Genomic DNA, 72,089 nt, shown 5'->3' with positions numbered 1-72,089 from the left:
CTTTTTCCGTTTTCTTCTGTCTTCTGCATCTTTGTCGGCATGAAGGGGAGGGGTAATTATTCTGCAATGATCTTAAGGCCATGATACACTATGAAATTTCCATGAAATCTGATTGTGTGCAATCACTCAATTTCATCGGGTCAAATCAGATGAAATCGCACGCTATATAAAGGGTGACAACTAGGGTTGCCAGCTGTTCAGTATTTTACCAGACTGTCCGGTATTTTTATGTATTGCCCTGTCCATTTGTTTGGAAGATGTCTGGTAATTTGAAGCATTCTACTTGATTGGATATGTTCTTAAAATGTGTTACAATAAACAATGTAATATTATATAACATGGTGTTCTTGTATGATTGAAATGTAAATGTACACCAGAAAGAATTGAAGTAACAACGTAAGCCTGTAAAGCCACCAAAAAACGGTGTACCATTATGTTGTCCTTGTGTGCTGACCGCTGTGTATTCTCTGGTATGAGTATGTGGGCTGCTGTTGTGTTTATTGTTGACCACAAAAAATTATCTTACATCTTGTACGTATAACACTTTGTATGTAATTGCTGGGGAAATATTTAAAATAAATACAGTAATATTAAAACACTAGAAGATCTGTGAACAAGAGCAACCCTGTGTATGTAAGAGCCACGACTATGATTTGAGGAAAAATAAATTGCAGATAAGAAATAACAGACTGAAAGGAAAATGTTTATTTAATATTTAAGGAATGGCTTTTGCCAATTTACCACAGTTTTGTTTGTACGAGACAGTAGCCGTAAGCAGCGGGAAAACTGGTGCTTCACTGGCTCTCCTCTCCTGTCCAGCTTCCTATCAAGGTTCAAGGTTCCTTGTGATGTAATAGATGTTATCCTGTGACTCCTTCTTGCTCTCTGAATGGATACTTGTCCAGGGCGATTTCATGCAATTTTATGAAAATAGAGCTTAGCTCTATTGCTTGAAATTGCATGAAATCTGATTTCGTTAAATTTCACGGTGACATTAAATTTTGTCGCAATAGTCGGTTGCATCCAGATAGCATGCAATTGGATTTCATGGAAATGTCATCGTGTATCACGGCCTTAATTCTCTATTACATGTCCTCGTCTCCCCCTGCCTGTCACACAGCCTCCACCTGCTCGCGCTCCTGACACAGTAACTGCCCCTGAAACCTCATCCCCCTCAAGCCCTGACACTTTTTGGGCACTGCTGCAATGGGGGGAGGTTCACACACAGATATTATAGATCACAGTCTGTGGAAGACCACCCTGCACCTGGGACCCCACACTGCAGTTCAAAAGGCCTGGTATTTGTGAAGCAGCAAGAACACACCCCAACTGACCTGGCAGCTGTAAGATCACTGTGCTCAGGAGAGTGGACTGTACACGTGGGCAACAGCCACCCATAAATCTCTGTGACAACGAGGGACTGTGCGAGACACAGGGCGCCACGTTCGCTGCCTCCCTGGATGTCCTGAACTGAAAGAGTTGAACAGGTTTGCATCTTCAGATGTCTGAGCCCTGATGAGATACAGGAAATTCAAATAACAGGAACGAAAGATGTCTGTACTGCCAGTGTGTCATGAATAGGAAATATAAGAATCAGTATAAACTTCACAAATGAAATGTACAGATTGCTGTTTATGCATAGGAACAGAACTTCTAAATACAATCTCTCTCTCTCTCTCTCTCTCTCTCTCTCTCTCTCTCTCTCTGTGTTAAATATTGTGTGCTGTGTTACAGAAATACAGAATGAGGCAGCGTTTCCTCCCATGTGTGGCCATAGCTGGGCTGTGAGGGGGTGTCTGGGAATGTGAAAACACAGACATACAGTAGTTCCTGTCCTGACATCGTTATTAAGAGACACTATCAAAATGAACTGCAGAATGTGCAGAAGAAGATCACGGGTAATAGAGAAAGTGGAAATTATTATTTTGCGTTGACAGGCAATTCTGAACAATTTCTGCAACATATGAAGAGTAAAAAGTTGTATTTATTTTCAAATATTAAATTATTTTATTGACATGAAGACATTTACATCTCACTGTACAGAACAAACAGTCGGGCTGCTACACAAAGAACAAATACAAACAACAACAAAAAAAATCGTAACAATTTACAAAATATGTAAAGATGTGCAGGTGTGTTGGAGAGGGGAAAGCAGGGCAGTCAGTACAGTTAAATAAACACCATCATCTTCAAAACAAGACGCACCGCACATGAACAAAGGGGATATTATACGGCAGACATTCTGGACAAAACGCTGTTAAAACACAGACCTTGTATCAAATGCATTGTGATTGCTTGAACGTTTTCATTTTGGTTGTCAGCGAAATAAAGGAGGACAGAAGGCGCTATAAAACCCGAAAGCATGCTTTCAAGACATGGCAGTATGCAAATATGGCCACAACAAAAAATACATTGAGAAAATATAAAGAAAATACCTTTTAAAATGCACGTATACATATGAAAATATATTTCAGCAAACACTGACCTATATCTATATAAATACGCCAACTGTACCTGAAAATTGTTTTAGGATATTACATATTTAAAAATCTATGTCTTTAAACATATTTATTTTCTAAATGTGTTTCTGGCCATTATTGCACATTGCTCTATATTTATAAAACAGACTTTCAGGATATGTTTCTATATATTTGTTTTCTGTGTGGCCTCCACCACACACACACGCGCGTGTGAAGTCAAACCAGTAGGACACATGGGGATAGATTCGAGAGGCCAGACTCGTGAAACTTTACAAATTTTCATAAGGTAAAAAACAAAACACCCCAAATAAACATATTTAAAACATAATCATTGAATTAGCTTTGTGAACTCTATTAACGTAGTGCAACGGAAAACACTCTGAATGTCACCCAGTGTGTCTTTTTTCCTGGAGGAAAACAGATTCTAAATAAGTAATGAAATCGGCATTTCGATGGCTGTAAAAATCACACAGCAAAACAATAAACCTTGAATTGTTCATTTACACAGATAAAACAGCAGGCAGAGGAATGCAATCTAAACCCAGATCGGAGGCATGATCACCGTGGCTCTAGCGTTGGCACAGGGAGCCCGGCTGGTTGGCTCCGTGTTAAATTGGATAGAAAATAGTTTGTTTATAACACACACAAACATATCTCCTTAAGACTGAGCATGAATTCAGACTTTGAAAGAAATAAAATATTCTGAGGATATTCAATCTGTGAAGAAAGACAGGAACACAGAGCCAGGCCTGACATGTGCAAGAGTCTGTGCAGTTCAGCTGTGCAGTCTATTGCTACTATAGTTCAAAGATTTAATTTTGTTTCCTAAAGGTGTCACACAATTGTATCTATCGGGATGAAGCTGCAGAAACAGGAACAACTCCATCAACTAAGGAATGTTTCTTTTTGTTAAATACACGCAGTTTAAAAGAAACACACTGAACGGATCTGATGTGTGTGAGCAGGCGGAGCTGAACAGGCGTGCGGTTTGCAGTGTGTCTGGGCTCTAGGGTTGGGGTCTGATACCACGGGAATGTGCAGGAATTCTGCCCCCACCTGACTGGAGATTTCACTGCCAGACCCTCCGCCTGGTGAGAGCTGCTCTGAGAGGGGGCTGCCATTTGCCTCCCAGTTCAGTAAAACTCTGCAGGCATGATTGTACAGCTGCCGCTTACAGAGAGAGAGAGAAGCAGTTTCTCTCGTGCAGGACATATTTAAAACTACATTTTTTCCAAAATAGTTTTGCACCAAAAACAAACATGCTCTGCTCACATAAAGTAGTTCTGGACGGGCATTATTTCAGTCATAATAATAATCATAATTCCCACACTCTGGGACTCTAACTGGTACATGTGGTGTCAGGAATCTGGATCTGGCTCACTGGTATGTGTTTACTGACCCTCCATAGCTCAGTTTCATGTTTAGTGGATCAAAAACGAATAATGCAATAAATATAATAGTTTCTTCAGCGGCATAGAGCGATGCACCGGCTGTTCACATCGGATTTAACAGCACAGAATAAAACACTTGGTAAGAATCATCAGTATTAAGGAAAATATTTTCTCAAAATAGAGAATTACTTCACTGGTATCTCTGACATTTATAAACACGTGGAATGCTTAGATTTTCCAAAGAGCAACAGATGTGTATTAACATTAAACATTTATACATTTAAAAGTGGATTTTGGTTGCGCTGTATTGGCCTGGCATGTGCCGGACCATTTCTCCTGGTCGAATGCTTCTTTGGGGACACTGTGAAATCAATGCGTTAAAATGTCTGTGCAGTGATTTCTGCTGAAGAATACAATTGGAATTAAAACCATACTGTGATAAATAAATGCACCATTTAAAAAATATGTATGTATGTATTTGGCTTTATTCCTAAATTGTACTGAAAGCTGCTCATTTTAAAACCATTTCTCCCTGCCTGTTTTTTGAGTCTGACAGATTAGATTAAAGTTGACATTTACAATACTGTTAAGATACTCCTTTTGGTAAACAATGATAAAAGCACTGATGCATACTGTACCACTCCATGCACTTAAACAGAAAAGTGTGCCAGTGTACCATCATGCTCCTGAAATCCTTAAAGGCAGCTTTACATGTCATACAAATATTTTTTAATACGGTAATAACAAAGGCACGGAAATGTGTTTAGTTCATATAGACATCCTGAAATTGTATACATCTGCAACTAAATGTAATAAAAATCACATGAAAAAAGAGAAAAGTCCAAAACACTTTCAGAAAAAAAGTCTGCCAATAGAACTTAGCAAACCACGTTGCATTGTTTTTCAAGAAGTCAATGCAAAATAATTATTTCACAAACCATATATAGTCATCTCTAAAGCCAACGTTTGCCTTGTAACCAAACCCCGAAAAACATATATAAGCCTTAAAAAATATCGCTTGAAAACATGGCACTGCACATTCAATAACAGTAAACGTGTATTTCTTCATGCACAATAAACCCCACGGAGACAAAGCTCTTTGAACAGAACTTGACACAATTAGAAACACAAATTCAAATTCCTACAGAACAAATAGACAACACACCAAACATCCCCCACAATTAGGAAACAAAACCTGTCTTTCCAACAGGGTTTTCAATTCTTTACAAAAATATATATATCAAAATATACCTCTTTCAATCTGGCAAGGGTAGGCTTCCCTCGGCACAGTGTCCAGTGAGAGAAGCTCTTTCCCAGCAGCTCAGACCCAAGTGATGGACCGCCAGAGACTTTAATCTCCCCAATTTCCAATGATGTAAAAAAAAAACATCTAAAGAAAATGACAAAAGCTGAAGTATGCAGATGGTAAAATTGATCTCAGGCAACCTTGTGAGCTTCCAAGCTCTCCAGATACATTCCTTCATTCGCCTCGAGAAAAGGAATGAATTCAGAGGAAATCCGCAGCTTTCTCCCTGCCTTCCGTGTGCAGGGCTGCCCGTGTCCTCAGTGCAGGGCAGGTTTCCACACGCGTGTGGGGCTGTGTGTTTCCAAGATACAGCTGGTGTTTTCTCTGCAGGCTGGGCTTTCTCTTCAGAACCAGACAGACGTCTTCGCTTTGTCCTGGTCCAGGGCTGAGAGATGAGCAGAAACAGCTTAGAGTCACACATGCCATAGATCACAATCAGTAAACTTGCATTAGTCTATGGCCAGAAAATGGATATGTATGTTTATGTATATATATATTTATTGTCGGCTATATATATATATATATATTAGATAGATAGATATAGTTATTTTGCTCATGATTGAATTTAATTAAAGTTATACTTTTTGCTGATATGCAGTAGAGGATAGGTGATTCCAGATTGTTTTAATAATATCATTTTTAACATAGAGGCGGGCAGGAGATTTTTTTATTTTTCCATCTCCAGAGCCAGCTAACTTTCCCGACATTTCCTACGAAGTGGCAGATCTAGCCAGAGATAACAACGTGGATAATGTGCCTTTTATATGCTCAAAGTGACCAGACATTCCTCTGATCTGCTAGAGGCCACATTCTTTGGAGTCCAACGTTACAGCTGAACACTTGGGACTGAAGTTTTCAGATGTTCATCGGGAAACAATCCTTAAAAAAAAGTATATGTCGTGCACTGAAGAATTGCCATGCGTGTTTTGGCATTCATTAATATAACTGCTGTTGTTGTTGTTGTTCAGGGATGAATGCTGTGTGTGTCAGTGTGTGTCAGTGCCAGACAGACGCTGGTGGCAGACAGGGAGAGTCTCGCTCACCGTTGTCGTATGCGATGTCCACTGCGCCGTGGAAGGCCGCGGTCCAGGGCTGCCCGTGGCCGGGGGCCAAGTCGGGCTCGGCTTTTGTGACATCACAGTGGGGGCCGGGGGCGCAAGAGGGACGCACGCTGGGCAGCAGCAGGGGGCTGTAGCGGGGGTCCAGGGCCGAGCCGTGGGCGTGAGGGTGCAGCATGGGGTGCGGGTGGGCGTGTGGGTGCCGGGGGTGGATGTGGGAGTAGACCTCGTGGACGTGGGGGTAGGAGGGGCTGGTGGACGCCCCCAGGGAGTAGTGCCAGGAGTCCGACATGGTGGGGGGAGGGGCCAGGCCGGACTGGTGCAGACCATGCCCGCCCCAGGCGCCGGCGTCAGGGGGGTGAAACGCGGCGTTGGCGGGGAACTCTGGGTGCACGGCTGGGAGGCAGGCGCCGCTCTGGGACGGGTAGGCGCTGCTCCAGAACGACGCAGGGAAAGCGCACTGCCCGCCATCAGGCACGGACTCTGTAACACAGGACGGCACACAGTGAGACACGGGCAGAGACAGCGGCACACAGGATCACACAGAGGCAGCACACTAGGAGTATCCTGTGAGTAAGAAACCACAGGAGGAATGACAACAGGACAGCGTTTGTTTTGAATCTATTGTTTCACAGATCAGGATGAAAAGAAGCAAATCCAGCTTCACGCCCCACAAATGTGTTCTGTGACTCTCCTCTGAAACTGCTACTGTTCTTCACTGCTGACAGTTTTAAGGTTGTAGGTTTTTTACTGTAATAGTATTCACATATATACATTCATATATATATATATATATATATATATATATATATATATATATATATATATATATATATACAGTACAAATCAATACAAACTACAGAGATTCATATTTAGTTAAGACATTTTCCCATATTACTTAAAATACAGGATTGTGTGGAAATTGTAACTATGCTGTTAAGAGTGGTTTCCATTAAAGCAGTAAGTGCTGTTTTATCTACCATTACTGTCTTCATGAAAACATAATCAAACTTTTTTTTTTTTTTAATTCTCTAGCATTAAGTGAGACCAGATCGTGGCTGATTAGACCGTCACACAGCTGTTCATCATCAGAGGAACAGGACGAGGAACACGATGGTCTCGGCCATTTCTGTGGACTTTTTCTTTATGCAGCAGATAAGTACTTTTTATTGTCGGCTCTCAACTTTCTAATATAAAAGTCAAAAAAGGATATTGGAAACAACTGTATATATATGTGTGTGTCTGTGTGTGTTCAGTGCCTACAGTTCACATCATTTATAAAAACCTAATTATTTTATTTATATTCTTTCGAATTATAGTCAAGATTATTTTAAGAAATCCCCAAATGCAGTGTGATTTATATTCCACTGGAGTTATTTTCATTATTTTCCCTAAATAGCAGCAAATACGCTCCATTCACTCTAAGTTGACATGCGGTTTCCAGTAAAGGTTGAATGGTATTTATCTGTGTTGATATTTTATTTCTTAAAACCTGAGATCATCTCTCCAGAACCATAATGATGTTATTTTCACCAGGTTAATTTAATCCAGTAAACACATCAATCCTAACCTTAGAATTTAGATCTTTACCTTACCTTATCCCACCCAGATAAATCAGTCCTAATAAATATCCTTTGATTGATTCATTTTAATTTTTAAACACTTCTGCACACCCCAGGCACTGATGAAACCTGAGACACCCAGTCGACTACAACTGTGTGCAAACTGTGTTCACACAGGCAGTTTTTAGGAACTAGATTAAAAAATAAATCCAATGCTTGAGACAGGGATTCCCAGAGTCTCTTATTCCTGGGAGTCCCGGTCCCAAACCCCTGAAGCCGGCGGAGCTCACCTTTCCAGAGCGCGCTGCCCACGGGGCGGGGAGTCTTGGCCGGGGAGGCGCTGAAGCCACTGGGCTGGCTGAGAGCGCGGGAGAAGTGCTCGTCCACCACATCCCCGATGTCCCCCTGGAAATAGGTGAAGAGGACGCATCTGGAGCTGAGGTACTCCGTCTCGGCGGGCTGGGGCTCTTTCACCAGCCCCCCCGCCCTGCCTCCCTCTTCCTCCGCCTCCGCCTCCTGCTGCTGCTGCTGCTGCGCTGTCTCCTGCTGCTGCGCCTGCTTCCCCACTGCGTCCAGGGAGTCCTGCATCTTACTGTACACACAGAGCTTCTTCTGCAAGAGAGAGAGGGCTGTCAGGAGAGGAGTGCACCGCTGACACGTGGACGCCCACGTCGCCGAGTGAGTGGCTGTCTGTAAGGCAGACCTCCGTGCTGACTGCGACCACGGGGAGCTCCTCGACTCCACTGGGGGGGGTTTCAGTAACTTATTGTTGGAGCCGCCATGCTGTACGGATCTCCTCTCACCCAGACACACTTCACCGCCAGTCTCCCCAATCGGGCACGGCTAATGGGATAAAAGAGCCCAGAAGCAGTCAGGGTGTACTGGTGGCAGCACTTAAAAGCAGGTTGAGCAAGACTGGTGAGCTGCTCTCTCTTGCAGGGGCGAGGAAGTCCAGCAAGGAGTACTAAGTAACTATCCAGCTCTGCCTTTGAGGAAATGCACTAAGGTTGACCAAAATATATAAAGTGTTATCGATAGGTTTCTCCATCTTCAATATCTCTATGCAGAACATATTGCACCGGGCAATCCACACCATGGTCTGTATTCTCTCTCTCACACACACACACACACACATACATATAAAGACTGCAAGTGATAGGGGAAGTGACCCAATTAAGCCCACCAAACGTTTTACATGTTTTCTTTTAAATATGTCAATATCTTCCCAATAAAGTTGGTATTAAATCAAAGATTAATCTCTCATCTAAACACTTGGTAGATTTTGACATAAATTTACTAAATTAAATTAACTTATTTAATTGCAAAAGTGAAAAGTCTGGTGTGGGCTTTTAAGGTACATATGTACCCTTTAAGCCCACATGTGTCCCAAATAAGCCCACTAGCATTTAAACAGTAAATACTTCAAATTGTATTGATTAAGCACTTAATATTTAATAGATTATTGAATTCAGACCTGAAATAACCAACTTAACCAATTAAAATTGTATTTTTATATTATCTGAGACTAATTTCCATCACATGGACTTATTGCACTTGTAGAGGCAGTTTGCTCTGCTGGTTGGTGGGGTTGGGGCCGGGGCTGTTGGGGCTGTGGAAGTCTGCACAGGTGCTTCAGAAAAAAGAGCAAGATTCGTGGACACTTGTCTGTCCACCCGGCTCTGGCTCACAGGGAATATTCCAGTGCTCTCAAAGCCACGATGATGTTCTCTGGCTTGATAGCAGTAGAAAGCACATCTAGTTTTTCAGAGAAGTCCTACTTTCAAATGTTGTCCCTGCTAACACGGGAATGGCAGCACAGTTCTTTCCTCCATTACCCTTTGACCCAAGGATGCACTGATCGATTGGCCACTGATTGGTATCGGGACGTTATGGCAAAACATTATTATATTTGATTTAAAATGGCAGATATTTTTGACCGATATTTCTGTCTGATGGTGCGGCTTTTATTGCGTCTAACTAAGCATCCGATTTGTTAAACTCTTGTACCTTTAACAAAATATGAATGACGCACATGATCTGCAATGCAGTTCCCCCCCGACCTGCTCTCGTTCTATAGGTCAGTAAATAATAAGAAAATATCTGATATCGGTATTGGCCCAGAATTTTCATATCGGTGCATCCTTTTGACTTCACCAAACACTGTCTTGTCCAGTGGCTGGAGGATGTGGGTGAGATGAGATGGGAGCCAGAGATGCACAAGCCCATTTTCTCTGGCCTTGGTCACAAGTGCCAGGGAAATATCTGAGACATGTCTGTCAAAAACTGAAACTCTTGGCAGTCCCATGTCAGAGATCTTTGGCAAAAACAGCCTCTCAAAATACTCTTGAAAATGATTAGTCTCTGTCCTTCTGTGATCCCTATAATTTTCTCTGCCTTCCCATTTTGTCCCCATGATGAAAATAAGGTAAGTAGCAGTTCATGAATGAAAAGGATGTATTCTGAGTAATATTAACTAATTTAAGGCTTTTTAGGTACAATGGGTTCTGGGCTGAGTGAGCTTATTAAGAACAACAGTGGTCCATGGGAAATTAACCTCAATCATTTTGTATATAGTTAATGTAAACATGTAAGATCTTTATAATAAATAAAATACATTATTTTTTACAACTTAAACCATGTTTATTATGGTTGGTAGAACAAATTCAATAATTATTCTGCTTTAAAGCCATGTGCTAATAGGCTTTTCAAGGGCGCTGTTCCTTTTAAGCCCACATGACAAAAACAATTACATTTTAAGATTATAATAATTGATAGAACATTACATATTGTTTTATCTGAAGAAGCTTCTAAAATGTTTTGATTTACTATGCTCATCAACAGTTTGTCTCAATTTTTGTTGTTCTGCTGCATCTATCTGTGAGACCATCACTCTGACAGTGTCTCGCGCTCGCTCCGGAAACTCATGAAATCTATATTGTCAAATACAAAATAGTGCTTTTAAATACCAAGCAAATTCTTCAAATATAAGGTTTCATATGATTTATTCATCTCCTAATTTTATAATTCTTATCAATATTAATCAAGTTTGGTCACCAAATTCCAGAAAAATGATTCTTGGGAGGCCCCTCAACAAGCCAAATTTCGGGGTGACTTCTAAAAATTCTGCTGCACAGTGGCAGCACAAAGTTTTACAGAACTCAAGAACAAAATATGTGATTGGCTCCATATAAAAACTGACTAACAAGACAGTAACAACATAGTGCATCTGCTCTGAAACAGATCATACTTCTAAACTGTCCTGTCTTTTTTGTATTTCAAAATAAAAGAGCAAGTGGGCTTATGGTACATGGGCTTAATTGGGTCAATTCCCCTACTTACCATGTGACCAAACGTGTATAAATAAATAAATCAATAAAACCCCTATCACTTCTGTAACTGCCTGTTAATTTCCAATACTATCGATCTTGTCTTTTTTCATTGTTTTCCCGAGCCAGTCCATTAACTTTGGCCCTCCAGGATCGTATATAATGTCAGATTAATTTGGGAAACGTCTCTCTAGTTACACAGGCGCCAGATGCCTGTAACTCTCTACACTGGACCTCATGGTTTGGCTTGTTGAGATTGAAGAGACTGAAACTTGTAAATGCTATATATGTGTGTCATTTATTTCTATTCCTTTTCTTTCTGGCTAACTTAATTAAAGTGCCACACAATCCAGAGAGCTGCTGTGCCGCACTGAGCGTTTCTGAGAGACAACACAAGTCAGATGCCTCTTTAAAGTACAAACAAGAATGTCGAGTTGCTGTGACAGCTACTTCTAGTTACTTCACAATTAATCTGACAACGAAGCTTTGCACCAAATGTTTAGGAAGGAATCAAACTATAGTTGCCTAAATCATTTAGCCAAATATATATATATATATATATATAGTTTATACAGTTAAAGTTAACTATAGTTTATTCTTAGATGAAAACAAAAGATACTTTACAGAAGAAAAACAATTAAATGCATATTATCTATAATATCCACTGTACTCACTGCTACTCACACTGTTCAGAAAACCTTTAATATGGAGAGACTACATCACACAACCTTATAATTGCACACACACACCTCTGTCTGAACATCGCATGAGTGTGAGTGAGTATCTGAAGAGCACTGTGACTGATGTAAGTAACTCGCAGACAAACTGCCCTGGAGGAAATTCCTGCGCTGACCTTTTGCATGTTGCACACAGTGGAGCGTCTTGAGGAAACTCCAGCTGCCAGCTTTGTGTGCGCCCTGCCAGCGCGGTGCCACAGGCCGGGCCGGGCGGCTGCCACCGGGGCGTCACTGGCCCGGACCCAGGGGCAGCTCCGAGCCTGGCAGGGAACGGGTCTCTGTGCCCGGGCGAGTTCCCCAAGAATGCGCAACAGGATTCCCCAGACCGTTTACTGTCACACCACGCATTCATGAACAACATCAAGACAATCACATTACATAACTGCTTTTGCGCAACGCTTGATAGTTTAGAAGCTGATTAAACCCGGCAGGCGAGGCTGCTCTCGCTGAGGGGAGCAGGGCGCACGGAGAGGGACCCACCTGCTGCTGCTGCTGCTGCTGCTGCTGGTGCTGGTGCTGGTGGTGGTAATAGGCAGCCTTGTATGCTACCACTGCCGCCGCCGCGGACGTCGCTGGCAAATACTGGTGCGCTCCATAGGTCTGGTGGTGATACATAACATCAAGACAACTCATGGCAAGTCGCTCAGATCTCCGGAGGGGTTGTATTCTCGCTGCTGAAACAGGTAGTGCGCTCTTCAGACCGGGATAGACGCCGGTGACAGCATCCTCTCTATATAAACCTGCGGCAGGACAAAGAGGCTTTGCCGGCATGAGAAGAGGGCTATTTGCATAAACACAAAAGGATCCCCATTGAGGTTATTCACCAGCCAGCTCCCTTAATAGGATCAAGGAGTGGAAAACGACCGCAGCCCGACTCCTCTCAGCTCTTTCTCGCTGAAGTTTTGGGGCCACTTCTGATTGGAGGAAAGTTTGCCACTGTAGTGAGAGACCATTGGAGCGGTTTGGGTTTACAATCTCACTCCCACTTTCCCTCCCCTCCTCCCCGCTGCTCGGACAGAGCCGGGGCTGGGTTAGTGATCTCCGGGTAGTGGAGTGGGACACAGTTTACTGGAGGGGACAGCAGCTCTTGGCGCAGCTGTCCGGTGCGTTAAGGCGCAGGGACCGGGCAGGGCGCACAGACGCCCCGGTGTGTGGAGGCGCATTCCAGGCGTGAGGCGCAATGCTCTGGCCGGGGGACTTGGCAGGAGCTGTCCGCGCTCAAAAAGGGCACCGTGATTCCTATAGGCTGCGGTCATTACTCTGGATTATGGGAACTGCATACCAACCTCTGCAAAATATTTCTCTGTGAAAATGCTAGGCTTCTGCCAAGACATTTTTTTTTTAACCGAGGCAGAAATGTGTCCAAAAGTGAAATGTTCATGTTTTTATTTTTTCCTCTCCTTTTTTAACCCAAGCAAACGTCTCCAGGTCCCTTTAGTTTATTTGAAAGCTAAAACACAATCCAACTGTTAAAACAACAGCAACAACAACACTGCCGTGACCTTATTATATACTGTTTATTCATTTTGACCCATTTATTCAGTACAACCATTTAAATAAAATTTGTATTTTGAGTTTAATGAATGCGGAACTGTTTTAGAAAATTTATATTTTATATCACACTAATGACATTTAAAAAAACAACTAAAAACATAAATAAACAACCACACTACAGAAAAATCCTTACATGCCCAATAAATTAACCAATAAACCAATTACCGTAAAACGTATAGCAGCCGGTCTCCATACTCGCCGGGTTGATTTGCATAATCATGTAAACAAAAGCCGCTCTGTAATAAACGCGTCTTTCTTGTTTTCAGTAAATATACATCCCATATATTAATAATAATAAAAAGACACCATCACTTCTGTTTTTATTAAGTTATTTCTCGCTTTAACTATATATATATATATATATATATATATATATATATATATATATATATATATATATATATATATATATATATGTACTGCTGTTAATTGCAGTGATTGAACTGTCAATTGTGACATAAACAATGCATTAATGAAGTATACTTATATATGATGTTGATGGGTTGGTTTAAAGCGTATTTGCACAGTTTTGTTGAAGTGCTTTCTGTGTATTTAGTGAGAGTTCACAGTGTATCGACTGTACCGGTATCTTGTTTTCAATCCAGTGCATCGTTCACTGTACATTCAATGTGATTTGTTTGAATCTTTGGAAAGCAAATGATAAAAAAATAATAACAATTACAAAAATAAATGAATCAAAGCCTGGCCTATTAGTCTACTTCTACAATGAAGCAACGTGTCCAGGCTCTTCTTACCCTGCATGAGTCCGCGATGTCTTTTTATGGATGATTGTTTAATACAATCGCCGGCCTCCAATTGACGCCTGGGCTTCTTGCAGTTATTTGGAATAAACGCCGGGGGCAGTTAATTGAAGTTTTACTGTATGTACATTTCTCATGCCCACCAGTTCTGATTCTGATTAGACTTAAGATTAGACTTGGAGTCAGTCTTAAGGACAGGCTTGCAGACTGAGGTTGTGAGTTAGGGCCCTTTACACGGGATCAGAGGAAGTGCATGAGACAATAATAGGAGTTAGTCCTGCTGTATTCATACATTCAATCATTAGGAATGTGTGGCCATTATTAGTGAAGGGTTACCAAGTTGAAAAACAAGCAAACAAACAAAACAACAGCAGCAAATAAACGAAAGAAGATACAAACAGAAAATGAAAAGCCCTTTAAATGGAATGGTATTTGGATTACGTCAGGAAACCACAGAGTTCGTCCCTCTGAGATATTTTGGCTCTTCTCCTCTTCCTCGGCCGAGCTCTCACACAGCAGCCTGTCAGCAGCCCTCAGAGGAGGGGAAAATCAGAGCCCGTTTCTCATCGTCCACCTTACTCTGCCTCCTGCTCAGCTGCTGCTGCAAGGTAATTATCTCCAGCTCCACATGAACTCGCCTCACTCAGATCTCACATGAGTCAGTCTCTCCGGGGAGCTGGAGAGCCCGGACAGGACTGGGTCTCAGATAGTGCCTTGTGTGGATTCGGGGCTGGTACACATCCTCGTGTCATCGGTGCTCTCTGCAGGCACTAGTGGTTTGGACTGTGAGTCATAGCAAGTGTCCTCAAACGTCCCATGATTGAGTGACCTCCTCCTCCTCCCCTCCAACTCCTCTTCTACTACATCTTCTCTATATTTTTCTGATGCTCAATTTCTTAGCAGATTTCTTTCATTCAGTGCTTATATTTTCAAATGTTTGCTGTTCTAATAAGAACCTTTTAGGGTTCCTGGGGTACTGTGGAGGAACCCTTAAGGTTCTTATTAGAACCTTTTACCAAGGTTCCCTGCAAACAAGGATCCTTAAAGAACCTTAAATGTATCTTAAATCAACTGCGATCATGATGAAAAAGGGTTAATAAACGAACCCTTTAATAAACTCATGAAGAACCCAAAGGTTCTAAATAGAACCGCTAAAGAACCTTAATTTTTTAGAATGTTCTTTGTCTTTTTCTTTTTAATAACACATATGTTTTATTGAAATTGAACCTTATTTGGAAGCACCAAACAACAACCCATGTATGTTAATAAAGGCTGAGGGAGCGTAATTCTAAATGCCATTAAAGACTAAATCGAACTCTTAATCAAACAAAATCTGACAAAACAGTTAATCAAGAGAAATTCATTTAATAGTCACAATATTGTCTATTCTCATTTAGTCTGTATTAGTTTTATTTTATTTTATGCATCATGTCAAGGCATCAGTTGTGTTCCTATAAGAAATATTACAAACGAGAGAAGGGCACTCTGTGTTTTAAACCCAGGCTAGAGAGGAGAAAGTTCCTGACTTCGTTCACAGCTTGACAGCAATGCAGACAGAGAAGTGTCTGGTCACTTGTTCGTTTTCAACACTCTCACACTTCCCAACAATTAAGATAGAAGGGGAACATAGAGGAAGGGATCTGTGTGAAATTTAATTATCTGACATGTACGCACACGTCTGCTGGCCGCACTGGGGAGCAGCTGCTTCTCTCCGGGACTCTGTGTATCTTCTGCCGCTTCTTCAGCGTGTAATACAGTCAGCTACAGCCCAGTGTGAATCTACAGCGAGTTGACCACCGTGTCTGTGTGTCAGGCAGGTAAATTTGGGTGCAGGCAGATCTAAATCAGAAACTCTAGATCAGAGCTGTTGATTTCGTTTATCTGTTTATTCATTTCCTGTTACATTATTATTATATTAATGGAAAAGAGTGACTGCCCCAAAGACAGAGACATCCCTTGTTCTCATGCACAGCACATTCAGTCTGTGCGTGCTCCAGTTGTGTGTTTAGACACTGCCTTGGATTGTGTTGGTCAGATCATTGGTCAGATTCAACAGCCCCATGTGGCGGTGACGGAGACACACTGAATCCTGAAAGAATTGGCACAGCTATCGAGCATGTTTGCTGCCATCTGGTGTTGGGAAGGCAAAGGTGAAAGGTTAAAGGCTAAAGAGCAGCTGGTAGGTCATTACTGAGACCCTGGAAGCTGGTGTCTTTACAATACCGTTGGGAGAAACATTAGCTCTTGGTCAGTGTTGGAAGAGTAATGGATGTTTCCGAGAGCCATCACAGTCACCTCCATTGCTTGGCTGCTCTCTGAAGGAGCTCCAAGTTTGTCAGTGAGGTTTGTGCTAACACTGTGACCTCAGCCTTCTCATAGGGGTAATCTTTACTGATGATGCTATATAGAACCTTCCTCAGTGTGTGTTGTCTAGTACAATAGTACAGCTCCACAGAGATGAACCCCTCTTGACCATCAATTAAACGGCAGGCTTCATACCAATTTCATCCAAAGACACGTCTAAATTTATGTCTCCTTCAGAGCACTGGAACGAGACCTGCTGCCACTGAACTGGTTTCTATTTTTACCACTTTGTAGTTCCAGTAATCAGCCTTTAAAAAAAGAAACATAGAGGTAACAATAAAGCGCTTCAATCTAAAGCCTCAGCTCGGCATCTCTGTGTGACCATTATCTAGTGGGTTCTCTGCAGAAGCAAAGCATTCCTGTTTTAAATGGGATTAACTGAACGTTTGAGATAAAACTGCAGTTGCTACAATACAGGCAAGGGCCTAATTTAAGCGTGGGTTATTAGTAAGAAAGCAAGTGTATAATACCAGGATAATGGCAGCTACACAGAAATGGTAGGCAAGCAATTTGCTTAGTTTACATATTTCAATAACCAAAGCCCCATTATCCTTTGATGCTTTATTTAAGGAGCACTTCAACAGCCACTATGATCTTTGTTCAATATCTAGTTAGCTGAAAAGGTATCAGTGTTTTATACTTCTGTGCATTTTATAATTTGTATGACCTCATACTCTGCATTTAATTATGCAGTGCTTCAAATTTAACTGTTAAAAGGCTGCTGCGTAGAAAGATTGCCCACTCTTCAAGGGTGCACTTTAAGTGGCAGGACTCTGAGCTGGGCCATGAAATTTAGTCATGAAACGCTTGTCTGACCACAACACCAGTGTCCTCTTTGCCTGGTTGCTGAGTTTGTTTGATCTAGACAGTGACTGGCTGGTACACTGCACCATCCATCTCTTGATTGAGAAGCCTGTGGATATTCAGAGACTTTGCTATTTGTACTCTTCTACTGTCCTGGGCTTTTCAATGTAGTTTCCAACAGTCCACTAATGCTCTCACAATACAACATAGCACAGCTTGGGTTTTGCTGGTATAATTTCATGTGTTCCCATAATCCCATTCTTCAGCATCATAAAACGGTGACAAATGAGGCATGTGGACCCGAAAATGAGCCCTAACACACAGCCAGACTATGTACACTGATCAGCCATAACATTATGACCACCTGCCTAATATTGTGTAGGTCCCCCTTTTACCACCAAAACAGCCCTGACGCGTCGAGGCATGGACTCCACTAGACCTCTGAAGGTGTGCTGTGGTATCTGGCACCAAGACGCTAGCAGTAGATCCTTTAAGTTCTGTAAGTTGCAAGGTGGGGCCTCCATGGATCGGACTTGTTTGTCCAGCACATCCCACAGATGCTCGATTGGATTGAGATCTGGGGAATTTGGAGGCCAAGTCAACACCTTGAACTCGTGATTCATCAGACCAAGCCACCTTCTTCCATTGCTCCGTGTTCCAGTTCTGATGCTCACATGCCCATTGTAGGCGCTTTCGGCAGTGGACAGGGGTCAGCATGGGCACCCTGACTGGTCTGCGGCTACGCAGCCCCATATGCAACAAACTGCGATGCACTGTGTGTTCTGACACCTTTCTATCAGAACCAGCATTCACTTTTTCAGCAATTTGAGCTACAGTAGCTTGTCTGTTGGATCGGACCACACGGGCCAGCCTTCGCTCCCCACGTGCATCAGTGAGCCTCGGCCGCCCATGACCCTGTCGCCGGTTCACCGCTTTTCCTTCCTTGGACCACTTTTGATAGGTACTGACCACTGCAGACTGGGAACACCCCACAAGAGCTGCAGTTTTGGAGATGCTCTGACCCAGTCGTCTAGCCATCACAATTTGGCCCTTGTCAAAGTCGCTCAGATCCTTACGCTGCCCATTTTTCCTGCTTCTAACACATCAACTTTGAGGACAAAATGTTCACTTGCTGCCTAATATATCCCACCCACTGACAGGTGCCATGATAACAACATAATCAGTGTTATTCACTTCACCTCATGCTCATACTGTTATGGCTGATCGGAGTATATTTCTAGTCAAATCAATGTTTGCATTATTTTTGTTCTTGTTATTTAGCTGTATTTTTCAGTATAAGTATAAGTCAGCCCATCATTTAATCCAGAATTTATGTATTTATTTATGTATTTATTGTCTAAATTAGGTTTTGCAGTCCTGTCCCTATCGTGTTCTACAAGTTTGCAAGCTCGACAAAACCTCACTGGTCATTCGCTCTACAAATATTATAACTGGTAAAAAAATATAATTGTAAAAATACTGATGATAAAAGAAACACATCTAAATGAAACAGGCGCTTAAAATAGCCCCCCGTGGAGAGCCGGGGCTTCGGGGATGGCAGGACTGATGGCATTGTGTGGCCCGCGAGTTCAAAGCATGTCTGAAGGTCGTTACATAAGAGCGAGTGTAGGAGTATCAGATGAAAAGCCCTCCTGTCATCCCCCTCTTGGGCCGCACGTGTGTCCTGAAGAGGCCTCTCTGGGAACAGGGCCACTGGGGCTCCGACCGTGTTCGTTCAGGCTGTGAAGAAGAATTAGGATATTTTACCTCGTATAAATATAAATTCGCAACAAGTAATTAAATGTCCAAAACACCAGATGAAACATTAAAAATGCTGTATTGTAACATTAATAATGTAACGTATTTGATGTGCTCATCTATTTAGGCCATTTTGGGGAATACTGAGTGAATCAGATTAATGAAATCTGAGAAATTAAAGACTTCAGGTCTGGACGTGTAAATCATCATTATATGTTTTTGATCCAATGGGATCTTTATAAAATTACCTGCAATCAGCAACTATCTTCTCCTCATTGTCTCCCAATGATTACCTAGTTAAACAGTCTCCTGTTGTCCTGCAGTAGTGGTGCAGACGCTCACATGCTTCCTCTGCAATGCTCACGATCGGGCTATACACTTTTGGGTCAGATTGTCGGTCCACAGTGCAAACAGTGTAGCAATAGCTTAATGAAGAGGACCGATGCAGCACCCACTGATACTGGAGTAATGTAAAGCACAGGGATCCCTGCCATACAACAGTCTGTAAAACCCTGACTGGCTTCAGTCCACCCAACCCCGGCAGCAGTCGACTGATTGTGCACCCCCCTGTGGGGAGTCTGGGTCACAATCAACCGGGCTCTTTGGGCTTTGTGGCCCAAACTGTGCTCTGAAAAAACAAATCAAAGCCCCAGTCGGTTTGCTATTTCAAATACTAGAGCTCAATATGTTACGATGTAGAAATATGCAAATATCTTTACTGCTACTAATACATGCGCAGCTATAAAATGTACTTACTATTAAATGAATTTCTGTCAAGGCATTGGTCTTGTCTTGTTCCTGGCTGAGAAAACAATGAGACATTTACATCCATGTTTCCCTACTGTTTTATTTAATTGTTTGTTTGTTTGTTTATTCATATTTCTGTGCAGTAATATGTTAGTATTCTTCTCTGGCAGACTTATTCAATAGTAATCAGAAAAAAGCATTTGAAATGTTATGATCTTGAAGTAATTTAACTGAAAATCATGACAGGACAGACGGTGTGATTTATTTCCATTTCCATTTTCCTCCTTGGCTTGCATGAGCCACTAGGCCATGTTGATAATTTAAAATTTAAAACTGAAATATTTTAATATTTTAACTGTATTGTTTTCTCTATGATCTGTAAGTTTGGCGTCGGCTCACTGTATGTCTCTCATCATTAGGCAGGGTTTCCGGGCTTCCTTGCACAGATGGTTCCAGTTACCCATCGCCGCTGCTGGGTAACTGCTGTCTTACTGAGGAATTAAAGAGCATTTCAAACATAAACAGCTCTTCAGACGATCCTCAGCTGCCAGCCTGCGAACGCCTCGACTCTCCAACTCACCCTCAGTCCTCTGCAGAGTGGAGACTCTGAAGACCCTTCGCTCTGTGCAGCGATGTCAAGATGCACTCAAGAGAAAGCAGACAGACAGAAAACAAACAACACACACATAGGGCCGTCCGTCTCAGAACAGAGGCTATGGTATGGCTTTCACAAAATGCAAATCGTATTCTTGCAGAGAAATAAATAAACATAATGACACAGAGAAGGAAAGGAGAGTCAATCTTCTGAGACCAGACCTGTGCCAGACTGTAGCGAACCAGACAGGACCCAAGAGGTTATTGTTAATGTACTGACATGATTTGCTGTTCACGGTTAGTTAACAGATAATGTGTTTGTTTAATTGGTATAGGATTAATTATTGTTCTGAAAGCCGCCTTTTAGCTCCTTACAGGCAGGTAATACATGCATTTGCTCTTAAATCAATTGTTAACTGTTAGTGGATACCATTAAAATGCATCTAATAAGTCTGTTAAGGTATTTATTAGCAGATAATCCCTCTCTGAGCCTGACCGAGTCCTGGTGGTGTCAGGGGCCTGCTCTGTGGACGTTGTTGGTATTTGTGCGCTGGGAGGCCTGCCTGGGTCGCCGGTCCCAATCCGAGCCGAGGTCTGACTGCACCAGCTACGATGTCATTAATAAACACGACATACTTAATATCTTACAATCTGCTCACTGACAATAAAGTAAAATGGAATTAAATCCAATTAAACTTGATGTGTTTATAACCGTGCTGTGGGCAGTTAATAAAGGCGAACACTGCCTCTCACGATTAAGTGTAGTCCTCCGCATTGTGTGTGCGCTGAATCAGTCGGCAGGCAGAGGGACCTTCTCTGGGGGGTGCGAATCCCGTCTCCCAATCTCCCTGTCTGCTTGGCCTTCTATCGTCAGTAACACGAACCACCTGCCGCCGGCCACAGGTTCAGCCAGACCGCAGAAACTGCAGCCACAGCAAGGGCACCAGAGCCAGGCAGATGTAAAAGCACAGAATAATACCATTCATCTCCTTCACGCTAATTACGGCGAGCCAAAATATTATGAGAGCAGGAGGACAATCACGGCATTCTTGTGCGTGCTGGGGTGGGGGGGCTGAGAGGGGAATGCGATGTACAGAGCACAGCTAATGACCACGTCGGCACCGAACTGCAGACCCTGTTGTGGTCCTCCGACATGAAGGCCGCAGGTTGGTTTGGGGTTTTTAACGGCAAGGAACGTTTGGTGGTAAAATATATAGATCCAAAGGCAACCGTACAGGAGCTTAAATGCCAGTAAGATCAACATTTGGAAGCCTGTTCTACACATTGCAGACTGGCTGAACATCAACATGAAGATGATTGCATAAATACTTCCAATTTTTGAAAACATGAGATAATCATGAGATAATATTTGGGAAACGGGATAAGTCTTATTTATATTGTAAGCAAACCCAAGGGACTGATGATGCAACGGACAAAACAAACTCTCTCTTCATCCTCTCTTTAGGGGAATAAAGACTTGCCCATCTTTACAGTTTGGAGAGCAGTCGATTTCTCTGATTGAACATGTTTCTTTTTCTTCGCAGTGATATCTCACCGCCTCTTGGCTAAAGCCATTTGTCATCCTGAGGAATATCATCTTTCCATGGCATTAATTCCTCTGTTTCGCATTCTTTTTTTTTACTTACAGCGTAACGACCGCCCATAAAATTGGTGGAAATTAATAATGAAGCGCAGCCCCCGGTTTGGGACATGCGTTCATTTTTAATACCCCCATGTAGTAAATAAGATGATCTTCAAATTATGCAAAGAAAAAAGCTGCACAAGCACACAGAGTTGGTGCTCGACGGAGACAGAAAGTCATATTTCCTTTTCTTTTATGATGGAAAATATATTCTGTTTTTTATGAACCCTCCCCGGGGACTGCGCTGGCTACGAGCCCAGCTGTATATTAGCGCTGAGCAGCCCCTCAGCATGTGACAGGGGACTTTGCAGGCACTTCATATTCAGCAAAGCTGTATCTGCTCTTGCTCTGTGGCGCTAGACAGATGTACACGATTGATTTTACTAGCCCATACCCCATGTAAAACATACATGAGAGAGAGAGCAGTACAAGTGTCCTCGAGTTCTGGAGAATACATTACCCTTGTGGAGGCACAGAAATTTAAGGTCAGGAGTTCGTGAGGACGCTATCTGCTTTTCCATCGGGGAAGCAGTGCTTGGCACACCGCATGTCCACAGGTAAACAGATCGATCATTTCACCCACTTCAGCATCACTCAATTCTGGTCCCTGGTTGTCGTAAACACTCCAGATTGTATTTGAGTAGTAGTAGTAAAACTTGTGATCAATAAATATAAGGATATTGAAAGCTGCTTTATCCAGACTTAGGACTGGACCACAGCAAATGGCAAATTCCAGTTTCAGTTCTTGATTATGGCTTTGTGTTTGACTGATTAGTTTTCCTATACTCGAGTCAAGAAATGTGTTATTGATTTGTAGTCGGTAGGTAGGCCACAGTTCTTATTTGTTCCGGACCTTTGAATTACTCTGGAATAAAAAGAGTGTGACGTGCAGGTGCCGCATTTTATGAACTTCAACAGAAATGTGTCCAAATTAAAATGATGATAATCCAGAAGGAGTCCTACATCTGTGTCAGCCTGGAATTTAAATTTTGACCTACCTGCTCCTTGCAAATTACACACCTTCATGAATAGGACAAAGGACTCGTATAATTGATTGATTGATTGTGATTGACATCCCATGGCAGTTGAATCTCCACCACTCAACAGACAAGTCCAGTGACTCCTGTTTCAACTGGAAAAAAGCTTCTCACAGTGAAATGTGTTTAGGATAACTTCACTCCTACCTGACAGCACGTTCTTCCCAAACCGTGGATTGATGGGCTGTTGTGTTTATTTTGTTTTTAATCCCCTCTGATCCCCTGCTCCTCCCCTAAACACATCCCTCCCTGTCCCCAGTTATTGTCAAACTTCTTCCTCTTGCGGGACCCTGACAGCTGGAAAGCTCTGTTCTTGTTTACATGTTTCACTCGCTTTGAAGTCAACTTGGTACAGATGGGGGTGTGAATAATTGAGTGGAGATCCGCGGGTTTGCTGTAGAAGTGGGGCAGGTGGCGATGTCGGTGTCGGGGGGGGGTTCCTCTCGCCCAGCAGGATTCGACCCAGATTGAGAGGCTCCCTCGATGGCCGGGGAAGATGGCTGTGGACTGGATTCAATCAGAGAGAGAGGAAAGTGTAAAGATCTGTCCATCAACCATCTGTTTCATCACTACAAATGGGTTAAAACTGCATTTTTACAAAAGCATGATGTTTTTTGTTCTTTTACAATGATCAAACGTAGCCTTTATCTTGGTTTGATACAATCACCATCCTTCCAGGACATCCCTATGCACACGCTACTGCGCCTCACAGGGGAGTCAGCAGGTAATGCCACAGTTTCTGAATAAATGTAAACATTGATTAATATTCAAAATAAACTAGTCTCTTTGACCAATCTTATCTAATTCATTTGGTTCCTGGTTTCATATGAATTTACGATTAGGAAACTGTGTCTCATTTGTGTGTTTTGGTGGAGAAACAGTTTCGCTTGAAGATGTCGAGCTTTCGTCTGCAGCAACATCCAAATACTATACAGAGCAAACACCTGTGTGTGAAAACAGTGTTCGCCAGCCTCCAGGATATCAGTATAAGAATAATAACTCAAATAAACCCTCCATAATTGAATGCGGTTCCCCTGTTGCTCCTCCCAGGGGAGTTGTGCCGAGTGAATCCCCTGCAGGTGTGGTCCGAGGATCCCTTGGCAGCACATCTGGGAAGGCTGGGCAGAGCCGTGCTTTATTGGGGCAATTAAGGAATTCCCATTAGTCAAAACAGCCTTGCGTTCCCCGGCGCGAGGGTCTGTGTGGGCCAGGGGGTCTCTCGTCAGCTGCTCTGCCCGCTCCTCGGAGAGCAGATCCTGTTGACGCGGCTGAATGGAGAGGCCAGGTGGTGCCAGCAGAGCCACGCAGCATGGCTCCCCCCCACTGCAAAAGAGCGTGTCCAAATCCCACTCTCATTTATAGCCTTTTTTCTACCTCTTCTTGTTATCCCAAGCAGATATCATTGTGTTGTCCTTAGTTTCTGTATCATTTATTCATTAAGTGACCAAGTTTCAATTTAATTTGTACTCTGCTTGACGATTGCTGAGTTCATGATGTTGTTGGCTTGTTGGGTTTCCTCATTAGTTTTCTCTTTTCCACTTTGGCGTTGAGATTAATTCTGCACCCAACCGTTCTGTGGTCGCTTCCACTATTGAATCTGTTCAGGACCGTTCAGTCTTCCATTATGTGTTTACGGTTCGTTAAGATGTAATCTATTTCCCTTTGCCTCCATTAGCACTTCTCCTTGTCCGTGTTGGCTTTTTCCTGAAGAGAGAATTTGTGAAAGATTTGTGTTTTATTTATATAAAGATGTAAAGGTGCAGCTTTTAAAGGGATGTCCCATTAAGTTTTCTTAAGAATCTTTCAGATTTCACTGTCACTCCCGAAAACCGCAGGTCTTTAGCTTTCAAATTAGCCTAGTTATGGCCATTTCTGTATAAGCAGTGCTGAGCTACTGCCTCTCAAAGAAACGTATGTTTTTTTGGTGACGCCCCAGAGGGGAGAGGGGGGCCGCATCCCATGCCCTGTTACCCGAACCCTGTCCATCATTGGCAAACGGGTCTGTCATTGACTTACAGGGCAGGGCTGTATCTTTCCAATGGTACCAAACACGGGCATATCCGAGCAGGCTGGGCTACAGGTAGTACTTGCCACTGATTGTTGTACACAAAGTTTCTGAACAGTTAAAATGTGGTGGATGTTGGACTTACACAAGTGCAGGACAGGTGCACACAGGGAAACGCACACATACATTATACACAGCAGTGTGTGGATGTTATTATTTCAGCTGTTCGCTCTGTAACATCAGCTCTATTGTCTAATGACTCTACCTTCGCTGTGTGCGTGTGGGAGCGGTGTGGGGGGGTGGGAGACAGCAGAAAAACTGGCATTAACCCTTCATTAAAATCTCATTAGCTACATAGAACACTTAACCCTCTCCTGTCCAGAGCAGATATTCTTCAAAGGCTATGCAAATTATATATATATAGTTTGTTATTTTTCATTCTAACTTTTTCTTTGATATCTTAACTAAGTGCTTGAATCTGAACTACACACACACACACACACAAACACACACACAATACCTAAACAAAGCACTAAAATAAAGTATACAGTTTCATCATTGCAGTGTAGCAGTGTGATCTTTCAAAATGATTATCTCGCAAAGTGTTGAACGCATGTCTCTTTACCTAAGCGATGTTCCCCACTATCTCTCCGATAATTAATCATCCACCATTTCCCTCTGAAAACCACTAAGTAAGCTTTTAGCATCAGCTCTGAGTAAAACCATTACTTTCTGCTCACGAGCTGGAGAGGAGGAATGATGTTCAGAAAAACCGTTTCTGCAGAATCGGAAGCTAATTAGAAATTCATTAGCTGTACCCAAAGCTTGACTATACCCCTGGGTGCCGAATTTCACACACATGCATTCCATTGCTTTATTTCTGTGCTTCTCTCACTCTTTCCCTGAAGTTTTGATGAATGACACTCCCATTAGGGACTCTGTCTGTCGCTGATGGAGTGAGATGGAAAGCCCCTGCCTGGTGGGCCCCCCCCGAGACTTTCAGAAGTAAGACTAGGGCCTGGGAGTACCGCCACTCTTTTGCCCACTGGACGATCGTGAGCCTGAAGCCCCGAGCTGGAGTGCAGATCTCCACTGGCTTAAAGCAGGTGGTCCTTTGGTCGAGAACGTAATGAAGAGTAGAGTTGGACTGGACTAAGACTGCCCTGTTTAAATGGCCGCTGCACAGAAGCCCAAATAAAAGCCTAGGTGTTACATCGGAGCGTGTATTTCCTCCCCCACGCACATTCCATTCACCTCAAATCCACAAAAAACTAAAAACACACATCCGGATATGAAGGGAAACGCTTCAAATGTTCCATATTGGTGTTGCCAGTTGATAATTACATTTATTTTCTTTGTACGAGTGCATGGGTGTATGTTTCCTGAGCAATAACATGTATGTTGGCTGTGTAGCTCATATCCGTGATGCTTTAAGACCACAAACAGCCGGGCCGCTGCTGCGAACAAGTGTGGGAGCCGCTGTTCCAGAGGTCTCATGGGTTTACAGGTGACACTAGTCAAGTGGAAAAATATGCGGAAACTATACAAACAACAGTGTCTGTTCAAGCAACACCGGAGACGATGTATATTAATTCTCCATTTACACACATTCATTTCCTGAGCACATAACGCAGGGAGAGTGACATGAGGCATTGTCTGCCGTGTTTTTAATCCTGTTAAGAAGCGTGAAATAGCTACATAATGACCAGCCGTAAACACGGGCTTGTCTCTTCGGGATAATACCCTCTTGATAAATTCATTATTTTTAAATGTATTTGTCTAGATGGCCGAGGTAATATTTCTGTATTTCTAATAAAAGAAACAAGATTAACAATCGTACACTCCATTAATGTCTTCATGAACTTTCAAATTAAAAGCAGTCGATGTAATGGTGGCATAATGGTTTGAAGCCCAGCCAGCCACCGTAACTGAGCGCACTTTAGGATGTTCAGTGGATTGGGCTTCTCTCAAACCGTACATCATTTTAATATATTATCAAGAGCTCTTCCTCTGAAGTGTCTGCAGGTGAAGAAAAAGGAGAGGTATTTAGATAAGAAATGTTTATAATAGCTACTTCTTAAGATAGATGTATATCTGAAGCATAGGAACATAAGAAAAGTGGCTAAGCATCAACAAACTTGATGTCCATAGAGATGCGAGAGACGAGTTGTCTAACAAAAAACTCTGGATGCCTCTCTTGTATTTATTCCCACAAACTGTTATTTTCTTAAATTTGTGTGTGTGGAATGTTTTAAAGGTTGAGACGAGTACTGTGGATAAGAACACATTAACAAGCAGCATCCATTTTAACCAAGAACCATTTAAGGGTTCAGAAATAGATGTTGTCCTTCTGAAATGCATTAACATAGTACTGGAAACAAACTTCCAGCATAACTCTCTCTCTCTGTCTCTCCGTCTCTCTCTCGTGCTCTCTCTCTCAACTGCCGGCTTCATTGGGTTTTACAGAAATATACACATTTCACCTGCAACAATATATAATCCTGAGATTTAATTCTTCAAGTCACATGACCTGCATGCACTACTATTTGATCATGGGTGGCTTTGTTATCGCAGTTCAGATTGATTGTGCTTCCTGATTGCATTCAGATACCTGAGATCAGTACATGTCTATGTTAATGTCGAGCTAACAGGGAGATATTCAGAGCCTTGTTAGTGCTCTTCCAGTTGCCAGTAATATAAATAGATTTGAAGAATCTACACATTTGTTCCTAGAAGTCATTAAGTAATTTGGAGTGACACATATGCACATTAATCTTCTGGGATGCATCTCAATTGAAACTGCAACACAGCACAACAGTCCTGCAGGGCAGCCATCAGGCAGAACAACCGTGTGGGTTTTCAAGCACTTGACTCTCTCTCCAGCATACCTACTTATGTTTCCTTACAACAACACCAAAAATACAACAACAAAAACATTTTACATTCTGTGCAAACCAAAACACGCACACACACACACACACACACACAGTCCATTAGCAGTCACTCTACACCTGCATGCATGTGTTCCCCTTCTTGTCGACCGACATTTCAAGTCATTATGATTGTCCCTAGATGACCTCAGGGCAAATGGCTTTGCTACTTAAGAGAGCTGGAGAAGAAGACATTGTGTTATACAACAGACGGAAAGCCATGACAACCTGAACCAATCCATGCGGTCAAAGAGGCAGAGATATAGAGCAACGGCTGATTTCTGATCTAAGAGCAAGACATTCACAGAGCTTTTGTTCCAGAAGTACATTTACCAGCCCGTCGTGAAGAGTCCTCTGGACCAACAGAGAGGAGCAATGGTCTGATTATTTAGTGCATTTATAACAACTCTGTTGGCGTCCAGGCAATGGGAGTCTATTGAAAGCTTTCGGATGTGTTCCACAATTTTCCAGACAGTGTCCAGTTTTATTTGTATTTTTTTGTATGTGCATTTTCCACGGAGTCACAGCTTCTGATTGTGCTTGTATTGTCCAGTAATATAAGGACTTTATACTAGCTTTCTATATAAACATCTTGAGGCAGAATATAATATTTTATTCTCTTCTTTTTAAATGGTTTTGTCTGTGGTATCATTTCACCAGACCTGCATATGAATCTAACCTTTAATTGCTTCTTACATGAAAAAAGAAAGAAAGGAAAAATCATTCACCATTTAAATGAGAATCGTAGCTCCGGTCTAAACCTCAACATTTTTCATGCTAATTGTTAGCTTCAATTGATGACCATTTAAAAAAGGGTCCGCTTTATCACAGCCATCTGTAACGAGTGGTTCCTATTAACGCAGCCCTGTGAACACTGGTAATTGAGTGTGATTGTTCTAAAAACACCATTATCTTTAAATGTGATAGTAGTGAGAAGGACTCAAAAATACAGAAACTTGGGTAAATTAGACGGTAGAAGATGTAGTTTCAAAGGGCAAAGAGTAAGTTGTTATTGATGGGGGAAATAAATTGGATGATCTCATTATTATAAGTCACATTATGGAGGTTGGAGAGGAAAGAAAAATACGAGGAACTGACACAAAAATGTATATAATAATAGGTGTTTAACACAGAGACACAGTTCTGTGTTTTTCTTAGCTTTTTTTCTTTTGCACTTTCTGTGAGAGTGTTTTTTTAAGACAACTCTGAAAAAACTCCAAGGGTCTATATACACGAAAGCCTCTGATCTCCCTATTACACATTTGTACACAACTGTCTTCCGATTCCTAAATTCCAGGGATGCACAGGGATGCTGCAATTAGACTTCTGTTGTCGTCTGTCTGTGCAGCAGATACAATCTCCATTTTCTCCTGAAGCTACAGTCCTGTTACTGAGACTCCTGTTCAATATTTCCCCCAACAGGCAGTTGATTATCTGATTAGTTTTATTTGTTTATTTTTTTTCAATTCAAAGCAGATTGAGAAGCTTCTCTCATGTATTGAATGCCAATTAAACTTCCAGATTAGATTTTTTGTATTCAGTTTTGAAACAGTATATGCTTTCTGGAGCAAGAGCTAATAAACAATAGTAAATATAACACAAAATAAGGATTTCTTATGGGAATGAAGCATAACTTACTGGGTATTAATGTTAACTCTTAATTATCTGGATCAGCGAGGCCAAAATCAGCAAGGGAACAACACAAGTATAATTTACCTGTTCTTTTTTGCAAAGCCAGCATCTTCAATTAGAAAGAGAAGGAATGACAATCTCACAGAGCTCGCACACCGTCTCGACAGCCCTGCACCGGTGTGATCACACAGGCCGGCCATTCTCTGACGCTAATTACCAGTCGCGGGTTCGGGGACCTCATCAGCTTTCGCACCCTACAGCGGGACGCCGCGGCACCGCTTGTGCAGAAATTAAATCTTTCCAGACCCCCCAATGCCCTGCTGAAGGACTTGTTCTCCCAACGCCCTTCTAACTTTAATAATTCAAATCCCTCATGCAAATAATATTCATTTGACATGGTTGAATAATGCTACCTGATTGTTAACCCTGGGGCTGTAGTTACCGAGCTGAGCTGCTGGAGAATCTGGGCTCGCAGGGCCGGCAACTCCCAGAGGTTCACTGTGACAGAGGATCTCGCACTTCTCTCATCCTGTTTGCCCTACTTCTATCTGGACTGGCACTGTGATTGTGTTTGATTTGTAATGCCAAAATTATCTGTGTAATTTTATAGGCTAATATTTGTAGTTTTGTAAAATGTATTCAGACTTAAAGTGCATGTCTTTTTTCTATTTCCTTCTGGTTGTGAACAAGGACACATCGATACACCCATTGTACACTGGAGGGAGACCTTTGCATACAACTCAAGAATGATAAAATAATCAATTTTGCAGGTAATAAAAATGTCCACTATAATTACACTATGGGAGGAATAGAACTGGATGAAGTATCGCATGAGAAAGACCTAGGAGTCTATGTGGACGCCTCACTTTCTCCATCCAAACAATGTGGGGAAGCAATAAAAAAGGCAAACACAATGTTAGGGTATATTGTCAAAAGTGCAGAATTGAGAACAAGGGCAGTGATGTTCAGACTGTACAATGCACTAGTTAGAGCTCATCTGGATACTGTGGACAGTTCTGGGCTCCACACTTCAAGAAAGATATCGCTGCTCTAGAGGCAGTTCAGAGGAGAGCAACCAGACTTATTCCAGGTCTGAAGGGAAAGTCCTACTGAGAGACTGAGGAACTGAACCTTTTCACCCTGGAACAGAGGAGACTATGTGGGGACTTGATCCAAGTCTTCAAAATCATGAAAGGCATCGACCACATCAAACCAGAGGAGCTTTTCCAGATCAGCAGGGACACACGCACCCGGGGACACAAATGGAAATTGGGCTTCAAGGCATTCAAGACAGAAAACAGGAGACACTTCTTCACACAGAGAGACGTCACAATCTGAACAAACTCCCCAGCGATGTGGCTGAAGAGACAATTTGGGAACATTTAAAAACAGACTGGATAGGATCCTTGGATCACTTAGTTATTAATGGACACCAAACGAGCATGATGGGGCGAATGGGCTCCTCTCGATCGGACACTTTCTTATTTTCCTAGTTCTTACATGTTCCTTATGTTCTGAATGGTTTTGGACAGAGCTGTGGTGCAGTAGAGTGAGTCTGACAGCAGACAGGCATTTTTATTATTAGGAGTTTATATAAAGCTGTGGAGAAGCAGCCCTACTGGAGACAGTGCTGTACTGCATATTAGATGGATGTGTCTTGGATTACCAGTTTACCAGTTAAATTGAATATCTGCTTATATCTTATCTCAACATGAAGCTTTTGCTGTTCTCTGGGGACAAAAGACTCACCCACCTACATTGAAAGACATACTGTTTCATCAGCAGAAACCAATGTAAAAGCTGTGTTGGTATGTAGTATACTGTACTGCGTCCACTTTATGACTGTACTTTGACAGGAAGAGGAGATAATCCTTCATTGCACGCCGTCCCGGGACACTCCTTTGGCATATTGCATGCACTCCCACATTGTTGGCTCATCCTGGGGCTGGAGGAATGGAAGACACGCTCCCACCACGATATATTGCCCTCCTGCCTGGGAACCAGCACACAGGCGTGAACCACACTGCAGCTGTTGCCCTGTAAATCAGTCCTGTAAGAGGAATTATTGTCTGCAGGCGTGTCTCATATGGACAAGACATGCATATTGCAAACTGTTAATGAATCTCCATACTAACCAAATTCCCCTATGTATTATGTATGTATGCATGTATGTATTTATTTCTGCAGGGGGCACATGTTCCACAATTATCCCAGTATCAAACATTAAAAGCTTTGTTGCACATGGATTCTCTTGTCTGTAAGAAAAAAATCAATGCTTTTGTCAGTGCCATGTGATGCTTACTGTGCAGGAATTTTATAGGAATTTATATGCCAATCACTTCCAGCACTGAAGTAAATATCATAACCAGTTTCATATACCTTTGAAAGGTAGTCTGGCATTAGCACAGTTTAACGGACAGAAATTATATCTGAATGGTTCTAGTAATTCTAGCTACATATTTGAAAGACCTTGGCTGAAGAGGATGGGTTTGGTAATTTCATCTTCATCTATAAACGTTATTTATCAAATTGTCTTCATTGACATCCTATGTTGGCTATGGGGTCCAGATGGGAAAACAGATTATAGTGATGACTGACAATTTTAATTTGCTTTCTTGTGGGGAAAATCAGTTTTAATGGTGACTTTTAATGTATGTGTTATAGAGTGATGGTTAATGGTGAATTACAAAATATATTAAACTATTATATATAACACTAAAAATAATGTGTTACAGATGCTTCGTTATTGTGGCAACTGAGACACAACTGAATCACATGACCCAGTCGGAGAAACCCTGCTACTATAGTATGCTTTCAGGGACCAATTGAAGATACAATGAGCAGCCAGTTTTATAACAACCATAAAACCCTTGATTATTGCAAATGATCTATCAGTAATATAAGTCTTACAATGCTGCCAAATATTTTTTCTAATAATTAATAAAGCAGACAGACAGATGGATAGATTGATAAACAGAGAGAGAGAGAGAGAGAGAGAGAGAGAGAGAGAGAGAGAGAGGAAAAGAGAGTGAGGTTACAATATTTCAATATGTCCAAAGCTATACAATTATATAATTCACTTCAGATGATCTTCAAAAGCTGTTTAAACAAATCTGTCTAAGTTAATATGTGAAATAAAACGTTCAGTTGACTCTGTGCAGTTAGCAAGTTAAGGGTAAGTGTCTAATGACTGGAGGCAATGTTGAGAACAGAGAGAGAGAGAGAGAGAGAGATAAATGTTTTTTAAAATGCCACTCAGGGAATTCTCAGAACGCCTAGAACAGATTTGCTCAGTTATGAGATGTAGATTTTTTTAATATACTGTGAAGATGCCCTCTATTGCAAATAAAACACAGTTTTGTCTCATTATTTCAGCCTAAAAATATGCCTTGTGCTTCGGGCAAGATTTATCACCACTGGGGTTATTATCATTATGAGAACATTTAGCAGCAGTCCCTGTTGCCTGTGCTGCTTATCATAAGAAAACAACCCCCTAATAACCTTAACAAGAATAGAGCCTCAGGATGTCCTGTGTCCTCGACTGGAAGAGCTCTCCGCGGCTCAGGATCGCATCCTCCTCCTCTTCTCCCAAAGTCACATATTCCCTCATTTCATCCTTTACTGTTATTGACACTTTTTGCTGTCGGGCAATATTGCTCTGCCGTCGCCAGCTCCGCATTCTCTCCCATTACTCCAGGTATTATAGGTGATCCAGCTGTTTCTGCAGATGTTAAGGGCTTTGATGAACCAATTACAGAAAAAGGAATGATGTCTTTTTGTCTTTTTATATCGATCCATAACGAAGCAGAGCAACTGCAAAATGTTTGGCAGTGATTATGTCTCCGCAGTGATTGTTTCTCGGGTGGCCCAGCTGTGAGGATGGGATCTCAGTGTCTCCCACAATCAGTTTGTGTACTTCAGTGTGTCTGTCTCAGGTCTGGAGGGAAGGGGTTTGGGAGGGAATACAGACTTTTTAGATGCTGGTGGAGATTGTGTAAATGTTTATAACAAAAAGCTTACAGGTTCAATGTAGTGAGGGTCCTTCTGATCCCTTTAGAAACTTTAAAAACAGATCTAGATTTAGAGTTAGTGTTGTTTAATTATATTCAGGCTTCAATCATGCTCTAGTGTATGGCATTATGGGTGACTCTTAGTGTGGAAGACCAGCAGAGCTTTGAACGGCCTGCCTGCCAGCTGCAACATATAGTCCCAGTACTTGCTGTTGGATTTCCATTAGGCAGGATTTTCATTTACAGCTGCCAAGAGTGTTGAAGCTTTGATTTAATCAGAGCCCTTTGAAGGGGGAAGAGAGACAGAAAGTTTAACAAGGGAATAGAGGGATGTATATGCGTATATCAATCTCTCTATATATATCTCTCTCTCTATATCATCATCATCAGCCTATATTGATCCCCTGCTGGATGAATAATATAATAATATCTCAATATATGAGAGAGAGATGAGAATGTCCAGCCAGGATGTGTCTTTACCTCCCTGGGCAAAATTAGTCAAACTGTACTCCATGCTGTACTCCATACCACCCAGTTACTTAACTGACCCTTAATGACTTAACTGATGCTGAATCTGAAGATCCATCAAGAGTCTCTGCTCTCTTCTGGAGTCTCTGGTCTGACTCGTTACCCATCAACCACCATCAAGCTGGAGCTGAGGCCACAGATTTAGTTTCTCGTGAAGAAAGCTCCATCTCCTCTCAGTGCCGAACAGTCAACTCTGTGTATTAACCTTGAAACTGGGAAACAATGAGGTTTTTATATATATATTTATATATTATTATGTGATTAACCCAAAAAGCCCATTGGTTCAAACATCACTGTAAAATTCACTACAGAATCCATACATCATGCGGGATTAAATTGTCACCTACTTCCCGCAGGTTGGCAGCAGAACTTGAGGTTTGTCTCCGGGGGAAATGGTAATAAAAGTGATTGTGAGGAGGTCTCAACTGCACCCCTGCATCTGAAGGGCAGGAGGGACCTCAGGAGGAATCGCGCATGGGAAACAGACCTGTGTCGCCTCATACTCCTCGAGCAGCTGAAGGGCCCTCATCACTGTGTCTGTAATGATTTGTGCAAAACATCATAGTCTTGTTAGGAAAGTGTACGTTTCCACGGAGGGCTGTTGCTCAGAACGTCAGATTTAAAACAAGTCTCCAATGCTGCATCTCCTCAGCATCTTTGGATATTTTCTTAAGGTTGTCGTTTGATTGCACACAAATTAAATATTACTACTACTACTAATATTACTACACATTCAAATCATTTCACTAACTTGGAAATATATAACCTTATACTCTGTGCTTGGACAAGTACAAAATTGTAGTAATTAAATTAACATACACTGAAAACTCGTTATACTTTTCCCACCGATTCAGTATACATAGCAGTTCTTCATAATAATTATTCTTTATTTCTTTCTTTATAGGGGACAGAACGGGACTGTTTTAATAAGCAAAAATGAATATTTAGGTTATAGTCGGTATATAAGTATCGAGTACATCAGTATAATTCAGAGAGATGTAAAATGCAGATTACTCTCCCTTTACCATGCGGCCTGTTACACTCATATTGAACTATATAATCGCATGATGCTTATTATTCATGAGAACGGACCCTTATTGATATGCTAATGCTATTAGATTAGGCTTATATAGGCTACTTTTTCATCTCAAAAGAGAAGAAAATCTGGTGCTTCTGCTCCTCAGTTCCCTCCTTTATCTCTAGGTCTGGGGTCTGAGATGGTTAATTGGGCAGTAAAGGCACAAGCAGGGCAGGACAGCTGTGCCGCTCTGAACAGACTGCGCTGGATGCGCGACCGGTTTAATCCCGCAGCACCGGCGCCCCCCTACGGAAGCCGGGAGAACAGGATGACGTCACGGCCTGGTGACGCGCTGTCATGTGAGCAGCGGGCGAGTTCCTGCCGGGACAGAACCAGGAAATAGGACCGTAAACACCGCGCCGCACGGACGGGCGCCGGCTGCTCAGCACTGCACTTCGTTTCTCGGCCTGCTTTCCAACGCGCATCGGTCCAGTTTATCCCTCTCCGTGTGCTCCCGTCCCTGCTGTGCTGTCTTGTCTCCAACCCGCTGAAAGCCATGGCTTCGTTGTTCAAAAAGAAGACGGTCGACGGTGAGTTTTGTCGCCGGCTCGTAAACTTGTTTTGCGGGCTTTTGCGTCGTACCTGTGGGGGGGAAGTGTTGGGTGGGGGGTGAAACGCGTGGAAACAGTGCTGTTGTGTGTGTTGACCTCCACGGACAGGAGGGACCGGGGGAGCGGAGGAGAAAAGGCACCACTTGGGAAGTCGAGTGCGTTTGTGGTGGAGAGAAGTGTGTTGATCATGTTGAGACGGACGAGAGGGAAGTTGCTCCGTGTGGGAGGCAGGGCAGCCAGCGGTGCTGCTGCGGAGAAATGCCCAGCACTGCCCTCTCGGAGCTGGAAGATGAGACCTGATCGTACCGGTGACCGTGGCGGATCACACGAGTGAGCGCAGTTTGTCCAGCTGTCAGTCACCGTGCTGTGGTCGGTGAGCCTAATGACTGCTTAATAACTCGTCAATTGTGCAACACACTCACGCCGGCAAGTAACTACAACAAAACCTACATAATCGCATTTTACACATAAACAAATACTGCGGTAGAGGACAAGCTACTCGGAAACAGGTGTACATTTCCAGTGTGTATTTAAGTGTAGGAGTGGAATTCATTCACAGCGTCACACAAGTTTTGTGCTAAATCAATATAGCTTTCACTAGGGAAATGAATGTTAAATTCCACTCAGCCCACCATTAAAAACCACAGCTTCAATAAAACACATTCAAATATTGTCTACTTCTAACCTGGGAAGCTGGGTGGCAAATGCATTAATGTGTGATGTGTGTCTGTGTGATTGCCTGTCTACTGAGTGTCTTTGTGTGTGTCTCTCTCTCTCTCTCTGTGTTGAACTGTATCTGCCTGTCTGTCTGTTACATCTCTGTGCTGAAATGAACTGTTTGTCGTCTCCTTCCTTCAGAGTTGTGTGGCACAGGGAGTGTGGACTTGCTGTCACAGTCTATTAATAACCCAAAATGTGAACCTCTGCTTCACCTTGGAAAGGCGTCAGAAAGTGTCACAATCAAAAGCGCGACGGACGGCTAAAGCCTGCACTAACAAAGACTGCACAGACTCCTCCATAACGCACACAGCCCGACTCGCAGACACATGATAGACGCACTGTATTCAAGTACACCCACTTTTGATTCATTGTTAAAGATGATGAATATCTTAAAAATATCTTAATGCCTGCTTACCTGTTTTGGATTACCTTTTTCATTCATTCATTCATTCATTCAGGTTTTTATTTGCTTCATATTGCATCGTTGTTATTGTGTGATTGAATCATAAGTCCAGTCTGCAGTGGAGAAAGTCCAGGGTCCCGTAGCCGAGCTTCAGCAAGTCATCGATTTTGCAGGGAGAGGGTGAGGTCTGAATGCCATCACGCAGCGGCTCCTGTTCTGGGTGCTGTTGTGCGAGAGCAGTCCTGGGCTGCGTTGTGCGTTTTACACTTGTTACAGGGTTTCTCTCCTCCTATAACTCGCTCATCACCACGTCACCCGATACGTACGTGCCAGTCCGTGTCACGTGCACAAGCAGGGCTGTTGGTGGTGTTGCATGATTCCAGGGGGTTTTGTGTAGGGAGTAATTATAATACTATTTATAGCAATAATGGAGTGGATGGAAACTTTTATATTGTATCGGTAACACCAGGACAGAGCTCGAGATTATCCAGGATGAATCTCTGTGTGGGAGTGTGTTAGTGGGACGCTCACTGCAGATGCTGTTCCGCGTGGGAAACTTAGAATTGGGCTAGTTTTTAAAGGTAGGATTTTAGATTGAAACTAGAATTAACTGATTATTTATTATTAGTAGTAGTATTACTGTTACTATGTATTATTATTACTATATTTCTTAGCAGGTGCCCTTGTTCAGGGTGACTTGTTTTTACATACAATTCCCCCGATTTTACATCTGTTTTTTTACTGGAACAATACCAGCTATAGTGCCTTGCTCAGTCCCTGACTGCTGCAGCACACTACTTTTATTATTATTATTATTATTATTATTATTATTATTATTATTATTATTATTGTTGTTATTATGCTTGCTGTACTTTAACCCCTTCCCAACACCTTTTTTCTTTTTTTTTCTTTTTGTGTTTTTTGCTCTTTGCTTTGTGTATGACTGTGATGTCAGAGGTATCTAAGCTGAAACTGAGCCCTATAAACACATTAAGAGGCCCTACAGTGCTTAATGGTCCATTGCTGTCTCAATATCCATGCCTACAGTGAGGCAAGTGTACGGCGCTCTGATGTCCAGAGAGTTTTGACACATTATTTCACTTGTGTGCTGAGAGGGTAGCCCAATGGGTTTTTGTGTTGTGTTTTTAAATGTAATTGCCATTCATGAAGGGGCACATAGCCGACTGATTGGAGTGCAGGAAAGCATGTCCTTCTTGAAACCCGACTGCTGCAGTGAGGCGGGCAGACAGTGTGGGGCTCTGTGTGGAAGTGTGTAATTGTGGCTTCGCTCGCTGGGAGTTTGCAGCCGTGGCTTTGTGACAAGCTAGACAACTCTAGCTCTGGGACCGAGTCCGCCTTGCATTTTTAACAGCCTTCTCCCACGGCTGCATCGTACTGACAACATCATACTGCTTTGCGTCGGCAAGCCAAGGATTACAAAACTTATGTCGTAGTACTGTAAACCTTGTTGATTTCAATTTTTGAATGGGTATTTAGCTGGTCCCTGATTTTTTTTTTTAATGAATTGCCCATATCAATAGTCAAATCAGAAAGAAAACAGTATTCATTGTTATAAGAAGATTTAGTTGGGATTCTACTACATGAGACACATTTCGGCAGGTTTAAACAGCAGAGCACTGCAGTGTCCAGGGAGCTGAGGAACACTGTAGGGTACAGGCAACTGATTTAGTCAGAGTCTTAATATTTTTTTTTGTTCGACTTCTGAACAATCAAGTTAGTCTTTCTGTTGAGGTTTTTCCCTCCAGAGAGAGTTGGCCAATAAACGAGGACAAGGGAACATATTGTAACAGTGACTAGTAGGCGTGTCCCACAGTGCGGGTGTGACGTTGTGGGAGAGTTGAGCAACCGGTGCGGCAGGTCTGTCAGACAGGTCAAAATGGACGTCTTGCTCAACAAGCAGGAGGTTGAGATCAGAAAGGAGCTCGGGACCTGTGTGTGAGGGGTGACTCACTAGGCTTGGAAAGGATAAATTGTCCCTGATGTTTTGACTGTTGATAACTTGAAGGTGCTTACATTTTTAAATCTTATTTGAGAAACTGAATCCTTTAAATCCAAGGTTTCGATGGTGAGGGTTTGTCTGTCGAAGCACAGAGCCATTCCCTCCCTCTCTGTCCCCCCTGTGTTGATAGTGCTCAATAAACAGAGCTGCCAGCACGTGGTCCGGTCACCTGCCCCGGGCCGCCCCTGTCTCTGTGGGCTGCTGGAGGACAGCACTCCCCAGTACAGCGCTGGTTGAACTGTCTGCCCGTCCACTGTTCTGTGCCAGGAGCTGGCAGTTTACACACAGCAGGACAACGACTCTCTTGCTTTCTTGTTCTTTTAATTCTATGTTTGATCTTTATTGATATTCCACTGCCTGCTGTGAATAACTGCACCTCCGTATGAACCCCCATGGTCATGCAAGCCCAGCAGCCCAGCATCACAGTTAGTGCCCAGTCTATGCATATATACAAATATGTATGAATTAATGTAATGGAATATCTTCATTAGTTTAAGATGTCATCAATCCTGTTTTTATTATTATTATTATTATTATTATTATTATTATTATTATTATTATTATATATTACCCTGCCACCCGTGTTGATTTCCTGTCAGTGAGGACCCTGAGGGAGGGACCCTGATCCCTTTCTGAATGCCAGAGCCCTGATCGTCCGTTTACTGCTCGTTTCACAGATGTCATCAAGGAGCAGAACAAGGACTTAAGAGGAACCCAGAGACAAATCGCCCGCGACCGAGCGGCGCTGGAGAAGCAGGAGAAACAGCTGGTGAGTGCGAGGGGTACGTGCTGGAGCAACGTGGGGCTGTGCGTACGGGCTGCTCTACTCCGACTCTCGGCCCCGGGACAGTGGGGGGGTCCATAGTCCTCGCAGGGCGTCTCTGCTCTGGACACGCCTACACTGTGTCTCAGCATTTGCATGAGTTTGGTTTCCAGTCTAGAAAAAACAGTTTGGAGGTTGGGTGATTGAAACCTTTGTATCAGTGTGTCATTTGTTGCTAGTTCTGAAATCTAAGAAACTAATTTATTTATGTATATGTTTAATTATATGCATGTTTTATTTTTTATTTTGTTTTGTAGTTTTAAAATTGTACTGACATTTTACGATTGGAAACTCAAAAGATCTGTCCTGTCAAAGAAACATTGTAGAGAGGCTTAAAAAATAAATAAATAAACAATAGGAAGAATAAATAAATTGCCAATGCCATCTCCTCCTCTATGTCAGTGCGTTTCGGCTCTCAGTTAGGCTGTGCTGTGAAAGTGTGTGACACCGCGAAGCTGCTTTTACCAGGCGGTCTTGCCGCTCCGTGTCTCTGAGCGCAGGGGGCCGCCTGCTGCTGCGGGGGGCTGCGTGTAAAAGAGATTAAGAGAATGTTTCCAGCTCTGAACAAAACCTGTAGCACTGCGCCGCTTTTAAAACAAACATCATAGTGCGCCTGTAATTGCCTCTCTGGGGAATTCTAATTTATTTCGTTAATTAATCCTTTTTACAATTAATCTAGTTATCGCTGTGTTGTGGTTTTTTTAAAACTCAGATTTCTGAAAAACAGAAATGACCTATTTTAGAAGAGTTTAGCATAAATTGAACAGCGCTAGGCAGGATTTTTCCAGCACTATTTACATTTCATTTAGTTTAGTCTTCTCTGAGCCTAAAGCATGGCAGGCATATGGTCGACTGTTTTCCTTTTCTTTTTTTTATCGCAGATGTATTTCACACTTTGTTTTCCAACGAGGTTTTGAGTAGTTGTGTAATGCGAGGGACGATATCAATATCTTTTTCATCTTGCTTATTGTACAGCTGTTTCACTCACCACCTCCTAATAGCTCTGAGTTAGCAAAATTGCAAGCTTTTTATTTTTCATTATAGGGCCATTAAAAGGACGGTTGTTTAGGGATACTGAGGTCTTCTCCCAAGAATCAAATGGAGACGTACATCCATTTAAAAACTGTAGTCTCAGCTGCCGCTTTTAAAAAAAATAAACTTGCATGCTGCAGATGTGAGGTTTAATTACCTGGTGGCACGTACTAATGGAAATGGCTGTGGAGAATAAACGCTCCTTTAGTAGAGTCTTCTCTCAGACTGGGTCGAAGCTGCTGTTTGTAGTCCGTCAGTTGTTGGGAATACACTGACAATTTATACATTTTTTTTTGGTTTGGTTTTTGATGATGTCATGCAGCACAATTTTCTCTGCAATTCGTTTCTCTATCAGACTTGTCATTGGTTCTTTGTAAACTGCTGTAGGAGTAAATGTCTTTTTGTAAATGTCTATTCCGAAACGAGCCTGTGGTCTATTAGCTAAAGTGAAAAGCTGTCTATCTCGCCGCTGACAGTGGACATTAAAAAAGAATAAAAGACCCACTGAGTTTCAATGGGACTTCACACTAAACCTCATGCACTCACTTAGCCTCTGCATTGCACTGTGTGTTGAATCATGAACTGTCAATACACAAAGCGTGTGATCACCTATATGACTGGCAGTGGGGGGGCTGGCTCCTCCCCTCCGCCTCTCCCCAAGATGAAGCCCAGACTCTTGGTAAAGCAGTGAACAAGACTGACTCGAATGGGACAGGTTTTATTCAGCACACACTAAACCATATTCATTGTGTAAATACGATTTTCTATTCCCTTAATTCTATAGTGCCGTTTAATCTCTTGAAATGTCCCTGATCCTCAATGCTTCTTACGCTGTGCATCTGCAACACAGTGCTGTGTTTCTGTGTGTCTGAGTGACTGGGTTAGTGCGTTTCTCTGTTCTGCTTAGCAGGCAGATACAACGGCTGCTCAGGCGGCACCTGCTTTACCTGCATTACACGATTATCCGCTTAGTGCATGATTTGCCTATTCAGCTGTTCGGGCTCTTGGTGAGAGTCGAGTGAGAGGCTTTTCTGTTGGTCTTGGGCCGATGCGTTCAAGTGCGTTAGCAGCGCTGTCACCGTGCGCCTCTGCTGACGCACTCCTCTAATGACAGTTTAGCATGCGTCTGGTTTGAGCGGCGGGGGAGGGGGAGTGCGCCGGCGTGATGAGACCTCACACCGGCCCGGCGGTGTCCCGGGGGCCCAGCGGGGCTGCAGAGCCTGGAAAAGATGAGGGCTGAAGGCACAGAGAGCTGTGGGTTTATGAGTCTCGGACAGGCAGGCTTGGGTGGAAATAACGCTGTCAAACGGCATTAAATTAAGATGCATTTAATCTTTTCCCCATTAGAATCACCGCCCCGTGTCTCAGGGGTGTGGAGTTATACTCTGAAGGGACATGATGCCATATTTATAATACTGAACATGATGTTAAATTAACCACAGAAAAATCATCCAGTGCTACAAAATAATGAAACAAAAAGGAACATTTTATCTGCTGTTTATCGCTAACATCAGCATCCTGAAGAGAGTTGTGCGTCACTTCCCCGATCTGTGTGCTGTTGTATTGTCTTCATTGACTTAAACATGCAGAAAAACTGCCAACAGTACGTTGTCCCGCGGCTGACTGGCTGCTCTTCGGGACTCGTGTGATACTGAAAGCCTGTTTGTTCACGGTTTAACAATAACTGTCTTGTAGAGAAGAAGTGGCAGGAATTATTGTATAGTTCTTCGTGGAAACCGTGGTGAATAGCCGAGACGTCCGAGGGGGTGGTGGGGGATGTTGTCGGGGTTGATAAATGCTTTCACTGCTGATGGAAACGGCACTTGTTTGAGGTCTTGCCGGTAGCTCCTTTGCCGTGGTGAGGAGGGGGGTGCAGCTGTACTGCACGTCTGGACCATATTGGGTGTCTTGGGGGCAGCAGTGGAAATTGCTCAGTATTTGTTAATAACAGTATGTTAATAACAGCACTGAGGTCTGTTTAAAATAATTGATGTAACAATTAACAGTATTTTTCCATTAGGCCCTTAGTAGCCTGAATAGACATCCGGCCCACACTTTAACTATAATATCTACTACAACTTGAAGTCTACAGTCTGTGGGCACTGCAAGCTTCATCTGATGCCATCTCTCTCCCGCTCAGGAAATGGAGATTAAAAAGATGGCCAAGACGGGCAACAAGGACGCCTGCAAAATCCTGGCCAAGCAGCTGGTGCAGCTCCGCAAGCAAAAGAACCGCACGTACGCCGTGAGCTCGAAGGTCACCTCCATGTCCACGCAGACCAAGATGATGAACTCCCAGATGAAGATGGCGGGGGCCATGTCTACCACGGCCAAGGTAAGAGCCTGGGCAGATGTAGCCGAGCTTGATTACCCCTGGTGGCTGTAGTACTCTGCGAAAGGAGGTTTGAACAGCCAAGTATCCGTAATCTTGTGACTTTGTTTCCAAAACTGCTTCGTTGCGTTGAGCCGCACACCGCTTTAAATGTTTAGATGTTGTTGCAGACTCGACGCAACGGGCACCTGTACCGTGTGTGAATGTGGGCCTCCATTAAGGCAGTCCTCTGGGGGTTATTAAGAGCAGCGGCAACACTCGTTTTGCTTCACAGCTGCTCTCACACTTCCATAATGAAGAATTTGAACTTAAACTAATCTGAATAGTAGGCTGAATGTAGGTAAATTGTCTCCAGGTCTCCACATTGAACTAGACCCCAAACCGGCTGACATTTGGTTCTAAGGGTGTCTGTGTGTTGCTTTATTTACCTTCCTGTTGGGCAGTTTGTCATGATATTTGTACTGGTGCTTGAACAAACATGTAAAAAATCAGATCAGCCTGGATGTCATCATCAACCCTGGGGTTTTGTAGGCATTGATGCATTGATGTATTGATGTACAAGTGGAGTATTGTTCAGAGATGCCTCAATCCCCTTCTGTCTAAATCTCCGATCAGCTGCTTTTGTCACTGGTCTTTGAACGATTATTTTAAAATAAGGTCAGATGGAATTATTCATATGAATTAATAAATAAAAATCTCTCTTTAAAGATCTGACTCATTTCTTAAGTTCGGTGCGATTAATTTTTAAGCGCCTTACAAATAATAACTTCTTATCAGATGCAGATGGAGTTCCCTTAAATTATTCACGGGCCATCAGGAGCCACGGAGGAAAAAACATTAGATCGAGGACTCCAAACTTGTTCTGCTGCTTTGAACAGATCATTAATCTTTCTTTTCTATTTGATATGGAAAATGTATCACACTGAGAATGATTTTAATTTCCGAGTGCATAATAAGGACCTCCCCCGGCTGGGACGAGGCTCCGAGGCACGCCGGCGCGAACGACAAGAGGAAGATCAAGGAGAGACGGTGCTCGGAGCAGGCATGGGGCGGGATGTTTGTTTAGAGGGAGAATGCGTTCCTGTGGTGGCACGGAAAGCAGCCGTGGCCTCGGGGGATCAGGACCGCGTGACGCTTTCGCTCGGCGGGTCTCCTACTCCTGCCTCGAATGGGGTGAAGCCTTCAGACGAGTGCCGTTTAGAAGGCAGAAAGAGAAACGGGCCAGGAACAAAATACAAGCCTAGATGAATCGGGGAAGATTTTAGCGCAGAGAGAACTCCGACTGAGCCCCCCCCAGTGTGTGATGAATCACAGCTGGTAGTTCGTGCTGTAAATAAGACGTTGTGGGTCTTGCGTTGCTCTCCTTGGGATGTTTGGGGCCTTAAATCCCCCTCGGATGGGACTTCTGAACTGTTCTCTGTATTCAGACTTTTTTTTTTTCATTTGTTTTTCATGATTGTGTCTTTCCTCCCTTCCAGGGGCCCACTGAGCTCGTAGTGCGGCCCAGTCTGAGCAGCGCTCGGCTCGGTTCAAGACTGCCGTTTCCTCTTATCAGTGGGGACAGCGGGGATTAGACGCCTGGCAGTGAATCGACACTGGTTTCACAGGCGTCTCCACAGCCTTCTTTGTTTAGTTGTCGTTGCACTGCGTGTGTGTGTTGGATTGTGATTATAACGTTGCCTTCCCTCTGTCTGAAATATCCAGACAATGCAGGCCGTCAACAAAAAGATGGACCCGCAGAAGACCTTGCAGACGATGCAGAATTTCCAAAAGGAGAACATGAAGATGGGGATGACGGAGGAAATGAGTAAGAGCGTGTTTATTATCGTTCTCTTTATTCTTATGAATAGTAAGATTGAATGGTGGTGATGGGGGAGACTGGGAGAGGTTTCTTTGCGTTTGGAGGGAGAACGAGGCTTTGGCCTGCGTCATGTCCGGCTGCACTTCAGGTTCACCCCCAGCCTTCCTCGCCACTGGGCTGCAGCTATCCACCCATCTCTCTGTCCCTTCCCATTGCCAGCCTTTGTAAAATGTCCTTTCTTCCGGCTCCAGTCAGCGACACACTGGACGACATCTTCGACGAGTCCGGAGACGAGGAGGAATCGCAGGACATCGTGAACCAGGTGCTGGACGAGATCGGCATCGAAATCTCTGGCAAGGTGAGTTGGGGAAGGGGAGGTGCGTCTCGTTACACGCACAGGGCATCTAGACGCAGTGGGGGGGACGGCAAGGAGATCCCATCATTGCTCCTGCCGTGTGAATCCGTTTTGACTTTGATCCAGTGTGCAAACTCCCTCTCCCCATTACTCCGCTCATTAGCCTTCGTTAACGGCTTCAGGTCTTGTAGTCAAGCGGAGAGTGTGGTGAACAGCCGAGACATTCGGGGGGGGGGGGGGGGTTGATGGATGCTTCCACTGCTGATGGAAACAGATCACTGGTTTGAGGTGTTGCCTGTAACTCTGGTGATGGGGGTGCAGTCTGTACTGTACGTCTGGTCCGTATTGGGGGCCTGGGGGCCTGGGGGGCTGCAGGGGAAATCACTCGTTTGCCTCCGTGCTAATAACAGCCCCGCTTTCCCACAGATGGTGAACGCGCCGTCCGCCGGCAGGAACCTGCCCAGCGCTGCCGCCAAGACCGCCACCATCTCGGACGAGGAGATCGAGAGGCAGCTGAAGGCCCTGGGAGTGGATTAACCACCGGAGAGAAGTGCCTCTTAAAACCCGAGCAGATGCTTTTTAGTCTTGTTTCTCTTCTTTTTATTTTTCTTCCATGGACTGTATCTGTGGCAACCGAGGGCATCTCAGAATGAGTAATTACCAAATTAAAGAAATGTAAATTTATTCCTAATCTTGATTAACACAATGTTTTTTTGTTTTTTTGCCCGTTGGCTTTTGTGTTGTGCTGAATTGTGAAAGAGGAGAGGAGGGAGAGATCGGCCCTCACCTCACAGAAGCTGACGCCCCCCCTGTTTAAAAGCCACTCGATACTTTCCATGTATTCTAGAAACAGTATATGCAACGTGGGCGTGGCAGGCTATGTGTATGGACTGACGTACCACTGTGCCAGTTAGCAAGACGCCCCCTGGAGGGCGGGGTCCCAGACGCCCTTCACTGCCGCCGCGCTTGTAAAGGTCTCATCTGCTCCTGACGCACGCAGGAGATTATAGCACCCCCTATAGATGCATATTGTATGGGGGAGGGGGGGTATTTAACTTATTTAGGCTTTTAAGTTTTGTTTTGCATGGTGTGGAGGACGGAGTGTACGTTTCACAGGGTCGGTTCCTCGTCTTCCCCCGTTCGTCGCCTCAGAATGCTGTGAATTGTAATTTGCAGATCGTGTCATATTCCCATCGGCTCTGTGTCAGTAATTCTGCCCTAGGTGAAGGGTCTCGTCTCAAAGCTGCTGACGTGAATAATGATAGAAGCCGACCCAGCAGTCTTCCTCCTCACGTCTGCAATTGTAAGACGTAATAATTTGACAAGAGAACTTCTGATTCTGAAGTGCTGATTCTAAGATTTCGAGGATCATGGTATCAGTGAAGGCTTATATTAATTCTGTGGATCTGAGCTACAGGTGTATTTTTTTTTTTGTATTCATCTTCTGTCGGACTCTTGATGGCAGCTGCTCTGGAATCGTTGTTGTCACCCACATCTCCATCCATCTCAGAAAGTGGCAATGCCAGTTCTTAAGATCGACGCCTGAATGCTTGAATGAATGAATGCCCTTTTTGTTGTGCGTTACTCTTGCTGACCTGTGCTGAATGTCCAAACAATAATTTGTTAGAGACCTTTATAGTTAATTGTGTGTGTGTCCCCCAAACACACACATGAATATTGATGTTTCTCCTTCCCCACCGTTTGAAGTTGCTTTTATGTAGTTGTTGGTCTCTTACAAAACATCCGAACGCGTGAATGGCACGGGTTATAACTGAACGCAATGAGCGTCGACCCAAAATGACACAACCCACCTTCAGTCCCCGGCAGGCGTCTCCTCTACATTTTAAAGTCATACGCGCAGTGCTCAGGTACAATATGATAATAAAACTGTGATCTCTTCAGCTCAGCGTCTCAAGACCTCTGATGAACATGTGCCTTTTGGGAGTCAAGCCTTATTCGTAGGTGATTCAATACTATAGGGAAAAGATTGTAATTAAAGCAACCACAAAAATAACACATTTTGGACACTGGTGATCGAGCGATTCTCTTCTCTATACAGGAAATGTCCTCGGTTCAGTATTCACTTCCCAACTCGCCCTGTAGGAATAGTGAAGCCACTGACCTGCTTTCAGACGAACACACGCGAATCGCCTGTACAGTTAAACCAGGCCAGTCCAGGGAGCTACTCTGGATGGTCGGCTGCCCATTCGCGCTGAACTGGGGCTCCACGTCGGCGATCCTGCGGCCCAGCTGGGCTCGGGCCCGGTCCTCTGCAGCCCCGTTTCCCGCTGCTTGCCTGGTGCGTCTCTCCCTGCGTTGGCCGGCGTCCAGTCATGCTTCATACGCAGCTTCCCAACCCCTTCCACTGTGCGCCTCTCTCCCTCTCCGCTCAGCGTAACGGCATCCAGAAGCAACGGCTCTGTTCTCCCGGCCAGCTTGTCATTCCTGAGATCCGAAAAGTGCTGCTCGACACATTTTAATTCGTAGTAGTAATAATAATGATGATGGATCTGTAGTGTTGGCAGAATGCTCGTAGCCGCGGACAGGAGTGTTGTGTGTCCGTGTTCGGGGGCTGAAGGGCTGAGGTGTCTCCCCAGTGTGTCCTGCATCATTTAGACCCATTTCCCATCCCCAAGAAATCTCATCCCGCTGAGATCCGAACCTCCTTTCAGCTGCTTATGAAATCATTATCTCTGTTGATGCACAGAGGTTTCCCCGTAGGACACACACCCACTTATGTCTGTGCAGGGACAGTTTTTTCATTTTTATTACACAACGGCACCTGGGAGTTTCGCTGGCCATTAATGAATTTTTGTTGTTGTTTTTAATTCTCATAACCGCTTTATAAATGCTGGGATTAATCAAGTAATGCTGAGAGTGGAAACGTTCTTAAGGGGAAATCTGTGTTTCTCTGTAACCCAGTCTTGTTGTATATCTCAGATTTCACTGTCACTACATGGAAAATACCTGGAAAACACTCCTGTTCCTCTTGTTTTTTTTTCTCTAATGGGTGTGAATAACAAAGCAGTTTTCTTTTTAAGGATATGATTGCCTCTTCTGTAGATATTGAGCAGCCTCTGTTTCCTCACAGTATGTTTATTTAATACATTTAACATAAAGGTTGTTTTTAGACCTTTTAATAATAACAACGAATGTGTGTGTTTCATTAAAATGATTGTACAGTTATTTGTTTTGTTATCCCTTTGCCATAAATAAATTTCTTTTCGTATGCAACTTACTCTTGCGTCGCGTGTGATTTTCTGCAACTTAATATGGTACAAAACAGACAAAAAAGCACATTAATCACTAAGATATGCTGCAACATTTAAATCAAAGTGCTGTTCATTAATTGCATGTTCAGATCTTAATTAATTCTGAGTTTGTAAACCTAAGTTTTAGGTTTCCTTTCAAGAAACCGCTGACTGGGCTGGTTGCGTTCACATTGCCTACACAAGCGCGCTGAAACGAGGGAGAATGATTAAAGCAAGTGTTCTCGATGGCCCACTACTCCTTCATACGACCGTGAACGCGCTGAGAGGCAGGTTTTAAATGTGCTGCTGTGAATAATGAACCTCTTGTGATAATGTGACTAATTTTACCTTCTGATGGGGTTTTGCATTGTGCTGCACGTCCATGAGTACCTGCTGACGAGCGTCTCTCAGACGAAAGAGACAGTGTTGCATAACGAGAAATGGAAATGCAGGGCTGTTCTAATGCCACTGGCAGTGTCTGACAGCATGGTGGCAGTGTGTGACTGAGAGTGTGAGAGAGTGTGGCAGTGCATGTGGCTGTGTGTGTGTGAGACTGTGTGACTGTGGTTGTGAGTGACTGTCTGTGTGTGTCTTCTGTTCCTGAATGTGCTACCTGCGGGATGGAGCTGCTCGATCAGGAACTGGACAACGACCTACCAATTTGAAGGGGTGCAGGGGCTAGGACACTGAGCTGTGGAGGGATTCTCTGAGGAGACGTTGGCAGGGACCACTGTGTCCTCAGTTTCATTTTTGTCGCAGGGAAAAGACGACGATGATCAATTCGTTTGAAAAGCATGCAAACACCCCAAAATACTGATGTTCCTGTTTTTCTATTTCCTTTCTAAAAACAAAAAGTAATGGGATTAAAGGTGTCGTAACACAGACTGAGTTTAAATGCCTGATTATTGTAATGTTTGGATTATTGTACAATCCCAGCAACAGGGCCTGTCCTCGTCTCTGACTACTTCTGTTGTGTAGTAGTGGCTGAGTCTTCAAACTATTTCAAAATAAGTATTGGCCAAAAAAATACACGCACACACACACACACACACACATATCTTGAAATAAAGTATGTCATTTTGCCATGTTTTATTGCATAAGTATATATATTTATAGAAACCAGAAACATTGTGCTGAGGACAAATTCCCACCTTGGACTCGACTGTAATTATGCGATGCTGTGGGTATAAATCACCGTTAGCAGATGCATACGGACACAGCACACCCAAGATGACAGTGTAAATAATAACTGTGCACCCACACCAAATATAACCGCAGGTGCACTGGCTTGTTTATTGCCACATTAACCGCAAGCTTCTTCTCCGGCACATCCAGTGTAAATATTCACAGCTCGGCCCAATAAAACCATCCTGTGATCGTCAGAGTGACAGTAATTCAGGATCATGAATAGACAATAGGCTCGTGGAGGGACACGGTTAGAGTCTCCTTCCCCCACAAGATCACTCGTACGGGACTGACGCAAGCAGGACCTCCCAGGCAAAGAGCCCCGGAGCAGTGCTGTCCCGAGGAGGAGAGCAGGAACCCTGAGGAGGCTGCAGACCAGCATTAAAACCTCTGTGAGCTACATGATGCCACTGTGGGCATTGTTACACTAATTCACTTCATCAAGAAGACTTTAGGAGTAACTTCCCTCCATCCAGATGTTTGTTGACACGGCCCCTTGAAGAAGAGTCTGTGTGTTATTGCCGGAGATCTCATATTATATTTTTGATAGATTTTGTGTAGCACAGATTGAATGTTTGAATTTCTTATGTCATTTCCTTAGCGATTTATGTTTTTAAGGAAAATAGCAGATATGGTCCAGCATTTCCAGCTCTTTGATAATTTCTACATAAACATTGTGGAGGATTTTCAGAATTATAATAATTATTATTAGTAGTAATACACTGGACATACATCGCTGCAGACCACAGTTTTAATGGAAATCGCTGTGAAATTATGTGAAATTGTTTCATTTCTGAGGCACGCAGATAAATCCGATTATCTCTGTGATGTTTTTGCAGAGTGAGATATGAAGTCTGCGTCTTTTTATTCCTTTTCACCATTTTCTCCTCTAAACTGAATGCAACACGAATGCCACATCTTTTTCTTGTTGTTAAATCAATCAAATAAATACTTAAGTTAAGTGCACATAAAATAATTAAAAATAATGCATTTAAATATATCAATTATGAGCAGGAACCCAACGTGTGTCTTGTACAGATGATACACTTCACTTGTCTGGGCTTTTGGGTTTAGAGTTAAGGAGTTGCACTCTTTTTTAAGAAACCCAAGAAAATTACCAAGAAAATCATTCAAATCGAACAGCCTTTTTGTGAAGTACATCTGGGTTGAAGCTGCTGTCCACAGGACGCTGTCCCCCCATGTCCCCAGCTCTCTTTCTGTGTCTCTAGAGCCCAGTTTCAGAGTAGTAACATAGCTCTAACCAGGAAAGAGCACGGGGTCGGTGGCAGCAATGCAGTGACGCTCCTCCCTGGTCTCAGCAGGATTGAACCTTTCAGTAGAAAAAGCTTATACAAACGTAACTGAATTATATGAAAGCCCCTCAGCTGACTGTGGAGGAGCAGGACTATGGTGGTCCCAGCTCTCACCTCAGATGACAGATCCAGGTTGGCAAGCTTTTCTGAACGTTCATTGCTAAACCCGCTGGTGGACGCAGATCTGGCCGGCGTGCGTCTCTATCTGCAGGCAGAGGGGTCCTTGCCGAGGGAGTGGAAGTTGCTGTGGTGCAGGCTGGTCTTCACGCGCTTCTCCCTCTGCCGGCGGTTGCAGAACCAGACCCTCACCACCTCCTTCTCCAGGTGCAGCCCCTCGGCCATGCGCACAATCTCCTGCGAGGAGGGCTTGCTCTTCTCCCCGAAGTTCCTCTCCAGGGCCTCCTTCGCAGCCAGGCTGGGAAAAACAGATAATATCATATTTCACAAGCCACTTCCAGAGAAAGAAAAAAGCAGGAGTAACCGTCCAGGCTTCTAGGAAACGCAAAGGGTAAGATCTTCAGGAGCAGTGCCCCTCTCTCAAGGCCTTCTCTCCCGCTAAAGCACTAGTGTCCAGCTCCTGTTCTCAGACCTGCATGACTTACAAACATATCCTCAAACCTCGAAGAGCTGAACACCTTGAGCTCGGCCCCATGCCGTGCTGTCCCAGTGTTGTTAAACTCTTTCAGTGGAAAAGCAGAAAGGATGAGAAGCCCAGGCAATACCACCCCCCACCCCGCCTCTTCCTGCAGGCTGTGATGTCACCATACCTGATGGTGGTCCTGCGTTTCCTCTTCCTCTCGTTCATGCCAATCTTCTCGTTGAACAGGGCTGTGGAAAAGAGCAAGACACACCTTGAGACCACCTCAGCTGGAGCTGGAGTTTTCTTCTTCCTATTGTTGGTGCTACTACTATTATAACTATTGTGACTGTTATTATTATTAATATCATTGTTGTTGTTATTTTACACAGTAACTGAACTCTACTAAAGTCTTTCCCCTCCAGTTAAATAACTGTGCTCTCTCTATGTCACCCAGCACAGTGGGGGGGTTTGCCTGTGAGCAGCAGCATCGCAGCACAGCGCTTCTGCTGAGCCGCACAACCTGCTGGATGCGCGTTTCTGGCCTCACACAACACAAATGGAGCCCCCGGGTAGCCTGCCAACCCCATGGCGGCGGTCCCTCGGCTGGCAGGTTTTGGCTCTGATGGGCTCTGGCTGCTGTGAAACTGGGACACACAGTCCCCCCAGCGCATCTCACCGCCAGCCTGCTCTGCCTCCTCCAGCCACTTGGCCAGGATGGACTTGAGCTTGCAGGCGTTCTTGAAGCTGAGCTGCAGGTTCTCGAAGCGGCAGATGGTGGTCTGGCTGAACTCCGAGCCATGCACCGCCGCCAGCGCCTCGCCCACGTTGGTCTGGGTGTATCCTGGGAGAGGAGCAGAGGAGAGGGTACCGGATACTGTAGATGACAACAACTGATTTCTGCATAAAATATATATACATACACTTCAGGTTGTGTTATTAATGTTTTATATTTCGATTTATGAAACAATAATGAAGGAAAGCAGACGGATGAGTGCACTGTTGGTGTCAAAGCACATTCCCGTGGCGTTCAATACAAATTTGAGGAAACACTTAAGAAACAATGCCTGCTGTGTCTTTAATGAAGGTATGGCACGGGGAGAGTGGCTTTCCTCTCAGGCCTGTTCTGCGCTGGCTTGTGTTTTGCGTTTTTCTGCCCCCGGACCCGAGAGCAGACAGAGAGAACGTGTGAGGAGCGAAACACACCTAGTTTGATTCTCCTGAGCTTTAAGTCATTGGCGAATCTCTCCAGCTCCCGGATCTGGGGCGAGTCCATGTCCACCGGCTCCTCGGACGGCTGGCTCTTCTTCCTCAGCTCCTGCTTGAAGTCGGACAGGTCAGGCTCATCGGACAGCAGGGCCGGGGGCAGCGGGGGGAAGCTGTGGCCCAGAGCGCAGGAACTGCCGCTCAGACCGTGCTCCGGGAACTTGTACAGGCAGGGCGCCAGGCTGCCTGCGGACACAAACACAGGGCCTTAGTGTCTGTGTTTTTGATCTGTGCCTCACCCTAATTAAACACCTCCACAGATAGGAGAGCCCTTTTGTCACAGTGTTTCTGCAGTCCTTAAAAATGTCAACAGGGGCACCTAAGGGCCCATACAGAGACTCTGGCCCCCTTGCTGTCTGACAAGGGAGGGACCTGAGGGACTGAAGTTCTACTCATGACATCATCTCATTCTCCTGCAGCCACAGGTGCTGCTACTCACTACCACTGACACATCCATACACTGACGGACAATGACAGGACAGTAAAGTGCGTTGAAGGACTGTAAACTGTAAACTGTAAATCTTTAACATTTCAAACTCCAGCTCTCAGGACTGCAGAGTGGACAGCGCTGATTCACTCACACTGCACGTCCCTGCCATCTCATCAGATCGGAGAAAAACAATACACACAGAGCTGTGTGGTGAGCTGGTAAACAGCGTCATCTTGTGGGTAAATGTCCCCCGACACTCCCTCTTTATTTCCCCCATTTAATCAGAACTTGAAGTGGTGTTCATGGCATGTCATAAGAATAATAACTGGGATTTAAAGGATACAAAAATCACTCAGCCCCCCCTAGTGGTCAGATTACACTGCAGGTCCATTGACAGTCACTAGATGGCGGTATTGCATTACTAAACTCAGAAAAAACTGGCACAGATTTGAGAGATTTTATAAGATCAGGAATTATTTTTAAAATTGATTTGTCGCTTTTAATTTACATGGAGTGTATTTAGAGAGAGATGCCCAGAGAGCAAGTCAAAGCCAGCGGTTTTGGGCTGTCCTTCCACCTTAGGTTTGACTTACTTTTTAAGGCAAATAACCCCTTTTTTTCCAGATATTGAAAGGTATAAAGCCGGTAGGATCCCGGCCCCGGAGGTCTGGAGTGGCCCGGCTCTGGACCGAGCTCAGAACCCATTATTGCTTCTGTTTAGTTTGCCATCCATTTCTGGGGGTTTCACGAGACCCTTGTCACCTGTGTCTGACCACCTCCATGGTACTGAAGGAGGCAGACGCAATATTATCTAACTTAAACCAAAACTACACATCCCTGCCCCCCCACAGGTGGGCTGTAATGTCAATCACACGGGCCCACCATCAGAGCCCACCTTCCCACCACGTCCAGAGGGGGCTAAGTAAAGGTGTGAGTCATTTCAGATCATGTATGACCTTTACTCAGAGCCTGCTGCTCGAGTATCTTCCACGCATGACTCACACCATGCATTTAATTCATGGTTCCCACATCCAACCCTCTCATTAGTTATAATCATTGGAGGTTAAATATATATCATATACACACGAATCTGTAACTGTGACAGGTAACTCACTGCAGTTAAAAACAATAAAATAAAACGAGGGTTTAAAATGGCAGAGAGAAGTCATGTTTGCTCTCGATGCGAGTTCAGTGCTGGTGAGGGACACAGGCCTTTGAGAGATGTCCCCTATTAGTAGCTACCTCAGCAAACTAACTGTCAAACCATGTGTGACCAGCCTTCAGACTTATTGAGGTCTTGAGCTGGTTTTGGTGAGGGGCCAGTCGGGGGCCCGGTCTTTAGCTGCAGTGGGTTTGCGGCTGGTTTCTGGGCCACGTGTCAGATGTGAGCTGGGCGCTGGACGTACCTTGCAGAGAGTTGGCTCCGTTGACGACGCTGGGGTGGGGGACGCTGCAGGTCTGCAGGATCCTGGTTTGGGAGATGCTGGCCGAGAGCATTTCCTGAGCTGTGGATCGAACACCCGGATTAGCAGGACGATGCACTCGACGCCTGACTGACTGACGGGCGGCGAAGCTCGAGCATCATAACAGACAGAGAATGAGTCGACTCAAACTAATTAGCACGTGCATCGTTATAATGGTGTGACAGTGGCAAGTCAATACTGACTGCTGTGCATGGATGGACAGTTATGGACCGTGCCACCTCACTATTGTTGTGTAGAAGTAAGTAATGAGTGTCAGAACTGTTCACAAGGCAATATTTACAAGGTGTATAAACTACAGGAAATGTTATGATAATCTGAGGTTACTACAGTTAATATACTGCTCTACACACTGAACTGAGAGCTCTTCATAACTAATTAGTAACAAAATCCACCTGAGGTCTCCAAAGCAGAGAGAATTAGTTGACCTTTAGGAACAGCAGTTCTGACGTGGGCAAATCTCAACCAGTTCACTTCGTCTGCAGGGACGCTTTAAACATATCAGGCTGTAGGAGAGCAGAGGGCTGACAAAGACTCGGATAACTGACTGGATGCCCTGGGGCAGATCCCTGGCTTCAGACCGTGCTGTGAATCATCGTGATGCTTTACTGAGAGTTTTGAATCAGTAGTTTAGTGGCAATGGCATTGTTCAGACCATGACTTGTGTGTTTGTTTATGTGTTGTGAGGATTTCTCCCCAGCCCAGGCCATAAACTGTACGTATATTAATGTTTAAGCATCCCCCACCCGAGACTCACTCAGAGCACAGCACCCTCGATCTGGATGATCCACTTCGGGGGTTCTTGTCTTGTCCAGCTAGTTGGTGTGTTTGCATATATTCTGTGCTCTGTGTCCTATATCCTGAGGTCTGTGCTGTATTCTGCACTCTGTGCCCTCACCCCAATGTCCTGCCCTCTGGGGGCTACACACTACGCAAAGCACTCACCTGCCATCATGCCGTAGGTGGTCTGTTGGTTGCTGTAGTGGCAGGGTGGGACAGAGTAGTGCAGGCCGGCCGGGGTGCTGCTTAGCGCGGAGGAGGACAGGTGCATGTGGGAGCGCTTGGAAGACTGCACCAGAGACAGGCCGGACGGCACTGTGGAGAATATGGCACACATCATCCATATGTGTGTTCATTTATTAACACAACTATTGTTACAGGTAATTGAAAATATAATTGTATTATTATTATTTTAAGTAGTGGTGGTAGTATGATTTAAGCAAAGCAATATCATGTGTTTGGAAACTGTTACGGCATGTCTCTCAGCAGGGCACTGACAGACACGTGTCTTCCTTTCCCTATTCAATCTCTGCTGTATGTCCACTGAGTTGAGGAGCCGGAGAGACTTCTCCTTGACCAGACAGGATACCACTGGGGTCTTTTGAGGGATGAATGTAATTGGCACTTCCCAACTTGAAAGCACAGCATAAAACTCTGGATGAATATCTCTGTGCTATTATTGAAAACTAGGAATATAGAAAACTAAACACTGCATGCAGTAATTGTGCTGGAATTGGAAACCTTTCATTTAGAAAGAGCCAACAAGCAAGATGAGACGTCCCACACAACGCACACAGCTAAACTCATGTGCTGAAAATCCTCCACTGGTTTGAAACCTTCCTTTGGTTTAGATTGTTTAATGTCTATGTGTAAATAAAACAAAAATGTCCACTATAATTACACTATGGGGGAATAGAACTATATGAAGTAACGCAAGAGAAAGACCTGGGAGTCTATGTGGACTCCTCACTTTCTCCATCCAAACAATGTGGGGAAGCAATAAAAAAGGCAAACACAATGTTAGGGTATATTGTCAAAAGTGCAGAATTGAGAACAAGGGCAGTGATGTTCAGACTGTACAATGCACTAGTTAGAGCTCATCTGGATACTGTGGACAGTTCTGGGCTCCACACTTCAAGAAAGATATCGCTGCTCTAGAGGCAGTTCAGAGGAGAGCAACCAGACTTATTCCAGGTCTGAAGGGAAAGTCCTACTGAGAGACTGAGGAACTGAACCTTTTCACCCTGGAACAGAGGAGACTACATGGGGACTTGATTCAAGTCTTCAAAATCATGAAGGGCATCGACCACATCAAACCAGAGGAGCTTTTCCAGATCAGCAGGGACACACGCACCCGGGGACACAAATGGAAATTGGGCTTCAAGGCATTCAAGACAGAAAACAGGAGACACTTCTTTACACAGAGATGCGTCACAATCTGAACAAACTCCCCAGCGATGTGGCTGAAGAGACAATTTGGGAAGATTCAAAAACAGACTGGATAGGATCCTTGATCACTTAGTTATTAATGGACAGCAAACGAGCACGATGGGGCGAATGGCCTCCTCTCGATTGGACATTTTCTTATGCTCTAATGTTCTTATTGTCACCTTTCTCCACGTCTGTTGGTCGTGTTTCTCCACTGTGTTAAACTCTCATCAGTAAATAGGGTTTAATATTTAATCTAGTCAAAGCCATTACAGTAAGTGGTGTGTTCTGCTAGTAGGCACCTGGACCGATAGACTTCGGGCTCGAAACTCTCTCTCAACTCCACTACAAACAAAACCACACCATCGGGAACTCCCTTGAAACAACAACCAAACAGATCCACACTCGAAATGCCTCGATAAGCGATTGAAATCCCTGCGATATGAGTCAAGCTCTGAAATTGTATTAAATCGTGAACTGTGCGAATGGGAGGACATGGAGTGTTATTGATGGCTCTTTTGTCGCAGTACAATCAGTGGAAATGAATCATTTTTGGTATTTCTCATTATTTCTTCTAACCCACAACGTGCCGTGCATTCAATTTCTGCTAAGCAGCGCTGTCACGAATGAGTCTGTCAGTAAATTAAAACGGTTTAATAATAATAATAATAATAATAATAATAATAATAATAATAATAATAATAATAATAATAATAATAATAACAAGGTTCAGTAGAGCCACATTATTTTAAAAAGCCTTCACTTTTTTATAAACTTGATCACATAAATTATTCCTAATATAAATGCTCTCTCCTCTTCAGGGTGGTAATGTACAATAATTTACTAATTTACAAAATCATTCATCACTGATCTGAACTGATTATTACTGATATGCATTACAGACTAAACCAAGTCAGGCATTTTTTACATAACAGGTATACATCTTAGGCATTACTACACTAGCTTTAACTCAGCTGTACTGCAGTGTATGAAGATGTTTGTTGTGAATTTCTCTGGCGATGACACACAACGAAGACTCGATTCAGTTTCAACCAGCAGGCTTTTTTATAATTGCGATTGTAGTAAATCTATAGTCAGGCCAGGTCACCTTTTATGACTTTAACGACCTACAGGCGCATCATACAACACATATTTAAATATAAAAAACTCACATTTCTCACACATTGGAAATGTCTAGTACTTAAGTGAATCGGTGAACGCTGATGGACTCTATTAATCTTTCACAGTGGGAAATAAATAAAAAATTCTGACCTGCGTGGTCATTTAATTGGCGAAATAAAGGAAAACTAAAATAATACCCACATATAAATGTGCACGCAATCACGCACACAGACACACACACACACACACAGCTTTCTTAATGCACCACACATTGATTTGCAGTAACTTTTGAGTACCCACACACACAGACTCATCTTCCATTAAGAGGAGGAAATATCAAGGCATTTCCTACCAAATCTAGAGACAGAACAAATCCCAAAAGGGTAATAATCCACGCCAACAACCCTGCTAATAAAGCAGAGGAAACCCTTAGCAATGTCCCGTGCACCACCAGCAGCTGGTTGCTCTCAGTATTGAGCCTCACTCTGTAACGCACTGCATTACAAGCTTTTCTGCTTTCTGTGCCGCTGTACTCTGCTCTATTCTACTTTAAAGTGTGATTGTGAGGAACTGTGCATGAAGGTCTCAGCCTAACAAAGACTACTACACACAATACCAGATACGTAGCGCTGAAGTGTAGCAAGACACCTCAGTGTGCCGTACCGCTACTGTACTGCACTGTGTACAATGAACACAATAGCAACCCTGAGCAGGGTACACTGGAGCTAGTATATGTTGTCAGTGTTAATCAATCAGTCAGTCAGTCAGTCAGTCAGCTCCTGTTCGAGTGCTGTAAAGTGTGTGCAGCGTTGCTGGGATGATGGCAGGCTCCTAGCTGTGGCCCTGTCGTTGACTGTGCGTGTGTGGAGACAGTGTGTGTGGCGATGGTGTGTAGCGAGGGTGTGTGTAGCAATGGTGTGTGTGTGACTATGGTATTTGTGGTGATGCTGTGGCAAGGGTGTGTGTTTGTGGTGATGCTGTTCGTGGCGAGGGCATGCAAGGCGGGGGCCCCCCGTGCTGTACCTGCGGAGACCACGCTGGTGGTGTGGTTGGAGACGGGCAGGCAGTCGACCGGGCCAGCGTGGTGCATGATCAGAGGCAGGGCGGAGGAGTCAGCCGCGAGGGCAGTGAAGGAGTCCGCGCTGGTGAAGGCCTGGCACGTCATTCCCTCCCGGAGAGAGGGGCCGCGCTGGGGGCCCCGGCTCCGCTGCTGTCAGGGCTGTGCCGCGACGGATGAGGGCTGAGGTCCTACCTGCGGCTGGGAGAGCTTCACCTGGACACCCGGGGAGCCACGTCCTTCTCGCTCACTCTCTCCGTCTCCTCTGAGAGCCGCCCCTGCATAAACTCATGAGCCAGGTGTGGCACACGCTCACCGTGTGCAGGTATTTATATAGCGCTGCTCATCCATGTTAATCCCGGTCCCAGGGGTATTGCCATATCAGACCGAGTCCCTCCCCGCCAGAGCAGGACAATTAGGGGGAAAGGGAAACCCGACACTCAATCCAGTCTTTGATAAATACATGTGGAGGAGGGCCTTGTGTGTTTCTATTTTACTGATGTGCATCTGCCACTTTTACTGGCTGTCATTTTTTTAGCCTTAATATTCTTTTCCCAGAGATAAATGTTCACTAAACAATATATGATTCAATCCACTGTGGCCTGAAAAGAGGAATGTTAAAACAAAATGTTTTCCACACAGTTTTGTTGAAGCGGCACCATCTTGTAAAAATGCATTGTGGAGCCTTCATACAACATTCACAACAGCGATCAAAATATGCATTAGGGCACAGCGGTGGGCGATGTGTTTTACTCCTTTTAATTGACTTAAAGTAAAGTGTCACTCAGACATAAGGGAGAGGTTATTAATTAGCCTCGGCAAATCACTGCTTCCGTTCACGTCCGCTGAGTTGAATAGACTGACCTCAGAGTAGAGGCAGGGTCTGAGATGGGCCAGAAAAACAGGTTCTGGGAACTCTTCCCCATCCGCAAATGTCTGAAAAATAACGGACAGAATGTATTGTGTAATAGCCCTGTACATAGGAAAATGTGAATGTTTTTTACATAGGAAACCCCCACAGAGTTGCACAGAACAAACACACATTCTCGTGTCCTTAATTACACACTCACCTGTTTGCAAATGCATCTCTCCCTCGCATCGCCCGACGCTTGCTGATGCTTTATTAATATGAGCACTAGCCTGCTTTATTAGCACCGAGGAGGCGGCTGCTTTATAATTATCCTCTAACCTCTCTCCTCTCATCAGGAAATCCTATAGGAGGCTGAGGTCAACACCTTGTTTGTTTAAGAAGGTAATTGTGGTGTTTAATTATAATTAGCTAACTGTCTGCATCCAGATCAGGCCCGCTGCAGTGCTCCTGGGGAAGCTGGCCCCGTGGGATTATGGGATGTTGTCTGCTTTGTGCTCTGGATTTGCATTGGTAAAGACACGTGTCTCACTGCGGGTGAGGGGTCGGCACTGTGATCCGCACTCAGTCGAATCTTAAACCCGTCCTTCACCCTTCTGGGCCACTGCATCTGTCTCAATCTCTTCTTCCCACCTGTTTCCTTGACGGGACACCGCTGGAAGCGCGGTCACAAAAGAGCTTAACTGCCACTGATGGGTATCGAATGATAAAGCGAATGGAATTTATGATATGTTCGACACATCAGTCGCATCACATAAAGAGTCAGAACGAGGCGGGGAAAGGTGGTGCGTCGCTGGGGGTGGTGGGCAGCACAAGATGAAGTGGACTTTTAGGCTTTTCCACACCCGAAGAGATATCTGTGCTTCATTCTTACTCCCTTGGGCCCCTGAATGTAGTTTCTCAATGCTTTCTGTTTCAGCACTTGTCAAAGACTTCTGCTGACTAAGTCGACGGAGCAGCGCTCTAATTAGTTTACACAGCACTTTCGATATCTCTACAAGGCAACTCACACGCCAGTACCCCTGATAAGAGATGTGTAATGTTTCGCCAGTCTGGTTTCTGAAGTCGGGTTTTCAGACATGGTGGTAATGAGCTCCCAGTGGGGCTGGTGTCTGATCTCCACTAATGGAGACGGAACGGCGTTGACGGCTCTGCGCTCGATCGATTCCTCGGAGCACGACGGCGACGGTCCGCCGCGATGAATATGTAATCATTGGGACCTGAGTCAGCGCTCGTGTTTGTCGAGGGAAAGACATCAGTGGAACAGATGTGGGGGATTTGTTGTGCCTTGTAGCTGGACAAGGTACAAAAAAACAAAAACACAAAACTATGACTAGGAAAACAGTTACTAGATTTGTAAATGAAAGGCCTTTGATGGTTGGGCTGTTGCAACGTCTTGCGTGATACTGACGGTTTCTCTCTGGCGGTCTGGAACACGCTGGGCCCACAATAACTGCAGGTCATGGTTACCTAAATTCAGATTTTTCATGAAAACACAATCTTTATTGTGGTATTAAAAAGAAAAAACACAAATTATGTGGAGGGCAAGTGAGGAAGGAAGTGTCTGACCCTCAGAGCATATTGCTTCATTAATCACTTCAGTCACAGAGATTTAACTGAATTTTCTTGTTTGAACTGTATTAAAAGCCACCACTCAGAAGACATTAAAAAAGCATGAGCTGATTGAAAACCACTGAAAAGCCATTTGTGTTTAAGTATGTCTGTCTGAAATGGAACTATGTGAGATTTATTTATATATTTTTAATCTTGCTCGGCTACCTTGGGGCAAGAATTAATCACTTTGTGCTAATTTATTGGATTGTCACTAAAACAAGCAGTCACTTATGCAGGAGACAATGTGTATTTCTCAGGTGTGTTCGATCTGCAATTTCTTTGCTTTAGAAATATGAATCTCCCGTCAATTCTACAAAGTTTCTACTACTACGACTAGTACTACTAATAAATACTACAGAAAATAAAAAGATTAATGAGAACATGAATAATACATGTTCTAATTTCTTTCTTTCTAATAAAACTGGACTTTTCCCCCCTGTGTGATATTGCTCTGATGCTCCTTCTGTTGCATTTTAATCCTGGGAAATTGTCCGTCTCCCTTCCGAGCCGCACAATAAGCAGGGGTCTGCAGATCATGCAGAACAAGTGAGAGTCTCTATAAGCAATGTGATTAATGGCCAACACCCCGAATATTGCTCCTCTCGTCTTTCTCTGACTTTTTCTCTCCACACGAGCACGCCACATAAATCAACGTTCAAAGCAGCCTCACCACAGTTGTGAGAGCAACAGTAACTGCATTAAATACATACATAAATAAATACAGCACTACCCTGCAAATCGCTCTGGAAGTTGTTAGGCCGCATAAATGCCCCGGTGTTAAAAATCTCAGACTGGGAGAAACAAGGAATGAAGAAATTAAAGTTATTTAAAGTGAGTTTAAATGGGAAGGATTATTTTAACAAGGTTAGATTCTTCTTCTTCTTCTTATTATTATTATTACGATCAATGTCAGCAATAACAAAACTGAATCATTAAGTACCCAGCAAATACACTTTTCACTGTTGACTGTTGTTCCAGCCTTTTAAATGGAAATCACATGTGAATTTATTTTTGTATTTTAATATTTATAGAGCAATATGTTGCCTCAGCAAAACGGAACCAACCACTTACAGGAGTTTATAAAACCAGAGCAGAGATTAAATGACATCAACTGCATGTGTTTACTTCCCCACAAATCATGAATACAATCTGTCCAGAACACTTTGTGATATGAAAGAAACTTGTGAAGATTATTCTGTTCGCTCCTGAGCCACGTGTCTCCTGTGAATCTGAACACTTAGGACATTCAGGCCTCTGGTGCAACACATCTAAAGCCAAACTAAGGGCCCTAAATCAAAACTTTGACCCTGTAAAAGAAAACTACAAAGATAGTTAGAGTAGAGAGTTAGAGAGTAGAAGAAAAGCATTTGATGAAAAGATTAAACTGCCACAGAAAAGAGGGTCATAGTTTCCAGATTAGCAACTGATTTCTATATTGTAAATTATACCTTCAGGTTTGCTGAATCATTTCAAGTATAACTATATTTGTTTTGTTCAATACCGACATTTCTAAGTTTATTTTACACTTGTAACATGATAGAATATAGACAGATCAAATATATGTACTAAAATTAAACATGTTGTATTGCTTTACCATTTAATTTTTTTAATTAAAAAATAAAAATAAGTCTTGTAAATCAAGTTCAACTTATCTTATATATAAATATTCAAGTTGACAAAATACCATTATAAAATGAATGCCTTCCCTCTGGGTTCACACATCGTAGTACACAAACAAAACCACGCTCTCTACGCTGCGATTATGCTTTTCTCACCGATTCTGTCAATCGGGACTTTCCTCACACATATGGTCTCTTCCATATGTCCACAGACTCCCGTGAAAAGGGGCTTCACTTTCTCTGCCTTTTGGTGTCACAGTCTTGGAGAACAAACCTAATTTGAAGTGCAGACCTGTATTATTTTTTCATTAGGTTTTGTTGAACACAATCATGTAGACACTGCTTTTTGCTTGACCATAATTCCTGTGTGAATTAAATCATTACTCTCTTCTGCAGTACAGCGTGCAAGATGGATAAATACATACTACAGTCTGGCAGCGGGGAGGCACCTTTAACATGGTAGCCTACAGCAAAATCAGATTATGTACTGCATAAAACCTGTCAGCAAACCTGCACATTGCCGGAGAGCATCTGATGGTAGGCTCTCATTGTGAGACTTTGATACATTGTGTTGGCTTTCACACGGGAGCAGGGAAGCGACGGAGGGGTGAGGGGCCGAGCGAACGGGCTGTAAACAGCAGATTAAAGCAATTGGCCAAGAAGACCCTTTCCCATGGAGAGGCACAAAGCAGGGTGGTTTGGGAAGCCAAGAAGATGTTTATTGCGTCTTTCAGGCAAATCCCTGTCCATTGAGCGGTGATTGTCTGCTGGAGTAACCGAGCACGGCTGGACAAAGCCCCTCAACTTAATTAGCCCATCCCATTAAAGGTGCATGAGAGAGGAAGACCCATCTCCAGCACCTGTCCTGGCACCGGCGCTGCACCAGACTCACGCAGGCAGGCCGAGCCGGGAGCACGGGGCTAGTGGGAACTGAGGGAACACCGCTATTCCCACAGGTATCGGATAAAATTAAAAAGAAAAAAAAACACATACGACTAACCAACAAGCAGCTACGTTGATGAGAAGCTCAGATGCAAACCTACGGTGCACAACCGGGTTCATCATTTCTGGCATAGCAAACAGAACGCCATGCCAGCAATGGCAATGTATCGACTGTTCATTCCGGTTCGGTTATATTCACATCTTGATTCCACTTTAAATTAGATGTTAAACCACATCCATGTGAAGCGGGAAATCAGGCGGTTTATGATTCACAAACGAACTCTACACAATCCATCTGAAAAACTATTTGCTCAGCACGTGTGCAGAACAGCGTCAGTGAGTCGAGCGGTCGAGCACTGAGGGGCGCAGGGCCTTCTTTAAATAGCCCTCAGAAGTAGGTAAAATGCCAGTTATTGATTAAGAAGAATAAAAATACAATACGATACAAACATCATGTGGCAGCATCAGTTGCATCTGACGGAGCTCTTTAAGGCGTATAGATAGAAGACAATCCTTTGTGTCAGTATAACACACTGAGAAGAACATGCGTCATAGTGCTCCACATAGCAGAACAATATGGCCAACAACACTCAAGTACTCAGACTTTACAACCAGAAAACAACATACATTTAAACAAAACAACAAAGAAAAACTGCCGAACATCATTTATTTGTACAGTGAAAGCAAAGATAAATTACTTTTTTCCCTTTCTTTTTCAGAATAAGGAGCAGACGTGTCACAATCATTTCAGTGCTCTCCGCTAATAAATGTCACTCGAAACTAAATTTAATTTCCCTGTGAAAGGCGTGCAGCAGGCCTGTGTCGAATGTTTTAATTCATATGCAAACATGACCGACTGCAGCGCTCGGTGTGCTGATGAATATTAGAGCGCACGTATATTTTATTCCGAAAACATCATCTGTTCGGTTCAGCTGCGGCTTTAGATTTCAGCGTATGAACAGGACAGACAGTAATTTCATCAGCATATTCAACACAGCTTATCCCTCATGTAAAGGTTAGCGGGGAAAGCGAGTGGCTGCCAGGGCAGAGAAGACAACAGGCTTCTTTCTGTAATCCCCAATAATTCTGCTAAAATAGTCTTTCGCTTGTTTAGCCACTAAAAAACAAGGATGGACAATAAAAAAGTTTTTCCTCTGTCTGTGACATCAGATCTGGTATTTAGTCATCTGTATTGGGCTCGAAAAACCAAGTGTGACATTTTCTGGTGATGCCACTATCTGAACTATTAGGATACCATTGTCATGAAATCACAAAACAGATTTTTTAATTGGCCGTGCTATTCTATGATGAAGGACTTTGTATCGATTCCCCAAAAAATGAACGCAAAACATTAGAAAATTAAATAAAAGATTTCACCCTGAGTGGGGCAGAGGGCAATCACACCTTTAACTATGTTAGTTAGTTTCCTTGTCCTAGAAATATACATGGGGAAGCCAGAGAAAATATTCCCAATTCAGGAACAACAAGCCATAATGCAGGGTGGCTGAAGAATCAGCGTGAATTAAATCACACGTAAACCCTGTGATGATGCTGGACAGGATGTAGCATCTGAGAAAACAGAAACGCAGAGAATAGTACAGAAGCAAAAGAGCGAGAGAGCAGCAAGAGCCCCAGTGAGGAACCCTGGACACACAATGAACTGCCCGGGTGAAGCCTGTTACAGGCAGAGAGATGTGCCGAGGACAAATGATCTTCCAGTAACGACAGTCATATGAGTTTTATAACAACCACTAATTGGTTAGACTGTAACGAGTAGTGTTAGTCAAACAAACGTGATCTGCAGCACGATTTAAACAGTTCAGTCTTTTCGTTTCTGAACGGCACAGTCGTGTACAAAAGACAAACCTCTATCATTTTGATTCAATTAAGATTAAAAAACATCCCCAGAAGAGAACACAATACAATTAAACAAGTACACAGAGCATTATCAAGAGACTCAAGAAACAGTATTTAAAATAAGGAGCCTTACATTTGCAAAGACAGTTTCCACATCTCACAAAGCAGGAGTGGAGGAATCCAGTGGCAACATTTCTTGCAAACTTGCAAAAATAATAACAATTTTCTTCATACTCATATTTTGCCTTTGTATGTCTCCGTTTCTTCGGGCCCCTTCTTCTGTTGAGTTCCCAGTTTGACTCAGGAGCCCGAGATTCCTGTAACTGAATATTTCCAAGGATAATATACATTATATTGCGGGCTAAATACATTTATTGAACTAAGCGCCGATTTCTGTTACTATCAACACACGCCCGCTGTGGTGTTTGTGTTACACCTCCTGTAATAGTAATGTGCCCAGGGCTCCGGACGATGTCTTTAGATATTCAACCAGCAAAAAAAAAACTTCACTCCCTACAAATCTAAATTTAAACACGCAGACTGTTATCCTACCGTATTCGATAAATAGAGCATGACCACAGCAAATTATTCAAGACACAAAGGTCAAAACTTTGAATTTGGCAAAAGAGTGTAAATTATTGAAATGTCAGGCAGAATGCATTAATATAATGTTCTGGACGGCACACAAGGTCTCCGGGGCCCGTCGTCTCTGGCAGTATTTCTGAGGCAGTGAGGGCTCGGGGGTCAGGAAATGAGGCCTCTAACATTTTCTGGACCCTACTGAATCAACAATGATATTTTGCGACACCCATTTCAGCAAACTGCGTGTTTACATGACATTCCCAAATTAGAAAAACAAACAAGATGTGATTTTATGACAATGCCACATCAGACAGCTTTACAATGTCTTGATACAGAGGAAGTCTGGAGCCAAGGTGCCAGATGATGGGCATGTTTATGGTGGTTGGCTTCACCACAGAAAGGAGAAGCGGCACCAGCACAGACCCCTGCTGGACCCCCACTGAGAAAGAAAGAGACTGAGAGGGCCAAGCACACAGGAATGATCCATCAGAAAGGGATGGAAAGGAGACGGGATCAGTGCCTGCGATAGCTGAGACAGAGAGAGAGAAAGAGAGGACAGGAGAGGGGGAGAGATCTCAGCTGTTAATGAAGAATAGTTGGAAGATTGTGAGACAGCAAGAACAGGGAGGAAACAGACAAAGGACTCACGGCGCCTGAGATTAAAAGAGGGCTACACCTGTATGAGTTCAGCTAAACACAGACCGGAGCCGTTAGGAGTTATGAAATGTGATGGAAACCAGTGCCCTGATTTTTTCCCCCTTAGAAATCCAATTAGCTGAGGGTATTGTTGCCACTTTCCCACATCCTGGCCAATGCGCTACTTCAGGCAATCTTCAGTTCGTTCCATTACAACAGCCTATTATTACAGCTGAGGGGTATCTGGCGAAGTTAGAGAGGAGAGTCCACGCCAGCTGGTAGCGAGGCAACAGGGAGACAAACACGGAGACCCACTTTCTCCAGTGACCTCAATATGGGGGGAAAAAAAGCCTCTGGCCACTGAGGTGCATTCGCAGAATCCAACATAAAGATGATAATAATAGTAATAAAGTCTCCCTTGTTTACATCAAGTACCGTGTTAAATCTTACACTCAGTCACTCGCAGTGCAGGAAAGCAATGCTGGGGCCTCGCCGCTCCCTCCATGGTGGGCACAGAAACGGTTCTATGCTGTTGTTTCTTCCGCTGTTTCTCCTCTCGCCTTCTTCTCGTGCACTGACCCCAACCGGTGTTAACAGTGCGTGGTCCCATGCACAGCGTGTTTTATCCATGTTCGGTTTCTGGTGTGGAGTCGTCACCACGACTAAGGCATTCCAACCACTGGCGTTATTTCACTTCCTGACTGCTGCTGAAAACATGCCTTGCTTTATGTTTCTCAGAACTACTACCCTTACTACTCATCATAATAATCAATCCCCCCCTCCCACACACACACTTGGTTTTGGTGCATTTTTATACATTTGATAATCAGATCATGACAAGTCCCATTCAATGAATTTGAACAGAATTATATTTTCTAGAACACCCGTCGCTTGCTGATGACATTTGTTTGGAATACAGGACTGAACAAGTAGATACTTGTAAACAAACCAAAAAGGGAAACAAACAGGGCCTGCGGGAAATGTCAGGTATTTGGAAAAATAAGTGTTAATGAAAAGAGATTCATTACAGCTGATACAAATAAAGTTTGTAGCTAAGAGATTTTCAAAACACATAATTTACTGTATAATACCGTATGACTACGACTACGACAACTACAACTACAACAACTTCTATGAATAATAATGTTTGTATTTTGCACAGAAGGGTAGCACCCATACAAAACACAGTGTGCAACTTCATAGATAAGCCACACTATACTAGAAATCAACTGAAACAGCAAAGAAAATGGGTGGGTATGATAGGGAGGTAAAAACAATGTTTCAAGTCTGCATCTCTTTTAGTTCTAACAACATGACATCTGCTGAGTGAGTTAGATATTCACACAGCCGACCCCATTCAGCCCTCAGGGCAGGGGCTGACCGACCTGTGGAGGGTGTTAGGTCCCGGAGGACCGGATCTCCTGGCTTTAATGATTAAATACACAAGGAGGCGCTGTCCCGCATTGTGCCACGTCTGTGTTTCCACACACGCAAAACAAATTATGTTACTATTGGAAAGTCAAAGAGCTTCTATTAAAAGACAGGTTGAGAGTGCATGTCTGTCACACAAGTTATCTGTGTGTGAACTGTATCAGTGACACAGTGCAGTCAGATAACAGTTTAGAAAGAGCCTTGTTGTATTGATTTGTCTATAGATTTCTTATTTTAAAAATCTGAAGAAGGCACAACTAACAGCTACATTCTAATGGAGACTTAGATAATATACCATCAAATACAAAATGCGTGTCACACACTCGCACACCGTATCACCGAGAGAAGTCTGCTCTACAACCTGCAACTCTGGCGCCCTCTAGAGATGATGTATTGGCCTCGACTCATTTTGAGATGGTCTTGTCCTGGCAGGAAACATGTTGCTTCTTGTCTTTAATTAGGAAGCTCTACAATCCATTCTGTGCAACCTTGTATTTTATCAGCATCTCTCATGTAAGTAGTTATATCATTTCATGCTGTATTTGTAATACAGGTCTAGTGAAGTCTGAGATCCACATATTATGAATGTAATTTGGTTTAACTCTGGACACATACAAATATATATACAGTATATACACACACACACATACATATATACATACAGAGTGTAGTCTGACTTCATGAAGGAAAGAAAGGAGAAGAAAAATTGATGTAGCATAAATCTAATAATAAAAACGCTTTAGGAGAAATTATGTATTAAAAAACAATCCTTAAAATGCCAAGGTCTTCGCCACTGTGGGTGGGCAATTGTAGATGAAAGGCAAACGCAGCTTCTCTTTCCTGAGTCATTTCCCTAATGCATCTCATTTCTCCACATGATCGACAGCAGCAGAAACACAGAGCGTTCCTCTTCATCGCTGGGCTTCTGTTCAACACGAAGGCAGCCTCCATCGCACAGCCCTCCGCAAACACCGTTTATTTATTTACTTTCTTTGGTAAATTAAAATATTAGTGTTGTCTATGAAACACAAAGGAAAAGACCAAAACGAAAGAAAGAGATAATCTGTATATGAATTATGCTGCAGGTTCTTATGAAAATGAACATTTCTATTGAGTGTGTTTACAGTGGTATGGTATACTTTTCCCCAGGTGCTGGATGTTTTCTGCTCTACTATGGCTTGAAATATGACTCACTATGCCTCTCCATGCTTCACCATGTTTCCACTTTGCTTTCAAACACTTAACTGTGGTTTTACTCTTAATCTTTTCTAAGGCTTACCTGGGCCTGTATGAAAGAGTTATTCATAAGTGACTGGGAGAAAGAAGCTATTCGGTAAGGCTGGCTGTGAAGAGGAAGCCACCTGGGGGTGAGTCTAGTCCACTATTGAGCAGCCTGGCGTTAAATAGCTGACAGTGGCTACCCATGAGCCTCGAGGGTCTCTGTTGACACACAGTGCTTCAGTGTGAAGAATATAAATGGTGTCTCCAGTGTGGTGCCGTGTTTTGAGTTCTCTGCCTTTTTGAAGTTGTTGTGAAACTGAAGACCTTTCACCAAATGTGCCTGAAGAGTTGAATGCGGATCCTGAAAGCTGAGATGTAAACACTATAGAACAGGAGCGCAAAAGACCATTTGAAATGACACAAAAAACAAACAAAATACAGTACCACCACATAAACACACAAAGGTATAGTTATTGATAACTTTACAAACACACAAAAACAAATGGGGAAAAAACAGAAAAACAAACAGATACCTTATTTACTTTAGTAATGGGATTGCTGGACCAATATTTGTGCTGGACTCCCACAAGGTCATGTGACACTGCTGTGGTGTCTGAGGACTGTAATACCCCGTTTCTACTGGCCATGTTTAGGTGCATCTCCGCATGGCCTGGCAGTAACCGTGAACCTAAACTTTTCTGCCAGCGTTTCCGTTCATTGTTGTGAGGTACAGCTGCCCTAGAAAGTGACTGTGAGACATGAAAGGTCAAAACGCATCCTGGGACACTCTAGTGGGCTTTAGTGTTTCAAACTGGAGGCTGAAATACCTTAAACATTAAAGTGCAATAAACTTTGGACTGAAAAGTTTTTACGATATGAAACACATATTCTTATACCACATATTCAAAAGTAGAAACTGGGACATATTGAAAACAAAACAAATGACATCACTTGAAAATATGATAGTATTTGTTTGAAAATTAAGTGTTAATTTCGACGTATCTGCTCACGTTTCATCTAGTTAATTTTTTTTGAGTAGCGTATATAAAAAATAAATGAACGTGTATTACTTCTCCTTGTATCATGATCTGCGAAATCAGCGATTTTCCCTGGGATCACCCGACAGATCCGGCCCCCCGGCCCCAGGGTCGGCCCCGCCGCTGCACTGTAGCATCCTCTGAGTTCTAACTGCTTCACCCTTCCTCAGCTCATGTCCTATTATTCAATTATAAAAGCCACAACACCATGTGCACTTGTTCGTCCTGTCCTCTTCCCCATTCGTTCAGCATCTCCACCACTGGTATCCTGCTTCCCTCTCCACTGCATATAAACCCCAGTGACTTCCATTCAATGCTCAGTCTTGTCTATCTCACTATAGCATTTCCCAGCTCTCCTTCCTTGTGATCCCTGTTGCCTTTTGACTTGTGTTTCCCGATCATTGACCACGACTCACAGATTTCCTGTTTGCTGGTTTTGACCCCTGCCTGTTTCCAGATTTTGTGCACATCCGTACTTGGGTTCCTCTTCCCTGTCAGTCTACCCATGACAATCTGATTAACATTGACAATGTAGCTTAAGAACAACTAATACATTTATATATAAGTACGGCTACAACACTCTGGGATCAAAAATGTACTCAAACAATTTTTCACAAATTCGGTATTAGGATTTTTTTCTCTGTATAATGAGCTTAATCAATGTTGCTAAATAAATTAATCACACATCAATAACATTGTGTGAGGCTTCAACTTTTATTTTGTCTGGGATTCCTTTAAAAAATACCTTGTGCTGACATAGTAATTAATGGATCGGGTAGTGATTGTATAAATTGCTACGTTTTCAAGGTAGTGATGTATTTTTGCAGTTGTCGTCTATACTGGGATTACCATTATGCTTGTAGTAGTATATAGTTGGTGATAATGAGGGATTATAAATATCATTAAAATATTAGTTTCTTCATGGGATTGATCACATAAAAACACATACCTGTGTTTTTAACATTTTCATAGTTTTAAGAGAGTGTAAATGGGGGAAGCTAAAAACTGGGTCATTTAAACTATTTTGAGAGAATTGACAAGACCTCGGGAC

At 43.4% G+C, this 72,089-nt stretch overlaps 3 protein-coding genes across 3 annotated transcripts; 1 reads left to right on the top strand and 2 right to left on the bottom strand.

Moving 5' to 3' along the window:
- Nucleotides 1–1,989: 1,989 nt before the first annotated feature.
- Nucleotides 1,990–12,718, bottom strand: vgll3 (vestigial-like family member 3). Its single transcript, XM_066707539.1, has 4 exons — nt 12,341–12,718; nt 8,088–8,409; nt 6,221–6,718; nt 1,990–5,562 (listed from the first exon to the last, which is right to left on the bottom strand). Exons 1-4 carry the CDS (start codon nt 12,629–12,631, stop codon nt 5,522–5,524), a joined length of 1,152 nt encoding a protein of 383 aa, XP_066563636.1. The 5' UTR covers nt 12,632–12,718; the 3' UTR covers nt 1,990–5,521.
- A 22,907-nt stretch (nt 12,719–35,625) lies between these two features.
- Nucleotides 35,626–48,579, top strand: chmp2ba (charged multivesicular body protein 2Ba). Its single transcript, XM_066706023.1, has 6 exons — nt 35,626–35,834; nt 39,676–39,767; nt 42,994–43,188; nt 44,890–44,992; nt 45,238–45,344; nt 45,768–48,579. The coding sequence occupies exons 1-6, from the start codon at nt 35,801–35,803 to the stop codon at nt 45,876–45,878; spliced, it is 642 nt and encodes a 213-aa protein (XP_066562120.1). The 5' UTR covers nt 35,626–35,800; the 3' UTR covers nt 45,879–48,579.
- Nucleotides 48,580–51,268: 2,689 nt separating this feature from the next.
- Nucleotides 51,269–59,339, bottom strand: pou1f1 (POU class 1 homeobox 1). The gene is made up of 7 exons (XM_066707555.1): nt 59,198–59,339; nt 55,790–55,939; nt 54,770–54,868; nt 52,874–53,119; nt 52,347–52,511; nt 51,858–51,918; nt 51,269–51,505 (listed from the first exon to the last, which is right to left on the bottom strand). Exons 1-7 carry the CDS (start codon nt 59,337–59,339, stop codon nt 51,292–51,294), a joined length of 1,077 nt encoding a protein of 358 aa, XP_066563652.1. The 3' UTR covers nt 51,269–51,291.
- Between the last annotated feature and the right edge of the window lie 12,750 nt (nt 59,340–72,089).

Source organism: Amia ocellicauda, chromosome 6 (assembly GCF_036373705.1).
Source record: "Amia ocellicauda isolate fAmiCal2 chromosome 6, fAmiCal2.hap1, whole genome shotgun sequence".
Taxonomy (NCBI): domain Eukaryota; kingdom Metazoa; phylum Chordata; class Actinopteri; order Amiiformes; family Amiidae; genus Amia; species Amia ocellicauda.
The sequence above is the reverse complement of the archived record's forward strand: the minus strand, read 5'-3'. Positions and strand labels throughout refer to the sequence as shown.

What these genes read in the sequence shown, in the direction of transcription:
- vgll3 (XM_066707539.1), bottom strand. Translation starts at nt 12,631, where the DNA reads ATGCCGGCAAAGCCTCTTTGTCCTGCCGCAGGTTTATATAGAGAGGAT. An exon ending in AGCAGCAGCAGCAGCAGCAG is followed by an intron (nt 8,410 to 12,340) that starts GTGGGTCCCTCT and finishes TCTCTCTTGCAG; the next exon opens with AAGAAGCTCTGTGTGTACAG. An exon ending in GGACATCGCATACGACAACG is followed by an intron (nt 5,563 to 6,220) that starts GTGAGCGAGACT and finishes CTCATCTCTCAG; the next exon opens with CCCTGGACCAGGACAAAGCG.
- pou1f1 (XM_066707555.1), bottom strand. Translation starts at nt 59,339, where the DNA reads ATGACGTGCCAGGCCTTCACCAGCGCGGACTCCTTCACTGCCCTCGCG. An exon ending in CACCTACGGCATGATGGCAG is followed by an intron (nt 54,869 to 55,789) that starts GTGAGTGCTTTG and finishes TTCGATCCACAG; the next exon opens with CTCAGGAAATGCTCTCGGCC. An exon ending in GGAGGCAGAGCAGGCTGGCG is followed by an intron (nt 51,919 to 52,346) that starts GTGAGATGCGCT and finishes TCTTTTCCACAG; the next exon opens with CCCTGTTCAACGAGAAGATT.
- chmp2ba (XM_066706023.1), top strand. Translation starts at nt 35,801, where the DNA reads ATGGCTTCGTTGTTCAAAAAGAAGACGGTCGACG. An exon ending in AGAAGCAGGAGAAACAGCTG is followed by an intron (nt 39,768 to 42,993) that starts GTGAGTGCGAGG and finishes TCTCCCGCTCAG; the next exon opens with GAAATGGAGATTAAAAAGAT. An exon ending in GGGGATGACGGAGGAAATGA is followed by an intron (nt 44,993 to 45,237) that starts GTAAGAGCGTGT and finishes TTCCGGCTCCAG; the next exon opens with TCAGCGACACACTGGACGAC.